Genomic DNA, 72,089 nt, shown 5'->3' on the forward strand with positions numbered 1-72,089 from the left:
ATACATTTTGCCCCTGCAAATGTTACAAAGCCCACAATACACTGTTACCAGTTTTGCTTTACACAATCAAATGTCTTATTAAAGAAGTTTAAAAATGAGAAATAAGTATATTATATTTCTCCCTTTATATTAAATATTTATCTTTTACCTTTAGTTATCTTTTTTGTGCAGACACAGATTTCTTTCTGGTATTATTTCTTTCAGATTGAAAAATACCCTCCTTCATTTCTTTTAGTGTGAGTCTGCTGGCAATGAATGCACCTAGTTTTGGCTTCCCTGAAATAAAACATGTTTTTATTTTTGTCCTTACTTTTGAAGAATATTTTTACTGGATATAGATTCTATATTAATAGCTTTTTTCCCTTTCAGCACTTCACAAATGTTACTTCATTTTCTTTCATCTTCTGTTACTTCTTTTCAGAAGTCACTAGAATTTTTTTAAATCTTTGTTCCCCTCGATGTAATGTGTTTGTTTTGTTTGGGCTGCCTTTAAGATTTTTGCCTTTGTTACTCATTTGCTGAACTTGGATCTATGGGTATATAGTTTTCATCAACTTTGAAAAAATTTGGTCATTTCTTCAAATTCCAAGAATAGGGTTAGTCTTTACATTCTTTCAAGTTGTCCTTGGTATCTCTAAGTGGCATCTTAAAGTTGTCTTCTTATAGATTTTAAATATTTCTTATTTATTTCTAGGTATTTATATTTTTGTTGTAGTGGCTGTTATAAATGAGGTTTCTTTGTTACTATATGTTCCAAATGGTTGTTGCTTTTACAGAGGAAGACCACTATGCATTAATCTCTATATTAATCTTGTCCCAACCACCTTACTGTATTCCATTATTGCTTCCTGTTCATTTGCCTGTATTTTCCAGGTGCATTTAATATCAGGAAGTGCTACTGTGATTGTATTTCAAGATAATTCCCTTTCTTCATGATATAAGACATATTTCATCTTCAGTAAGTAGCATTTCCTATAGAGCCTGATGAGCCTGTATTATGCAGGCATCTGTTGTACTTGGTTCATTAGCCCTTTGTAGGATTAATTCTTGGATACTTTTTTTCTTTCTTTCTTTTTTTTTTTTTTACTGTAACTTCCTTTGGTTATGGTTTGGAGAAATTTTGACTAACACCCGCACATGGTACAATTTTGGAAGTTTGATTTCTAGAGGTCTACTTTTTTACCACCCACAACATTGGGCAGATGGTCAGCTTCCTGCCACATCCTTAGACCAGTGGGCTGAGTTTTCTAGTCCTTATTTCATGGAAGGAACAGCCTTCTCTGGCTTTTAGCTTTATTCAAAGAGGTCAGTCTCTGCTTCTAACCACCAGCCAGCCAGAGGCTTAATTCTCTCTTCTTTGTGTCTTAAAACCCAACTTCAATGCCAACACCTATTTCTGGTATCCCTGTAGGCCATTTGCTCTTAGCACCTGCTCAACTTTTTGGGTTTGAGTTTCAACTTCTTTTCTGGGACCTGGGAATTTTCCTTGCTTAGTTTTGAGTTTGGCTATGAAATAATGATGATAATAGTAATGACAACAACAGCAACACATGTGGCTGCTGTTGTTGTCATTATATTTTATAGAGAATTTATATGGGCTTGGAGCATAATGAGAAACTTGCCAAGTCAGTTCAATCTGTGCTGTTGACCAGGATTTCCTGATAATCTCTTAAGTAATCCTGAAATATGTTCTTTACTGCCACAGAGAGGAATTAGTTATCCTCAGAATATCTTGGGCCCTGGAAATAAAAGATACCAATTGTTCGTATTCGCTTGTGCACTCAGCAATTTCCTTCACAGCCTCCATTCTACTCTTTTATATACAAACATCTATTGAACATCTATTTTGTGCCAGGAACTACGCTGGCATATAAAACTTAATACAGTGACATCACTTGCTTATAAGACATGACTCTATGGTACAGGGTCAGGGAATACTTTTCATACACTCTAAGTACCAGACAGGCATGCGGGCAGTGCATTTGCAGGGAAATGTTGCTTAAACGTTTTGTGTAGGAGTACAAAACAGAGATGACCATGTGTCTGCTTTTTATTTTTCTTTTACATCCTGGGAATAATAACAGACAGTGGGAAAGTAGGCAACAGGAGATAGGGAAGAGAGTGGGAGTCACCCTGAGAATCAAGACACTTGGCTACTGATACTTGTCACTAACCAGTCAGAGGCTGTCAACCCCAGCTGCCCTTCAGAAGCCACCCACTTGAGGTCCTGACTCAGCAGATCTGGAGTGGGTCCTAAGTATTTGCATATTTAGAAGTTTATGTGATTTAATATACGATTAAGACTGAACATTAACCTAATGTTACAACCTTGGGTTAGTCATTTTAACCCTTATTTTCTCTGTGCCCTCAACTGGGAAATGAAGCAGGTAATTCCCAGTTAACACATAATAGTTGCCCAAGAGGACTGTTTGTGACCATTGTTGTTTTTGGTGATAATACTATTGTGTAATCCCACTGCTTTTAGCAGCTTAGTTGGTATTTTTCCTGAGAAAAGTGCCAATAACCTCAAATGAAAAGCAGACTACTTTTCCTATCATCCAGTGTTTTAATTTGGCTTCCAAAAATTAAATAATGGTGCTTGCTGTAACAGCTTTGCCAGTCACAGGACCTGCCTTTACACACAGTATTACAAAGTAACGAGACTGAGTGTTAGGATTTGTGGAATCTGCCTTCTTGCCTTTCAGTAACACCTCAGGGGTGTGTGGGCAGGCAGGAGAGTGTGAATGGTAATTGTTACTGAACCCAGTTGGAAGACTACAGCAGGTGCCCAGAGGTTAAGGTTCCAAATGTTTCTCATTAATTATCTTCAAAACAACCTCTCATCCTAAAAAAGCCCCAATTAGGGAGCAACACCAGGCTTTGAAAGCCATGGTGGTAAATTTCCTGAGGTACTGGTTTTCATTTGGGGAATTAGTGAAGCACAATGGGAAAAACGTGGACTCTGGAGCCAGCCAGGCTGGGTTCAAATTCTACTGCTACCACTTAACGGTTTGATGACACCGGGTGAATTACTCCATTGCTTGTGCCTCAGTGTCCTCATTGGAACTATGGAGATAATAATGACACCTACCTCACAAAGCTGTTACACAAATTAAATCAGTTAACCCATGCATGACATTTAGGACTATGCTTGGAGTATGTAAACATTAAAGAAGTCCTGGCTTTAAATTATTTACTCCGAGACAAAAATTAAATCTATAGGGACAAAGTGCAAAGTGGGGGCACACGTCAGGCTTGTGGGGAAGACATCTGGGGGATGGGTCGGGCTTTTTTTTTTTTTTAATTTTTTAGTGTGTTATTCATTTTCTGAGAGAGAGAGAGAGAGAGGGAGACACAGAATCCGAAGCAAGCCTCACGGCCCGCAGCCTGATATGGGGCTCGAACTCACGAACCATGAGATCATGACCTGAGCTGTAGTCAGACATTTAACTGACTGAGCCACCCAGGCGCCCAGGTGGGGGCATGGGTTGGGCTTTACTGAAGTTCTTACATGGCATTTTCTGGCCCTTCTAATACAAGGCCAGCCTTGCCTGGAGTGCAAGCCCACCTCTGGCTGGCCAGGTTGACAAGGACTGGACTGAGGATCCCACAGACAGTGTATGAGGCCAGACCACGAGACACTGGGTCAGACAGTGAAGAGCTCTTTGCATCTGTCAGCCCCACCACGGTTTCCCCCTCAGCCTCTCCCTCATTCCTTTTAGCTCTTTCCCCTCCTTCTGCCCAAGCCTGGCTCATCCCTAGGCTTTTCTCCACCTAGAGATCATCCTCAGGGCTTGCAGCCTCCTGTCAAGTCTGATGAGTTCCTGGCGACCTGACCCCACCCTACCCACCTAGAGCAACAGGGTCTTGGGCCCAGCCTCTTCTGCTTCCTAGGATACTAGGACTTGCGTGGAAGTGAGCCTCCTGTATCCCATGCAAAAAACAGCCATCCTGGCTAGGGAGGGGCGGCTTGTTTTTGCCATTCCCCTGGCAGACTGTTCTCACACACACATTTTGCTCAGGGCAGTTTTCAGAACACAGACATGCCAAGCTGGCCTCACCTCTTATTAACTGGGACTCAACAGTCGAGTCAGTTTTGGTTTTAATTAAGAGAACACAAGGATTGGGGCAAACTTTGCAGAAGTAAGAAACAGGAGCGAAGGAAAGAGATTAAAGCCATGCCTTGTTCTCATTGGAACACTGGATGTTTTGAGAATACAGAGTTGTTACTGAGTCGTCTTCATTATCTCTAAGGAGGGAGAGAACAAACCCACTCATGGAGGGCAAAATTGACTAATGTGTATCCTTGAATGAATTCTTCTTAGCAACTGGTTTTCAGGGCGTTGAGAAGCCCTGTGAGTGTAAAGGGCGTGTTTCATTTCAACAAACTGGGTGGACTTTGGGAAATGCAAACTTCTCTACACTCACATATCTTTCCTTCAGTGTACGCGTTTCCACACGCAGAGCTGTGTGTACCGGAATGCTGGAGAAATCTGTAGGTGATGAGAAGCCAGTAGGGTCACTTGATTAGTTCCCCAGGATTGCCATGGTAAAATGCCACTAACTGGGGGGGCTTAGAACAACAGAAACTTATCACCTCTGAGGTTACAAAACCTCAGAAGTCAGAAGGGCAACACTTCCTCTGAAAGCATCAGGGAAGGATGTGGCCCAGGTCTCTCTCCGAGCTTCTGGTGTTCGCTGGCTTGTGGCAGTGTGACTGTAGTCTACATGTGGTTTGCTCCCTGTGTGTGTATGTGTTTACATCCAGATTTCTCCTTGTTAGAAGAATACCAGTCTTGGAGGCCTACCCTATTCCACTGTGACTTCATCTTAACTAAGTACGTCTGCAGCAACCCTATTTCAAATGAAGTCACATTCTGGAGTACCAGAGGTTAGGATTTCAGCATATGAATTTGCGGGGGGGGGGGGGGGGGGCACAATTCAGTGTGCACCAGCCACAGCTATGTCCTACAAATTTGAATCCTCAAAACGGTGGGACTCTGCTTGCCTAGCCCATCCCACAGCTCAACACTTCCCTGCTCCTTGAGCACACGTTTGCTAGAATGACTCTGGTAATAGCTCTGCGTGTGCTGGAAATGAGGCCAGAAATGTGGGCTGGGCTGAGTGTGCAGAGGCTTAGGGACCGGGTTAGAGCCCGGTGCTTTATCCTAAGGGCAATGGGGCCCATTGAACATTTGTCAACAGAGGGATGGTCAACGTCTACAAAGACTTTCAACTATAGTGTTGGGAGGAGGAGTGGAGACAGAAGAAGGCTGTCTCAGTTTTCCAGGCAAGAGACAGAACTGGCTTGAGCCCCACTAATGGCAGTGGAGTGGCAGGAAGATGGCTTAGAGAGAGGACTGCTGTGATTTCTTTTTCAGTGTCTAGAAAAGAGGAACTCAAAGTGTGTATTATTGTAGTATGGGCACTGCCGTTTGGGTTTCTGGAGATGGACACTGTAATTTTGGAACCGATTCTCTTGTTTTCGAGGAAATCACCAGGATGAAATCGTTATTCACACCAAAGTAAAGCAGGTTGTTCTTGGAACAAGTGATACAGACATCATACATCTGACTGTGACCACTGCAGAGTGAGATGCAAAGTGGTAAGAAATGAGAGAAAAAATTTCCTGAAGCAAGGATTTAGACTAAATTATTTGTAACCCCCATGTATTGGTTTCCTGTCTGCTGCCACTACAAACTTAATGGCTTCAAATAACACAAATTTATTATCTTACAGTATCCTATCCCTGGGTCAGGATCTGACATGGTTCTCCCGGGGAGAAAATGGAGGAGTTAGCAGTGCTGTGTTTCTTTCTGGAGGCTGTGAGACTCTTTGCTCTATTTGTTTCTTTCTTTTTTTAATGTTTATTTATTTATTTTGAGAGAGAAAGAGAGCTTGAGTGGGGGAGGGGCAGAGAGAGAGGGAGACACAGAATCAGAAGCAGGCTCCAGGCTCTGAGCTGTCAGCACAGAGCCCAACGCGGGGCTCGAACCCACAGACCGCGAGATCATGACCTGAGCCAAAGTCAGACGCCTGACCGACTGAGCCACCCAGGCTTCCCTCTCTGTTCTACTTCTAAGGTACCTACATTCCTTGGCACATGGCCCCTTCCTTCATCTTCAAAGCCAGTACTGTGGATAATCCAGGGGAATCTCTCTACTCAAGGTCAGCCAATTAGCAAGCTTTATTCCATCTGAAACCTGAATTCCCCTTTGCCATGTAACCTAATGAATTCACAGGTTCTGGTATTGGGATGTGCATGTCTTGGGCGCGGGGGTGCATTATTCTGCCTACCACACCCCCCATGGTGAGTAAATTAGTATAGTGCAGGCAGTGCAAGGCTGAGTAGTGCACTTGTCTTATCTGAGCTCTGGAGAACTTCTCAGGGGCTTTCTCTTGAAGGAAATGGAGATTCCCAGGGCCAGGTGGGCTGAGTCAGCATGAGCAGACCTGAGTCTGGGAATAGGGGGCAACACTCCCTGTTCTCTGGGGAGAGGGGTTGGGGAGGGGGATCCACTCAGCATTGGCATGATATCTTCTAAATAATCTTATTGAGATACAGGAGACTGATAGGAGGTAGACATGGCCTTAAGGTTGGGGGTCCAGGGCCTGTGACTCCAAGGAACACAACAATCCCCTTCTGTTATTCCCCAGACATTCAGGACATATTGTCACCTGTCCTAGACTGGGGAGTTAATGATGGGTGGGGATGGGGGAGGTGCCATGTTGCCACTTGAAGCGAGTTCCTTTAGTAAAACAGCACATCCTGGCTAGCCGAGTTATGGGAGGCAGCGTGAGATGAACTGGGGGCCCCAGACCGCAGCACTGGAGCCTCAAGTGGTAGATAAAGTGACACATGCTCACCCTCACAGCATCTTCAGGGATTCCCAGAAATGGAAGAGGGAGACCCTTGGGAGTGGAGGGAGGTGACAGGGGTGAGGGGTGGCGCGGGGGTGCAAAGTAGCTGTTCTGCTAATCCCAGACAGATGCGGGTTTGACCATGAAACAGTTGAGACTTTATTTTGGGCTCCTGAAGCAGACATCTGGGTTTCAGGAATTAGACATGGAAGGACTGTGGGAGATGACAGAGGAGAAGGTGTCTGGCTGACACTCCCATGTTTCCTTGTGGAGCAGGGTGGATTCTCGGTTCCTGGAAGATGCATTTTGAGGAGGCCTGAGGCAGCAAGGATGTAGCCATTTGCCTTGTGTGCCTGGAACTGGGGCAGCTCCCACAGGCCTAGGTTTAGAGTTGAAGCTTCCTGTGGTAGCAGCACAAAATGAGGGGCATAACTATTGATGCTAAACAGGTGAGGGCAGGGAGCACCCTAAAAGCCTCTAGGTCTTTGGGAGGTGGGGCCCCCCTCCTCTCCCAGTACCTATTGCAAAGGTCAGCTACAGGTGTAGGGCGGTTTCCTTTTCTGGTTCCATCTTCCAAAGAGAGGAGTAGTTTCCCTGTAAGATGTCAGGAAAGATGGCTTTTTAATGAGAGACCTTGGTGCTTGGGGTCTTCTCACCCTCCCTCCTCACCATCTTGGCCTTCTCCTCCCACTTGCTGTCTTTTCCCTTATTTAGAAGAAAGGTTTGGTTAAGACCATTTGCTTCATAAGACATTTTCTGTTTAGTCTTTTTTTTTTTGATTAAAAAAAGAAAAAATTGTGAAAGTCTTAGCCTCAGACACCTAGTCCACAATTGTCCATAGGGTTACATGTTCCTATATCTGACTTTGTCCAAAATGCATCCCTGGAAGAGACCCAACTGATCTGGTTGCAACGGAAGAGAGAACAGTAGTAGTCCAATGACAAGCAGCTTTTCACTGCTACCAACTCCACCTGGTTCTGGAAGCAGCAAGAGCTTAAACCAGATACTTGTTGTAGGTTCCAAAGGCATTTTGTCTTAGCCATGCCCTTGTCCTTCAGACTTGTCTAGTTGTGCCTTCGCCTCTAACTCTTTGATTCAGTTATGTTCTGTGAGGGATCCAAAGAAACGAATCTGTTGCCAGTCTATGCTTAAGCAACTGATGAGAGACGAGGGCTATCTTCAGGAGGCAGGCAGTTATGCTAGGAGGTTACACTATGAGGCAGTTTGTGAGTAGGTCCCAACCATAGTAAGACTGATGGGAAATTCTGTCAGGGTTCAGAGCAGGTAGAAGGAACTACTGAGGCATTGGTAAATTGGGAACAGAAGACTTTTTGAAATTATCCCTTGAAGGATTGTCTCTGCAGAGAGAAAGGAATAGGGGCATGGAGTAGGGAGAGAGCATAAGGGATATGGTATATGTGTGCATGTTTGCACGTACAGGCACATAATTGTTATACGTGTAAACGGTGTAAAATTCGAAAGGATAAAAATGTATACAAAGTCTCCCTGTCTCCTAGTCCCTTAGTCACCCAGTTCTCCTCCCTAGAGACAGAGTTGATATTTAAAAACATTTAATAAATACAGAGAATCCCCCCAACACACACACACACACACACGTACACCCACGGCCGGATGGCCAAACCATCTTCTAGGAATGGAAGTCTTAAACATGCATGTTGACTTTTTTTTCTCTGTAGTGTTATGTGGCCATTCTTTACAACCACCAAACCCTGACAAAGAATACTTCACACACTGTTTTGAGGGCCATGCTTATGGAACAAGACGCTGAAAACTAGAAAGACCAAGTGTAATTACATAATGTTAGCCACCCCTAACCCCACCCAGGAATCCCAGGAGGACTTGGCTCCCCCAGGGCACGGGCTGTGGAGTTGGGCCAACGTACCTAGATGACATGGACTAGCAGCCCTAGCTGACACATGGGCTGCACCTAAGGGAGAAAGATTTGGTCCCATTTGGAGACCAGGGAAGAGGCAGGGCTACCCCCGTTTGCAAGTGAGTGTGCAAAGGAGGTGCACAGGGGACCCACAGAGGCACCCCTCAGGGAGGGCGCTGCCAGGGCTCCAACACTGGGGAGGAAAACAGAACCTGCAGCCCTGCTGCGGCTCTTTCCAGATGGGTTTCCCGACCAGAGGAGGACTCCCACATTGAAAGGTTATGTGGGAAGGATTCTGGTTTTTCTTCTCCTGCTGTGAAATCAATTAAAAACAGGACGGATATAAAATGGTTTTATAACCTCCTCCCCCTCCTGGCTTCCTTCCCTCTTGGGGATGGGCCAGCCCCAACTGGAGAGAGACGAGAGTCTCATGGTCTGAAAATTCTGTGGCAGTTTAAATAACGGTGACCTATTGCTCCCACTCTCCTCAGGGGACCTGAGGCAGGAGGAGCAAACGTCTCCTGGAAAATGGACAGATGAAGGAGGACCCCATAGGTTGGCGGAGAGGGGCCGACCCTTCGGAGCGCTGTGCCAGTCCCTAGCCTCTGCTCCCCACAGGTCCAGAACTGGTCTAACCTGGGGAAGTAAGGCTACCTGTTTTAGAAGACAATGTATTTCTCACAGAATAATTCAAATTGGCTTGTTCTGCTTACACATACTTGCTCTGTACAAACCAACATCAAGAATTTTCATTCTGTTTATCTACAAATGATCGTAACAGATAACTTTTATTGCATACGACTGTGTGCCAGGAACCTGATTAGGTGCCTTTGCTAAATTAATTCTTCCAATTCTGCCACCACCGAAGGTTAAGTAGTGTTTTGCCCAATGTACAAAGAAGGAAAATGAGCCTCCAAAAGCTACCAAGTGGCAAAACTAGGATCCCAGTCCGGGTCTGCTTTCCACAGCCCACTAAGGTAAGTAATAATGATTCTCATTTGTTGAGCCTTTGCTGTGTGCCAGAGACATGACGCACGTTATCTGGAATCCTCACTGCGAACCTGTGAGGAGGCAGCAGCTCCGCCCTGCTTGTAGACAAAAAAGTGGTTCTTAAGGAAGTAGCCTGAGGTCACAGAATTGACTTGGTGAAGCCAAGGCTTGAAGTCAGCTCTCCCTGCGTTCAGCAATTCATTCCCGGCATGAGGAAGGTGCTCGTGTCCTGAGGTGCTCTGCAAACAGAGAAGGGCCCCTGAAGGTCATCCCTGGTGGGCTGAGGTTGAACTGGTCTGTGCACAGAGCATGAGTGCGGCTGTCGCCAACACACATGGTTCTCAGCAGCGTGTAATGTTTCCTGGGACTGTGGCCAACTTGGCTGAGGCTTTTTAGACATCTTGAGGGACACAGTTCTGAGCATCTTAAATGAATAGACAGACTTCTGTCAGGAAGTGCCACTTCATACCACAGAACTGCCCCCATTTTTCCCAATGAAGAGTCTTAGTTGAAAATACGTGATCATTCTAGGGTCCTGTGTTTTTCTTAAAATGTTTTAACATTTATTATTTTTGAGAGACAAAGAGACACGGAGCACGAGTGGGGGAGGGGCAGAGAGAGAGAGAGGGAGACACAGAATCTGAAGCAGGCTCCAGGCTCTGAGCTGTCAGCACAGAGCCCGATGCGGGGCTCGAACCCACAAACCGTGAGATCATGACCTGAGCCGAAGATGGAAGCCTAACTGACTGAGCCACCCAGGCTCACCTTAGGGTCCTATTTTTGTACCTGATGCAAAATCTTGTGAATGGACGCGTATGGCTTATACATCCCTCCTTACACATTGGACAGTTTTTAATCTCTCTTTAGGCAACTCCATCCTCTCTGAACCCCTGTGCTATTTTCCAAGGTACAACCTCCCCTCAAAACATCTTGCAGTGTCTTAACATCCTAATCGGCATCTTCCCTTCACTCACTTTTCCCCATATGATCCTCATCCTGAAACATGTAGTCCATAAACAATAGCAACATAATACAATCCAGGTTTGGGTTGGCATCAGAACTTGCTGACACATTCTCATGTCCATTATGTATTTTAGCGCTCTTTTTAACCCAAGGAGGAAAAGCCGTACAAATACAGTTTCAGAAAGGAAATGCAAGACAGTTAGTGATCAAAGCAGGACTGGGGCCTACGTTTCCACTTTCTCCGTTTTTCTCCACCTCTCTTGGTCCAGACTGGATTCTCAGGTGCAGTCAGGCAACTGCGCCCTTGTGACTCAGGAACATTGCTCTGACTCAGACTGTTTCCTTCAAGGGGTTTCTTCAACTGCTCTGAAAACTCAGCCTGGAAATGGAAAATGCCCCATACAGGCGAAGCTTAGATCTAGAACAGTGCATTTCAGAAGAAGCCTATTTTCTGAAGCCAAGATTGTTGGACAATTTGAGCTATCTCATCTGCACCAGTGGCCAGTCAGTCATTCACTCAGCAAACACTTAGAGTATCTTCCAGGCACCAGTACTGCCAAGTACTGCGGATGTGGTTGGTAACGATATAGGCACAGTCCTTGTCCTCCTGGAGTTCAGAGTGCTTTCAGGGAGTTGGATAATAAACTGGAACTCACAGTGAAGTTATATGTTATAACAACAGGGAAGCCAGGTCAGTCCCAAGGTTTGGGACAATTTCTGTGAGGATATGACCTTCAAACTTGAAGAAGTTTCACAAGCTGGCCAGGTGGGGATGAGTTGACAAGGACTTCAGGTATGACAGCCAAAAGCATGGTCCTCACAGATCTCTAAGTTGAGGGAATTTAATTGCCCAAGGCCCAGATGCTGCTCTCTGAAATCCATCCCCATGTATTGAGGCTGTGCCTCCCATAGGCACTCCCAGCCAGTGACTGATCATGGCAGCCTGTTCCTTGGAAGCCAGGACTCCTCTGATGCCACCTTGGCTTGAGGATACCCCCACAGCCCTATCAAACGCCCTTACATTGCTGGCTGGTCTAAGCTGTGTCCACCCACCTTCCTTCCCTCCCTCCCTCCTTCTCTTGGGATCAGACTTGCCCCTGTGCTCTTTGTTCAGCCTCTCCATTCTGCTGCCTGGGGAGTGGATGGCATTGCCCAGGGGAAGTGAGCCAAGAAGAAAGGAAAAACCAAGAGGAAAGGGCCCAGAGCAGATCCAGGCAAGTTCTGTTCTCTCAGCAGGAGGAGGAAAGTCAAACATGAGGTGCTGACAGTTTATTCCAGGCATTGTTTAAGACTAGATTTCTCTGTCCCTTCCTTTGAAAATTTCAGAATGACTCTGGCTAAAAGCACCCTGTTTCAGGACAGGGTCCCAGAGGATTCTGGGGCAGGATGGAAATTGTTACGAAACCATCTTTTATTCTACCTATAAGAACTTTTCCCTTCCTGTAACATCTGTATCTTTATGGGAGCAGAAGCAGGTGACCCTCCAGGACCTCACCTTGGCAAGGCCCTTCCCAGACCTCACTGGGGGCAAGCGCAGGCAGGCCTCGGACAGGGCCAGTCTAGTCTAGGTGCCAGGTGTGTCCTTATTGTGGAGATGGACACTACAGCCTGTCAGCATCTGGCACCATTCAGTATCTAGATCCTTACTAGCCATCAGCCCAGGCTCAGATGCTTCCTGGCTACATGGGGAGAATGTCCTCTTCCAGCTACCCTGAGTCACGTAGCAGATCCAGTTCTTCTTGCACATTAATAAATTGATTTTCTGGTTTTATTTTTAAAACAAAAGAACAACAGTAACATCAAGGGAGGTCATCAGAGAGGGAAAGAGTTACAAAAAAGCAACATGCAGCCTGTGGGTGTCAGGTGGAAGTAAGCGGAGTAGATTTGGGCTTTTAGGTGGGCATAGTTACCCCAGTCAGGATTTCAATGGTGCCTTTCAAATTCATTCTTTATCTATGTGATGCCTGGGGATTAGGTGGGAGTACCAAAATGCTATAATTATCAAGAGGAAAAAAATGCTGGTGATCATTTAAGGAAGTATTTAAGGACAAATAAAAGGAAGTACATCTTTACACAGCCTGTAGCATATAAGTGGAACTCATTGCCCCCTAAGGTGTTACAGATGAAAATAATAAAAAATGGGTCCAAGAAAAGGCTAAGTAAATTCACGGATATTGGATGTAATGGTTATTAAGGTCAGCCTATGAAGACACCATGTTCCCTCAGAAATGTTTCTGGTGCCCCTCTAGAGACACCTGGGTTCGAGGCACATCAAGCTCCTACATGTTTCTGGAATGTGGAGTGCTCTTTCTCAATGCTATGCCTTTGCCACACTGTTGTCTTGAGAGTCCCTTGCCACTTTCTTCTAAGTCTGATAAACTACCGTGAATTCTTTAAGACACAATTTAAATGGAGCCTCTTCTGGGTAGCACCCCCTCCCTGATTCCTCCAGGTCAATGCTGATCACTCCTTTCACCAGTGGAACCCTCTCCCAACACACTATCATGGTTTGCCCAACTGGACAGAGATTGTGTCTAATTCTTGTGGGCTTAATTCAGAGCCTAGTTGATAGCCCCTAGGTATGAAATGTGTTGAATGAATGAATGAGTGTTGAACTATATCAACCAATGGTTTGAACACATATAATGTTTATGATACTCTTAATGACCCTCTTAGAAGCTTCTAATATCGGATAGATGATACTTTTCTTCCAGGACTTATGCTTGTTTATGTCAGCTAATACATACGCTAGTCTCCAAAGAAGCATCTATGTAGTTGAAGAGGAGTAGCCAAGAGTCTTATTGAGATTTTAGTGTCTTTAACTTAACTGTGTCTCTTAGGCAAGTGAGCCAGTTCCCCAGAAATCTGGTCTAGAAATATTGCCAATGCACATTCCAGTGACTTTGAGATGTTAGAAAAACAGACATATCACCTTTCAGGCTGAAATCACTGGGAACTGCATTTTAAAGTTGGGTTTCCTTCCAGATCCTTAGGTTATGAATGACACACAGTCTGTGGAAACTTTATGAGATCACCAAGAAGCTGAGGTCTTTAACTCTCAAGAATTGTTTAATCACAGATCAACCAAATACAATATTTGCATGTTTTAAAAAAACAAAACAGCAAGCAAAGGTCTGTTGATCAAAATGCTGCCCCAGTCCAACCAACATGAGAGGCCTGCCCAAGCTCAAATATGGAGATTCAGAAGATGATGAGTTTTAGGCAGAGGGAAGAGAGCAGCAACCCTGGACAATAAAAGAAAATCTAAGAATAATGAGAAGTCCTTCTCTGTCAATTAAACAATCAGGCCTAGAGAAAGGCTCTTGGCAAGACTCCTAGCAAGAACCTGGAGGTCCAATCCCGATTTTAATCCCCTCAAAAAACCATTTGAGGTTAACTTTTGTAAAGTTTTAGTAGTCAATTTAAAAATAAGTATCTACAGAGGCGCTTGAGTGGCTTAGTTGGTTGAGTGTCTGACTCTTGATTTTGGCTCAGGTCATGATCCCAGAGTCATGGGATCAAGCCCTGAGTCGGGCTCTGTGTTGAGCATAGAGCCTACTTAAGATTCTCTCTCTCTCTCTCTCTCTCTCTCTCTCTCTCTCTCTCTCTCTCTCTCTCTCTCCCCCCCCCCCCTGCCCTCTCCATTGCTTACATGCTCTCTCTCTCAAAATAAAATAAAAATTTAAGAATCTACATACTCTACTAACTTGAAGGTAAATATAGGGACCACGTACAGATGTCCATTCAACAGACAGCTGTGGGAGCAACTCTTTCATTTAGGGGCATCTGCTTGGACCCTGGAGATGCAGCAGGAAGCAGGGCTAAGGTCATCCTGCCCTCTTTGGGCTTATAGCCTCACAAGAAGGACAGGCCAGGATTAGTGACAATGATAATGACTGGTGAGGTTTCCTGGGCAAAGTTCAGGGAGTTCTGCTATTGTGTAACTAATTAGAGGACTTTATCTATCCCAGAGGTCTCGGAAGATCTCCCTAAGGAAGTGATTCTTAAGCTGTTGCTCAGAATTGAGGTTGTAGGGAGAAGAATGTTTCAAGAAGAAAGGAGAATCCTGAGGAACTGAAGCTTTCAGCATTGCTGGAAGTCTGAGAGACGGTGGGGCAGGGCTGTGTAGGCCTTGTGCAGGAGTGACGTGCACGTATTTAACCACCGAGCATGAATACAGCTCAGTCATCACATTCACCCAAGGTGCATTCCATTTTATTCTCTCACTAGGCTAAATTGTAGATATTATTCAACCTCTTCCTTGCCAAGAGGTTTAAATAATAGTACGAATTGTTCGTAGATGTGAGGTTTTTTTGCTTGCTGTACCTACCAGTGCATAAATGATGTGCCACAGTCATGATAAAACTTTTCGAAAGATGTTTCCCATTAAGTTGCTGGACATTAAGTAACAGGGAGAGCTCGGTGTAAGAGGATAGGTAATTCACTTAACTTAAATGATATTTTTTAGGATGCAGAATTTTTCTCAGCATTTGCTGAACTGGCAGCAATCAACAAAATTTCTTAGCCTATATAATACTGTGTTAGAATTTTCGTATTGACTCTGTATTGACTAACTCATGAAAATTGTATGCTGGATTAACATACTTCAGTCTAACCTAATCCTCCAGTCTAGATGAGAGGCTCAAGTTGGCAGTTACATACTGAGCTGTGAATTTAGAATCCTGGCTCAGCCACTTGGGTGTTAGATAGCCTCTCCGTTCTTCAGTTTTCTCACCCATGAAATGGAGATTATGAGATCTATAGTCCTCAACTGAATTAATATACCAGTAGCATTAGTACTCATTTTTAGTAATAAAATTAATATTGTAAATTCTCAAGACAGGTGGGCATCAGGTGGGTTTTAACCAAGGCCTTAAATAAATGTACGAGGACTTCAACAGGGATGAATTTCACACTGGTCTCCAAACCATTCCTAAGGGAGTCCATATATCTCAGGAGTGACAAGCATTCCTGAGGAAACCCTGCCTGGAACCTGACCACAACCTGCAGGGACCTTTTACCATCCACCCATTTGTTCTCCCACTTTTCACCCCCGTTATCTGGGAACCCAATTCCAGTGGAGGCTGGAGTTACCACGTGTGGCCAGGTGAGGGTTACTGTGAGGGAACACTGCCCTGTGGTAGTTAGCCACAGCCTCAGAGGACCCTGGGGTGCCAGCATGTCTTCCAGGGCCAATGTTATCCCCTGCCACAGAACTTGGGAACACCCTGGTTAGAGGACTTGGTCAGCATAAGGACTAGCACTTGGGAAGCATATTGGGCTGGTGTGCTGAAGAAACCAGAATGATGTCCAAGCAACACCCACCTGGGCTTGAGGGGAAAGGGAGCACCAAGATACAGGCATTGAGCCAACTATGGTGGAAGCCAATGACAGTGTCCAGTAGTCTGTACTTTTGAGAAGACTGGCATACGAACCAACTGGTCAGACCAGATTCAGCATTAACTCTTTAGTTGATAGCTAGTGAAGACGTAGGGAAGGTATTTCCAAACTATGGGAGAATTTCAGAATTTAAACAGCCAATGTAACTAGCTCTATACATAAACACAAGTTGAATATTAATTTGGGGACCTTGGAAACCATATTAATGGCTCTGGACTCCATCATAAGGATATGGAGAACTATAAGGGTCTTAAGAGATTTTATGTATTTTTTGGACCAAGGCTTGCTGAATACAGTAGGGAGGACGGATTGAAGGACAAGAATATAGGAAACAAGAAAACAGTTAAGGTGCCCTTGCAGGAGTTCAAGTTGGAGATAATAGTAGGAATGGGTGGATATGAGAGATATTTAATGAGTACAATTTTCAACACTTGGTGATTGACTAGACATGGGAAGTAGGAAGAAGGAGGAGTCCACAATGACTTCTAGGTTCCTTGCTCAGGAAATAAGACAGATTATGTCACCATTTAATAAGGGAAATCAGGAGACAGAGCAGCTTTGAGGATATGATATGACCAGTTTGGTTTCAAATGTGTTGAGCTTGAGGTGCCTATTACATATTTACACAGAGATTCAGTAGGCAATTGGATATATGGGTACTGTGTGTGAAATAAGCTTGGCTGGAAATTATGGTTTTGGAATTTTTACATATTGATGCATGAAGTTGTCCTGAAAGAGAATATAGAGTGAGAAGAAGTAGGTGTGAGTCTTGAGTAACAAAAACATGTCAGGAACAGGTAGTAGATGAGGTACCACAAAGTTAAAGATTGTGAAGTTGGTGAGCTGTGGACAGAGGGAAGAGAGCAGAAACCCTGGATAATAAAGGAAAATCTAAGAATAACAAAAGGCAAAAGAAAGGTGTGTTGAGTATGGTAGATGAGCAATTAGCATCCATTCCTACCTTCTGTTTTATTTGTCTTCCTGGACAGCCAAAGACTACTTCCCGAGATTCCCTTGCATCCAGAGGTCTGGATGCAAATTAAGTTCCACCAATTACATATACCACTCAAGATTTAGGACGTGAAACTGAGGCAGAGGCTGATGCTTTTGGCTATTTTCCACCAAAGTTGTGGAGCTTTTCTGCAACAGCATTCCAGCATTTAGTTGCTAGCTTCGTGGTTCTTCAGTTGTCATGGTAGTAGCAGCAGCTTCCTAACACCAAGATTGTAGTCATAATAGTGTGTTCTAATTCCCTACCTTCCTAATTTTGGCAAAGGTATCATCTTCCCTGGCAGGCCAGTTTGTGATGTCATTCTTGGAGATTCACCTATATCTCAAGCCCTTCCAACTTTAATAAACTCCTAATTTCTTTATCTTTATTTTTAGAGAGAGAGTACATGAGCAGGGGAGAAAAGCACAAAGAGAGAATCTTTTAAATTTTTTTAATGTTTATTCTTGAGAGAGAGAGAGAGAGAGAGATACAGAGTGTGAGTGGGGGAGGGGCAGAGAGAGAGGGAGACACAGAATCCCAAGCAGGCTCCAGGCTCTGAGCTGTCAGCACAGAGTCTGATGCGGAGCTCACACTCATGAACTATGAGATCATGACCTGAGCAAAAGTCAGACTCAACCAACTGAACCACTAAGGCGCCCTGAGAGAGAATCTTAAGCACGCTCCACGCTCAATGCAAAGCCCAATGTGGGGCTCAATTCCGTGACCCTGGGATCCTGACCTGAGCCCAAATCAAGAGTTGGACACATAACCAGTTGAGCCACCCAGGCACCCCAATAAACACCTAGTTATATATTAAATCCTTTTCTGCTTAAAATATCTACAGTGGTTTTTCTTTTTGAATTCTGAATGTTATGGAAAAATATTTCCATCCATCCAGAGAAGGATTTATCATGTGTGTCTTTGCCCACACCATCAAGCAATTAAATCATTTCTGACACTATCTACCCGGAGATAGTGTCAAATCCTATAGGTAAAGAGCTCAGTCCTACAAGACTGTCCCCAACCTCAGATGCCAATTGCAAGTCCAGAATGTCACCTGGGCTTCTAACTGATGAGCTATATAGATTGGAGATTTCTACATTTCTCTCCTCGGGTTTGAGTAATTTACTAGAGTGGATCACCAAACCCTGAGAAATGTTTACTTATGTTTAACAGTTTATTATAAAAAGGATATTAGGAAGAGCCAAAAGGAAGAGAGGTGTAGGGCAAGGAATGGGAAAAGAGCAGGAGCTTCCGTGCCCTCTCTGAGTGCACCATTTATTGTCTTAACACTTCCATGTGTTCATGAACCTGGAAGCTCTCAATCTCATCCTTTTTGGACTTTTACGGAGTCTTCATTACACAGACACAGTTGGTTAAATCACTGGCAATTGGTGATTGATTTTACCTTTAGCCCCTCTCCGCTCCCAGGAGGTTGGAATGGCACTGAAGGTTCCAACTGTCTAATCGTTTGATTGGTTCCTCTGGAAATCAGCCCCCATCCTCTGTGCTTTCCAAAAGTCACTTCATTAATATAAATTCAAGTGTGATTGAAAAGGATTTGTTAGAGGTATCAAGACAACTCTAACCCTCTTACTAGGAAATTCCAAGGGTTTTAGGAGCTCTATGCCACAAATGGGGACAAAGACCAAATATGTATTTCTTACTGTAAAGCACAATATCAAAGGACTTAAGTGCACTTCATTTCTTCACAGGGTCTCTTGTGCCACTCTAAAGAGTTTTGGTTTAATCTGTGAGCAAAAGGAAACCCACAACTAGTTTTAAGCAGAAGAATTACAAAAGCATATTGGCACACATCAGAAATGTCATTGAATACAGGGAATCGTTGGGAAGGTAGCAGACTGGACAGGGGTTACCCCTTAGGATTTGTTGGTCAGTCCTCTGGGCAAATTTTGATGAGGTCTAAACTCAGGCAATGACAGTGGAGATGGTGAGCAAGAAGATAGATGAAAGAGAATTTTAGGAAATACTGTCTTAAACTTTGATTAACCTCAGGTAAAATTAAAAAATTCAGGTCACCATGGTATTTTATTAGAAGCCCTATAAAGAGAAGTGCTATAGACAGAATATTTGTGTACCCCCAAATTTCGTATGTTGAAACCTAATCTCCAAGGTGTTGCATTGGGAGATGGTGAGCTTGAGTTTGGGAAGTGATTTATGTCATGAGGGTGGAGCTCTCATGAATGAGATTAGTGCCCTTATAAAAGAGACCCCAGAGAGCTCCCTTATCCCTTCCACCATGTGAGGACATAGCAAGAAGATGTTTGTCTATGAACCAGGAAGTAGGGCCTCACCAGACACTGGATCTGCCAGTGTGTGAATCTCAGATTACCCGGAACTGGAGCGCCTGGGTGGCTCAGTCAGTTAAACATCCAACTTTGGTTCAGGTCATGATCTCTTGGTTTGTGAGTTCAAGCCTCATATTAGGCTCTGTGCCTGGGTCTTATTTTGGATTCTGTGTCTCCCTCTCTCTCTTCTCTCACCGCCTCTGCCCTGTCAAAAATAAATAAACATTAAAAAAAAAGAATATTCTTGGGAATGCAAGTTGGTGCAGCCACTCTGGAAAACAGTATGGAGGTTCCTCAAAAGACTAAAAATAGAACTACCCTACGACCCAGCAATTGCACTACTAGGCATTTATCCACGGGATACAGGTGTGCTGTTTCGAAGGGACACATGCACCCCCATGTTTATAGCAGCACTATCAACAATAGCCAATGTATGGAAAGAGCCCAAATGTCCATCAATGGATGAATGGATAAAGAAGATGTGGTGTGTATATATATATATATATATATATATATATATATATATATATATATACACACACACACACACACACATACCATGTGGTATATATATATATGTGTGTGTGGTATATATATCTATATATATCTATATCTATATATATATCGATATATCTATATATCTATACACCATGTGGTATATATACCACATCTTCTTTATGTGGTATACATATATATACCACATCTTCTTTTTTCATTGCTCCTTTTCACCATATGAAATAATACTGGAATTAATCTCTGCATTAAACAGGCATTTATTAAGTACTTGCTGCACGTAAAAGAATTTGAACCCTGATCTAAGGAAACTTGCGATCTAGATGGGACATTCATCAGCAAATAAATACATAATATGTTTTAAATATTATGGTGGTGGGAATCTAAAGTTCTCTGGAAGCTGCACAGAGGGAGATTAATTCTGGGTTGGAAACTGGGGAAGGCTTTACCAAAGACAAGTTGGGAAGCAGAAGGGGAAGGGAAGGGCACTCTCAGAGAAATTTCTATAAATATTTAGAACTTATGTCTGTGAATTTATGAGAAATCTGGGTGAGGAATCAGTAAAGTGTCAGTATTATTTGTGTTTGTGGAAAACTCTTTATCTTCTAAATTTGCAGAATAAACTTAATTCTGCTTTTAACTTAAAGAATATTCCATATTTGCACTCTAGCAACAATAGGAGTAAGATGAAAAAATTATCTAGGTAGGAAAAAGGTCTCAAATAAGATTAAAATACACATCCTCTGCATCTTGACTTATGATGCCTTTCCTCTCCAAGGTTGGGATTTTCAGTGAGAAAGAGGGGTTTGCCAAGATAAACAATTATTTACAAGGTTTGTAGTATATTCTTTTAGAAATGTAATATTAAAGACTTGTGATAACCTCAGAGGATAGAAAATATATTCATTTAAGAGATGGTTTACTTAAGTCATAAATGTGATTGTTATGGGAAAGTGAATTTACCTGCTTAAGTTATAAGTGGACTCAATAATTGTATTAATTCATCCATTTGATGTACTGAATTAGATAGAAGGCACCTGATTACTTAGTCTAGTTTTCTCCCTGCAGAGTGCTTGCAATTAAAGCATGCCTGGGGCAGCTGGGTGGCTCAGTTGGTTAAGCTTCTGACTTTTGACTTTTTTTTTTTAATGTTTATTTATTTTGAGAGAGAGAATGCATGGGAGCTGGGGACGGGCAGAGAGAGAGAATCCCAAGCAGGCCTCATGCTCAGAGCAGAGCCTGGTAAGGGGCTCAATCTCTCGACAGTGAGATCATAACCTGAGATGAAATCAAGAGTTGGCTGCTCAACCTACTGAGCCACCCAGGTGCCCCTGAACTTTTGACTCTTTATTTCGACTCAGCTCATGATCTCACGGTTTGTGAGATGGAGCCCCAAGTGGGGCTCTGTGCTGACAGCATGGAGCCTGCTTGGGATTCTCTCTCCCTCTCTTTCTGCCCCTCCCCACTCAAAATAAATAGATAAACATTGAAAGAAAGAGAGAGAGAGAGAGAGAGAGAGAGAGAAAGAAAGAGCCAGCCAGCCAGCCAGCCTTTGGCCAATTTTGACCCAAACGCATGACAAATCTTGTTTTTCTGTAGGTGTTAAAATAGTCAGGACTTGGTGATTGGTTTGAAAGATTAAGCAAGGAATGATCTTCAGGAATGATGCTCAGCTTGTTGGCTTCAGTAAGGAAGTAGATGGAGAAGATGTCCAATGCTACATGGGACACAGGAGGAGGAGGAGCAAGTTTCCAAGGAAGACATTGAGCTTGACTCTGAACATGTGGAATTTGAGGTGCCCATAGGACATCTGAGTAGAACTGATTAATCAAGTGGAGGAATGTGTATGGAAATCAGGAAAGAGATCTAGAAATCTACATTTGGAGTGGTGAATATTGCCTTTAAGTTATTTAGGAGGAAACTGAAACGCCCAGAGTCTAAGAGACCCCCAAAAACGAACCACCAGAGTCCAGAGTCAAAGCTAAGCAGCAAGGGTCATTTATTGCAGGTTCGAACCTGGACCCCTGCGCCCCCGTTGCCAGTGACGCCAAGAGGCCCTGAGAGAGGTTTTTACACCCCTTTTATAGACAGGTACAAACAATTCATGGGGAAATCAGGAATTTTCCACAGTTACAGAGCTGCGATTGGTTGGTTTTTAAAGTTGGACACTTAACAGTATTCGATTGGTTCCTGCCTTTAGGTCAGACCACAACCGGGGGTACGGGTATCACAATGATTGATCAGGAATACACGGATGTGCCAAGCAACAATGATTGATCAGGAGTACACGGATGTGCCAAGTAACAATGGTTGATCAAGAATATACGGATGTGCCAGGCAATAATGATTGATCAGGAATACATGGGCGCGCCAAACAATTGTACAGAAGCGGAACAAGCTGGTTAAGCTTGGTTAGATTTCAGTTTCCCATAACTTAAGCTTTTAAGTTTCAATTTTCTCAGGCCTCTCAAAACCAGCCATAGCACTGATGTTTTAAGACCCAAATGGCATAAAGGACTCTCCATCCGGTCCTTATCAGAGTCCAGGCTGTAATCGGTACTCAGAAATTATTCATTGAATGAACAAATGGTTACATATCTCTGTTCTCCATAGCCTGTTTCAAATATGTCCTCATCACCTACTAAAACTAAAAATGCAAAGGCTAGACGTACCTTTTTTTTTTTATTAAAGGATTGCCCCCCAAGTTCTTCTGAAGAGGTAGTGCAGCAGCCACCATCACTCACACAATTCCCCAGTGGAGTAATTTTTGGAAAAAAAAAGAAGGAACAAGCATGGAGAAAAGTGGGAGCCACTAAGGTCTGGCTGGTTCCTCCACATCTTTTCCTGGGGTTGGTCTGGCTTGGAAACCTGAGGCCCTCCACCCAGGGCACTCTTAAGTATATCAAAAAGTTCCTCTTATCCTTTCCATTACTTGCTGTCAAATCTGCTTCTGGGACCCCCTGGGGATATCAACATAGACTGAAGGCCAGTCTACCACCTCCACCTATTTTTTTTTTTTTTCATTTCTTCACAGCATTGATCTTTGTAACTTAGCAACTTGAAAAGCCAAGGAACAGAATGCCTCTTCCAACAGTAATTTTGAAACCTCTCGGGACTGTCAAGATCCCAGGGTTTACAAGAGGTTCCACATACTTGAAGGGTGGGGAATATGGACATGGGGTAGTGGTGGGCAAAGGAAAGCTTTTGTTGAAGCTACAGAGATAATAGTTGGAGTGAAAGGAGTTACAAATTTGGGTGGGAAGACTGCCCCACCCTTTGCTCTGATTTTGGCTATTGCTTATTGTTTCAGCTTCTCTCCTTAAGTCACTGTTGGCTTCTGTCTTGATGAGCAGCAACTCAGAAACCATAAACCTGTCCCTGGAATGTCTTTCTTTAGAAACATAAATGGAGGGGTGCCTGGGTGGCTCAGTCGGTTGGGCGTCCGACTTCAGCTCAGGTCACGATCTCACGGTCTGTGAGTTCGAGCCCCACGTTGGGCTCTGGGCTGATGGCTAAGAGCCTGGAGCCTGCTTCTGATTCTGTGTCTCCCTCTCTCTCTGCCCCTCCCCCATTCATGCTCTGTCTCTATCTCAAAAATAAATAAACATTAAAAAAAAATAGAAACATAAATGGAATATTTCTGGTATAACCTTTCCCTTGTATCTGCACACAGTCCCAGGAGCAGCACTTCTGCAAGAGGGTTGTGGAGAGGGAGGCCATTACTCACATCATGGAATCCTCCAAAAGGCAATTCCTTGATGCAAGTAGATAATTTATACAGACATACTTTGGAGAGTTCTGAATGATCAGGTTATTAACCTCAAGTTGAAACTTTTTCTTCACCAGCTTTCCTCCTCTAGCTTCCTTCCCTATATAGCAAAAGCTTAGTCAACATTTGCACAATGTACTGGGGCTTCAGTAAAATTAACATGGTTGATATGAAATACCAGTGAACCCATCTCCTAACTAATTTGTTCTAAGAGCTCCAGGAAGAGATCTGCCTTTAACAACACCTAGGAAAAAGACTCTACCAGGTTTCCTCTCTTCATCTTCCAAAAATTCTAGTGAATTCATCACCTGAGTTAAAATTATCCTCTTGCAAAGCAGACTCAAGAGACTTGGGCCATTCTAAGTCCAGCTGTTCTTTACCATCAAAGCAATCTGACTTAATTTAAACAAATGAGTGAGTGTTGATGGTGAAAATCAATCACTCCAAGAATGACCAAAGAAGCAGAGTCTAAAATTCCCTGAAGCTCCAAATTCTTCTGAGGCTCCTCCCCAGAATGTAGAGGTGTGAGGAAATGTTAAGTACACCCCACCTGAGCAACACCTGTTGTTGTTTGTGAGCCAAGACTATTTGTTGAAGTATATCTGAGAAGTCTGATTTGGTTTTCCTGTTTTAATTTTGGGCTCTGGTGCTTGATTTTGCTTTGTGAGGCTCTCTAGGGACAGGTGCATCCCATCTGCTGACATCTTGTTGGCTGAGTTGACACATTCTCATTAAGACAGCTTCTATTTAATGTTGTGTCTTCAGCTGTTTTGGTCTCTGCAACTTTCTCATTTTCAGTTTTTTTCCCCCTATCCACTGATCCCAGTGGACCCTAATGGACCACTTGACATTCTTCTGCTTTTAATCCTCCACCTGTATTCTATCAGTATGGAAAATGGTAATTACTTGATTTGTCTTCCAATTCACTGGACTATAAACAGGAGCCAGGGAAAGCCAACAACTCCATTTTCCATTGGAAAATGCCCAGGGGCCGGTTAACAAGAAGGGGGGGGGGGAGGGTTCACAGGAAGGAAATTAACAGTTTGATGAGATTTCAGAATATGTGCTTGGGAGGATCAACCAGCAGGAAGCCTCATACATAAAGCTAAGACTATGAATCTATTCTATACCAAAGCTCGATTTGAAGTACAGACCCACACTCATATTTTCCCATAAGACTTACTTCTTAATCATTCTTTTAAAAGGTAGGTGTTCAACTGAGTCAGGTCATTTTGTTTCTGAAGTGAGAGGGGTGTAGTACGCTAGAAACTGTGTCATTGTTGTATAAAAAAAAAGTGGCTGGTCTTTCTCTCTAGTTAGTGAGAGGTAACCTCTAAATCTTTGGAATTTCCCTAAGGTTAGAAATATCTTTACTGTTCATGATGAGCCCCTCAAGACTATAACTGAATTTACACTAACAAGATGACTCTGACTTGAGGCTGCCTATGCCAGAAAGACTAATCTTGTGATTACAGGGTAGAGCCTTGAGCACAGGTGGAGAATAGACATTTTTTTTTCAGATAGTTATAAAACTGGAAGTTGTTCTCTTTTCACCAAGAAGTCTAAGTTCATAAATTCCTTCTCATCATTGAGAAGCACCTCAGGATGTAAGCAACTTAAAGATGTAGAATACAACACTATACACATAAAGAAAATATGTGCAGGGCAAAAAGCAACAGGTATTTTACAGAGTCTGTATTTAATGTGCCAGAATTGCACAAATCTAGTAGGAAGAGAAAAATTAAAGTTATAGACCAACTTTATGAAAACTGTATTTAAATGAGATCATTTTGTATTACATAAGACAAAGAATCAATATTCCGAATATACAAAAGTTCTAATATGTCAATAAGAAAAGACTAACATCCCTTAGGAAAAAAATGGCAAAGCAGAGAATATAGGCAAGAAAAGTTTAAAGTAGGTAACACGGAGTAGGAAAATAGCACAGTAGGAGGACCTAGGCTCACCTTGTCCTATAAACACAACTAGATAACTAGATATGAGATCATCCAAAGTACACTAGAAATCAACCTGAAGACTGACAGAAAAAAATTTACAATTAAAGGGAGAGAAGAGGCCACATTGAAGAAGGTAAGAAGTGCAGGGAATGGTTTAGGAGGGAAACAGATCACAGCTGCTGTGGAGGGGCAGGGGCCATGGTTGTGGACAGGGTGAGACAGAGAAGATCACATAGGGTAATGCTCAAGGAGAATGTTTTCCCAAAGCTATTGGCTTGGAAGATGAGAGGGGCTGAATTTTAATGAGTTCTTGCAACCAGCAGAGCTTAAAGCCTAGAGTTGTAAAGTTCAGTGGACTTGGCTGGGACAGAACACTGAGAGCACTGCCCTGCCTCTGAAGAGAATGCAGGCAGACAACCTGAGGACAGACAGCATGGAAACAGTGATCTGAAGAGCACTTGGAGCACACACTGGGGAGATTATTTGCTCTCCCCAGAGTGTGTTCCTAAGAGGCAGCATTCATGAAGACACTTCTCCAGGAACAAAGGAGCTGGCCTTCACCATCTCCCTCCCCTGCCCCTCAGCATAAACACAGAGCCAACTGCAGAAAGCAGTGCAGCACTGACACTGGATGCCTAACTTGATTACACTAAGGCCCTGCCTCTCCCAACCCCCACACTCCAGTGGAACTGCCCTTCTCAGTCACACTTACCTCAGTCCCAGTGTGGTGGTCTTGCAGGGCCTCAGTTCTGTTGGACGTGGTGACAGGTCTCATTTCACAAGCAGACCAGAGCGCCCCTAGCTAAAACTCACCACATTCAGGCCAGGGAACAAACACTACCCACAGCAGGCAAATGACTGGCCTAAAGGATGGAACAGCCAGAACACAATAGCAGAGCACACACAGCACACACTGGAGACACTCCCTGAAAGTGCCAGGCCGTGGGCATTATATGACCTCTTCTTCATAAGGTTATTACTTTCAAGATCAGGAAACATAACTGGCTTTTCTAATACTGAGAAGAAGGCAGAGACTTAGACAAAATACAAAGAGGAATTTATCCCAAATGAAAGAACAGGATAAGACTATGGCCACATATCTAAGCAAAACAGATATAAGTAACATGCCTGATGGACGATTTAAAGCAATGATCATAAGGATACTCACTGTGCTTTAGAAAAGAAGACATCAGTGAGACCCTTACCACAGAGATAAAAGACTTAAAAAAGAATCCAAGCTAAAGAATGTAATAAATGAGATTAGAAACACCCTTGTTGCAATGAACAGCAGGCTGGAAGAAGCAGAGGAATGAATTAATAACTTAGAAGATGAAGTAATTGAAAGCAATGAAGTTTGACAAAAGAGAGAAAAAAGAATTATGCAGTAGGAGAATAGACTTAGAGAACTCAGTGACTCCGTCAAATATAATAACATTTGTATGATAAGAGTCCCAGAAGAAGAGAAAGAAAAGGAGGCAGAAAATTTATTTGAAGAAAGAATTACTGAAAACTTCCATAATCTGAGGAAGGAAACAGACATCCAGATCCAAGAGGCACAGAGAACTCCCATTACCATCAACAAAAGCAGGCACACACCAAGACATATTGTAATTAAATTTGCAAAATATACTGGTAAAGAAAAAAATCTTAAAAGCAGCAAGACAGAAGAAGTCATTAACTTACAAGGGAAAACCCATAAGGCTAGCTGGATATTTTTCAACAGAAACTTGGCAAGCCAGGGGGAAGTGGCATGATATATTCAAAGTGCTGAATGGGAAAAATTTGCAGCCACCAATACTGTCTCCAGCAAAGCTATCATTCAGAACATAAGGAGAGAGAAAGAGTTTCCCAGACAAATGAAAACTAAGGGAGCTTGTGACCACTGAACCAGCACTGCAAGAAATATTTAAGGGGACTCTTTGAGTGGAAAAAAGACACCAAAAGTGACAGTATAAAGGCAAGAAACATAAAAGCAGCAACAATTTATATTTCTGTAAAAATGAGTAAAGGAACTGTCTCTCTCTGTCTCTCTCTCTCTGTCTCTCTCTCTCGCTCACCCCCCCACCCCCCCCCCCCACACAAAGATATAGAATATAATAACATATACCTAAAACGTGGGGAGGAGAGGAGAAAATAATGGGTTCAAACTGAATGACCATCAACTTAATATAGACTGTTATTTGCAGAAGAGGTTATATATAAACCAACTGGTAACCATTTATCAACAATCACTAATAAACATACAAAGAATAAAGAGAAATCCAAATATACTGCTAAAAATATCAGCAAAACATGAAAGACAAAGAGTAAGAGAGAATCTCCAGAAATAACCACAAGTAATAAAATGTCAATAAGTACATATCTATCAATAATTACTTTGGATATAAATGGACTCAGTGCTCCAATCAAAAGACATAGGGTGACAGAGTGGATTAAAAAAACAAGAATCATCTATATGATTCTCTATATGCCTACCAGAGACTCATTTTAGACCTAAAGACACCTGCAGTTGGAAAGTGATGGGATGAAGAAACATTTATCATGCAAATGGATGTCAAAAGAAAGCCAGAGTAGCAATACTTATATCAGACAAACTAGACTTTAAACAAAGACTGTAACAGGAGGCAAAGAAGGTACTATATAATAATAAAGGGGACAATCCAACAAGAAGATGTAGCAATTGTAAATATTTATGCACCCCAAATATATAAAACAGTAACATGGATGAACTAACCATTAATGATACAATAACAATATGTGTCTTTTACACCTCACTTACATCAATGGACATATCATGTAAACAGAAAATAAGCAAGGAAACAATGTCTTTGAATGATACACTGGACCAGATAGAACATTCCATTCTAAAACAGAACATGCATTGTTCCAAGTGTGACTGAAAGATTCTCCAAAATAGGTCACATATTAGGCCACAAAACAGACCTCAATAAATACAAAATGATTGAAGTCATGCTATGCACCTTTTGTGACCACAACATTATGAAACTAGAAGTCAACCACAAGAAAAAATCTGGAAAGGCCACAAATACATAGAGGTTAAACATTGTGCTACTAAACAAGGAATGGGTCAATCAGGAAATAAAAAAAGAAATTTTAAAAATACATGTAAACAAATAAGAATGAAAATACAACAATCAAAATTTGGTGATGCAGCAAAAGTGATCCTAAAAGGGAAGTATATCCCAATACAGGCCAACCTTAAGAAGCAAGAAACATTTCAAACAACCTAACGTTACACTTAAAGGAGCTAGAAAAAGAACAACAAATGAAGTCTAAAGCCAGAAGAAGGAAGGAAATAATAAAGATTATAAACATTAGAGAAGACATAAATGATACAGAAATGAAAGAAAGAAAGAAAAAGAAAGAAAGAAAGAAAGAAAGAAAGAAAGAAAGAAAGAAAGAAAAAGAAAGACAGACAACCAGAAGTAATCAATGAAACCAGCAGCTGGTTCTTTGAAAAAATTAACAGAATTGATAAACCTCTAGCCAGACTTAACAAAAAGAAAAGAGAAAGGACCCAAATTAATAAAATCATAAATGAGAGAAATAACAACCAACACCACAGAAATACAAGCAATTATAAGGGAATATTATGAAAAATTATATGCCAAAAAACTGGACAACCTAAAAGAAATGGATAAATTCCTAGAAACATATAAATTACCAAAATGGAAATAGGAAGAAATATAAAACTTGAACAGACCAATAACCAGCAATGAAATTGAATCAGTAATCAGAAAACTCCCAACATGATGAATTACTAAATTCTGTTCCTGAAATTATTACACTATATGCTAACTAACTTGGATTTAAATTTTTAAAAAAGTAATAAAAGCAAAGGCAATAGTTATCTAATGCCCATGAAATACTTAGAACTAGTTTTTTGGAGCATTTGCCATGTAATCCTTACCAATACTGTGCAAGGGAAATGTTATCCCTATTTTACAGATGAAAAAACTCAAGCTTGAAGATTTTTCATGATTTGCAAATGTAATACATTGGATAGGGACATCTCCAAGAAACAAAGCCAGTTTAACTGGTTTCAAAGCATATCCTTGGCCCTCTTCACCATAACGACTGCTTAATAACTATTGTGTTTAAGTCTTTCAGGCTAGCCTCATCCATGATGATTTTCTAAACCACATTTTTTTTCTTGTTTAGACTCTCTTAAGACATTACTCATTTAACACATAATGATTGATCATCAGATATATGCTGGGCACTGTGCTAAACCTGTTCTTCTGGGTTAGAAAATACATTCTCTTTTTAATTCTCCATAAGAAAATACTAAACTTTTGTAGGTCACAAATTCATGTTCTTTCAATATTTTTCTGAAATATAGCAATACAAGATGATACTTATTTTTATGAATATTTATGACAAAGTTATGGGTAATATTTATGACTCTGAATATTTATGACAAAGACTGAGGAGTACATTTTACATTCCTAGTACATTGACATGCCACGAATCAAAATTATATCAAATATTTTAGTCATAAAAAGGGATATATTTGTGTCTATAAGAAGGTAGCTTGTTTCTTCTAATAGAATGATCCTAATAATTTTTTATAAGCTTAGTTACATAAATGATCCCTCCCCCATTTTTCTGCTAAGAAAGTGCTTTTAGAAATAAATTACTTTAAAAAAAATTTGCAACAAACAGAAGTCCAGGAACAGATCACTTCATAGGTGAATTCTACCAAACATTTAAAGAAGAGTTAATACCTATTTTTCTCAAACTATTTCAAAAAAATTTAAAAATGGAAGGAAAACTTCCAAATTCATTCTGTGAGGCCAGCATTACTCTGATACCAAAACCAGATAGAGATACACTAAAAAAGGGAACTATAGGCCAATATCCTTGATGAGCATAGATGTAAAAATTGTTAATAAAATACTAGCAAGCAGAATCCAACAGTATATTAAAAGAATCATTTACCATGATTAAGTGGGATTTATTCCTGGGTTGCAAGCATGGTTCAATATTCACAAATCAATGTGATACATCACATTAATAAAAGAAAGGATAAAAACCATATGATCCTTTCAATAGATATAGGAAAAGCATTTGACAAAGTACAACATCCATTCACGATAAAAACTCTCAACAAAGTAGGTTTAGAGGGAAATACCTCACCATAATAAAAGCCATCTATGAAAAACGCACAGCTAATATCATCCTAAATGGGGAAAAACTAAGAGCTTTTCCTCCACAGGCAGGAACAAGATAGGGATGTCAACTCTCACCACTTCCATGCAACATAGTACTAGAAGTCCTAGACACAACAATTAGACAACAAAAAGAAATAAAAGGCATCCAAATCAGCATGGAATAAGTAAAATATTCTGTATTTGCAGATGACCCGATACTATGTAGAGAAAACCTTTAAAGACTCCACTAAAAAACTGCTAGAACTGATAAACAAATGTAGTAAAGTTGCAGGATACAAAACCACCATACAGAAATCTGTTGTATTTCTATGCACCAATAATGAAGCAGTAGAAAGAGAAATTAAGAAAATAGTCCCATTTATAATTGCACCAAAAACAATAAGACACCTAGGAATAAACCTAACCAAAGATGTGAAAGACCTGAAAACTATAAAACACTTATGAAAGAAATTGAAGATGACACAAAGAAATGGAACAACATTCCATGCTCATGGATTGAAAGAAAAAATATGGTTAAGATGTCCATACTATCCAGAGCAATCTACACTTCTAATGCAATCCTTATTAAAATACCAAAAGCATTTTTCACAGAGCTAGAACAAACACTCCTAAAATCTGTGTAGAACCACAAATGACCCTGAATAGCCAAAGTAATCTTAAAAATGAAAAACAAAGCTGGAGGCATCATGATTCTGGGCTTCAAGTTACATTACAAAGCTGTAGTAATCATTTTTAGTATATGTGCTGCTGAAGCGAGCCCTAAAGCTGTAGTAATCAAAAGAGTATGGTACTGGCATAAAAACACACATAGATCAATAGAATAGAATAGAAAACCTAGAAATAAACCCACAGTGATGTGGTCAGTTAATCTTTGACAAAGCAGGAAAGAATATCCAATGGGAAAAAGAATGTCTTTTCAACAAATCATGTTGGGAGAACTGGATAGCAAGATGCAAAAGAATGAAACTGAACCACTTTCTTATACTATACACAAAAATAAATTCAAATTAGATTAATTACCTAAATGTGAGACCTGAAACCACAAAAATCCTAGAAGAGAATATAGGCAGTAACTTCTTTGACATGGGCTGTAGCAACTTTTTACTAGTTATGTCTCCTGAGGTAAGGGAAACAAAAGCAAAAATAAACTATTGTGACTTCATCAAAATAAAAAGCTTCAGGGGGTGCCTGGGTGGCTCAGTCAGTTAAGCATCTGACTTTGGCTAGGGTCATGATCTCACAGTTCATGGATTGAAGCCCCGCATCGGGCTCTGTGCTGACCAGAGCCTGGAGCGTGCTTTGGATTCTGTGTCTCCCTCTCTCTCTGCCCCTCCACCACTCATACTCTGTGTCTCTCTCAAAAATAAATATTAAAAATAAAATAAAATAAAAAGTTTCAGCACAGCAAAGGAAATAATGAACAAAACTAAAAGGCAACCTACAGAATGGGAGAAGCTATTTGCAAATGATATATCTGATACAGAGTTAGTATCCAAAATATATAAAGAACTTATGCAACTCAACACACAAAAAAACAAATAATCCAATTAAAAATGGGGAGAGAACATGACAAATATTTCTCCAAAGAAGACCTACAGATAGCCAACATTCACATGAAAAGGTGCTCAACATCATTCACCATCAGAGAAATGCCAATCAAAAACACAATGTGGTATAACCTCACACCTGTTGGAATGGCTAAAATCAACAACACAAGAACAAGTGTTGTAGAGGATGTAGAGAAAAAGAAACCCTCTTGCACTGTTGGTGGCAATGCAAACTGGTGCAGCCACTCTGGAAAACAGTATGGAGGTTCCTCAAAAAATTAAAAATAGACGGATGCCTGGATGACTCAGTTGAAGTAATGTGTAACTCGATCTCGGGGTTGTGAGTTCTAGCCTCATGTTGGGTGTAATGATTACTAAAAAGTAAATTTAAAACTTTTTTCTAAAAAAAATTAAGAATAGAAGTACCATAATTACCACCAGTAATTCCAGTACTGGGTGTTCACCCAAAGAAAACAAAAACACCAATTCAAAATGTACTACTATGTTTATTGCAGCTCTATTTACAATAGCCAAGATCTGGAAGCAGCCCAAGTGTCCACTGATTGATGAATGGATAAAGAAGGTATGGTACATATATACAATAGAATGTTACTCAGCCATAAGAAAGAATTAAGTCTTTCCATTTGCAACAACATGGATATATCTAGAGAGTATAATGCTAAGTTAAAGAAGTCAAAGAAAGACAAATTACCATATGATTTCACTCATATGGCATTTTAATAAAACAAATGAGCAAAGAAAAAAGAGACAAAAAACCAGACTCTTGAATACAGAGAAAAAATTGTGGTTACCAGAGGGGAGGTGGTGTGGGAGATGGGTGAAATAGGTGATGGGGATTAAGAGTACACTTATCATGGGCTCCTGGGTGGCTCAGTTGATTAGGCATCAGACTTCAGCTCAAGTCATGATCTCATGGTTTGGGAGTTCAAGCCCTGCATTGGGCTCTGTGCTGATAGCTCAGTCCTAGACCCTGCTTCAGATTCTGTGTCTCCCTCTCTTTTAGCTCCTCACCTGCTTGCTCTCTGTCTCTCTGTCTCTCACAAATAAATAAACACTAAAGCATATGCTTATTGTGATGAGCACTGAATAATATATAGGATTGTTGAATCACTATATTGTACACCTGAAACTAACATAACACTGTATGTTAATTATACTGGCATTTAAAAATAATAATAAACAAGCATTCTCTGGAGAAGAGATATCTCTTCTTTGCCTAAAAGACTGGCAAAGATTAAAAAGATTGACAGTGTCTAGTGTTGGAAAAGTGAATACTCTTGTTAATAGTGTTAGGTGTATAAATTGATACAACTTTTTAGTAGGAAATTTGGCACTATGCATCAAAATGGTACATGGACATTGCCTTTCACCCATTAATCTCATTTTTAGGAATTTATAATATAATCAGACAAATATATACATATGCATACTGATATGCACATATACATACATGGATGCAGTGTATCTTTTAGTAGATGGTTAAAACAGATTGTGGTACATTCCCCACATATGGAAAATATGCAATCATTAAAAAATAAGGTACAGATTTGTATTATTTGTGACTACAATAGTTTTGAATAAAAAAGCAAGTAGCGAAAAACCATGCATAACATATTCCCATTTTAATTGGGTGTCTGTGTGTGTGTGTGTGTGTGTGTGTGTGTGTGTGTGTGTACATGTACACATACAGAAAAGAAAGTCTGAATAATTACCTGGCAAACATTAGCAGTTGTTCTGCTTATGAGGTGAAATTACAACTGAGTGTCACTTTTGTTTTGTTTGAGTTTTTTAAGGCTATTTCGTTCACTGCAGTTTTAAGTTCATAGCAGAATTAAAAGGAAAGTGTAGAGATTTCCTATATATCCCCTGCCCCCACATAGCCTCACCTTTGCATTATCACCATCTCTGACAGTACTAGAACATTTGTTAAAATTAATAATCCTACATTGACACATTGTAATTCCAGATTTTGTCAAATGCTTCTTATGCATCTACTGATTGTGATCAAATAATTTTTCTTCTGTAGCCTATTGATGTGATGGATTATTTAATTAATTTTGAACATTGAACCAGTCTTGTATACCTGGAATAAATCCCAATTGGTTATGGTGTATAATTCTTTCTATACATTGTTGAATTTGATTTGCTATTGTTTTGTTGAGGACGTTTGCATCTATGTTTATGAGAGATATTAGTCTGTGGTTCTCTTTTATTGTAATGTGTTTGTCTGGTTTTGGTATTAGGGTAGTACTGGCCTCACTGACTTGAGTTAGGAAGTATTCCCTCTACTTCTGTCCTCTGACTGAGACTGTAGGAAATTGGCATAATTCTTCCTTAACTATTTGGTTGAATTCCCTAGTGAATTTTCTGGATCTACTACTTTCCAGTTTGGTAGGTCATTATTTTTACTACATTTCTTTATAGACACCAACCTGAAGTTCTCTCTTGTCCAGCAAGAGAGCGGGACACAGTATTGAAAATGTGAGAGAGGCTAATGTTCTGGAGGAGATAAAAGCCCCGAATAAGCGTCCTTGCTCCATTTTTATTAAGATCAGAAGGCTTACAAGCATGATGGACATGCACAAAGAGACAATGAAACTGTGAACACTAACTCATGGGCATGGGGTAAAGGGGGTTTTGAAGATATGCGGAGTTAGGGGTCTGGGTCAATACAAAACAAAATCCTGGTGCTGGGCAGATGGTTGTTTACAGCAGACATGAGGCCCCACCTCTGTTTACCTAAACTGGCTTAGGGAACAAGAAAGACAGAGCATGCTACCTCAGGGTCAACAAGGCATCTTTCTTTTGCTAATTAGCTCCACTCTGGGCAACTTCACCCAGCTCCCAGCTGTGGTCTATAGCCCTATTTACCTGTTTATCTAATTTGGTTCTTCCTTCCTGTGAAAGCAACTTTCTGCTATTGTCCTATACCTTTGTCCTATACTGGGGGCCTTTGTCCCCTTTACCTAATCTTATTTACCTCATCTTGTTTACCCAACTTGGGTGTGTTCATCCTATGGCTTTCTAATTCTTTATGCCTTGTTAACCCATCAGTGCAAGCTCAGGGAATTCCTAAGCTTATTCCCCACACCAACCTATTCATATTATTTTTGTGTATGTGTGAGTTTTGGAAAATTGTGTCTCTCAAGGAATTGGTCCATTTTATCCAGGCTATCAAATTTGAAGGAATAGAGCTGTACATGGTATTATTTTTTATCTTTTAAGTGTCTGTGGGATTTGTAGTGATGTCCCCTCTTTCATTTCTGATATTTGTAGTTTGTGTCCCCTCTCTCTCTTTTCTTACTTAGCCTGGGTAGAGCTTACCAATTTTACTGATTTTTTCAAAGAACTACTTTGGGCTTTGTTGATTTTTTTTTATTGATTGCCTGTTTTGTATTTTATTGGTGTCTGCTCTAATTTTTATTTTCTTCTGCTTACTTTGGATTTAATTTGCTCTTCTTTTTTAACTTCCTAAGGTGGAAACTTTGATTATTGATTTACTTTTTCTTTTTTTAAAAAAGGTTTATTTTTGAGAGAGCATGAGCATGAGTGGTGGAGGGGGGGGGGGGGAGAGAAAGAGAGAGAGAGAGAGAAAGAGAAACAGAGGATCCAAAGCAGGCTTCACAGTAACAGCAGCAAACCTGATGTAGGACTCTAACTCATGAACCGCAAGATCACGCCCTGAGCCAAAGTTGGACATGCACCAGCTGAGCCACCTAGGTGCCAATGCTATAAATTTCTCTCTAAGCACTGCTTCTGCTGCATTCCACAAAATTTGATAAGTTGCTTTCATTTTCATTTAGTTCAAAATATTTTAAAATTTCTCTTGAAATTTCTTCTTTGGCCCTGTTATGCCCAGGATTCGTGATCCCCAAAGACCACTAGGGAGCCGAGTCCGATGCAAAAGCAAAGAGCCTTTATTCGAGCTAGCTCGAGCTCAATCCCCTACCTGCACCGACGCAGCGGTGAGATACCAGGGAAAGAGAGCGAGTTTCAAAAGGACAAAGGTTTTATTGGGGCCTAAGGGCAGTTGGTGAGGTAATGGCTGTGGCCTCAGCCGATTGGCTGGGGAAGGGTCCTGGGGAAGGGTCCGAGTCCTGTTAGGCAGGTGAGGGGGGGTTACTCAAGGGGAGGAGGTGTGGTCAAGGTGAAGGACACAGAACAAGATGGAGTCGGCTGGCGTAGGCCCGCCCTTTCAGCCCATATGTTGTTTAGAAGTGTATTGTTTACTGTCTGCTCATGTTACTGATTTCTAGTTTATCTTTCTGTTATTGATTTCCAGTTTAATTCCATTGTGGTCTAAGGTATTGTATTATTTCTATTCTTTTAAGTTTATTAAAATGTGTTTTATGGCCCATAATGTAGTCTGTTTTGGTGGATGTTCCATGTGAGCTTGAGAATGTGTTTTCTGCTGTTATTGGATGAACTAGTCCATAGATGTCAATTATATCCAGTTGATTGGTGGTGTTGTTGAGTTCACTATGTCCTTGCTGATTCTCTGCCCACTCTGTCTGTCCCTTTCTGCTACAGGAGTGTTGAAGTCTTCAGTTATGATAATGAATTCATCTGTTTGTCTTTGCAGTTCTATCAGCTTTGAAGCTTTGTTATTAGACACATACATGTTAAAGGTTATTAAATTTGCTTAAAGAATTTATTCTTGTATCATTATGTAATGCCCTTCTTTATCCCTAATAATTTTGCTTGCTTTGAAGTCTCCTCTGTCTGAAATTAATATAGCTACTCCTGCCTTCTTCTGAAGCTTTGAAGTGTTAATATGCTATGTCTTCTCTGTCCATTTGCTTTGTATCTTATATGTGTTGCTATATTTACTTTTTCTTCCAAGTTTTTATTTAAGTTCCACTTAACATACAGTGTAATATTAGTTTCAGGTGTACAATTTGGTGATTAATCACTTACATACAATACCCAGTGCTTTTCATGAGTGCCGTCAATACCCATCATCCATTTAACCCATCCCTCCAGCCACTCCCCTCCAGCAACCCTCAATTTATTATCATTAGTTAGGAGGCTGCTTTATGGTTTGTCTCTTTCTCTCTCTCTCTCTCTCTCTCTCTCTCTCTCTCTCTCTCTTAATATTTAAAGTGGGTTTCTTGTACATAACATATAGTTGGGTCTTGTTTTTTTATGTACTCTGGCAGTTTCTGTCTTTTAATTGGCACATTTAGACCATTGACATTCAGAGTGATTACTGATATAGTTGGATATTTACCATATCGGTTACTGTTTTCCATTTGTTGCCCATGTTCTTTGTTACTGTTTTTGTCTTCCTTTTTTTTCTCCTTTTTTGGTTTTAATTGAGCATTTTATATGATTCCATTTTCTCTCCTTTCTTAGCATATTATACTTGTTATTTTTTTGTTTTTGTTTTACTTTTTACGTGACTATTCTAGAGTTTGCAATATACATTTACAACTAATCCGAGTTCACTTTTAAATAACACTTTACTGTTTTGTGGGTATTATAAACAGCTTATAATGGCAAAATCATCCTCATTTCTCCCTCCCATCCCTTGTATTATTACTGTCATTTATTTCACTATATAAAAATATATATAAGCATGCATATATGTACGTATATAAGATGTATACATAAGCATACATAATTGAGTATGTTGTTGCTATTATTTTGAATAAACTGTTCCCTGTCAGATCATTTAAGAATAAGAAAATCAAAGTTTTGTTTTACCTTCACTTATTCCTTCTTCGGGGCTCTTTCTTTCTTTATGTAGATCTGAGTTTCTGACATATCACTTCTTCACTCTAAAAACAACATTTCTTGTAAAGCAGGTTCACTGGCAACAGATTCTCTAAATTTTTGTTTGAGAAAGTCTTTATTTCTTCTTCACTTTTCAAGGATAAATTTGCAAGGTACAAAATTCTAGATTGGTGGGGGTTTTTCCTCTCAATATTTTAAATATCTCACTCCACTCTTTTCTTGTTTGCATGAAGTCCTCTGTAAGTAAGGTATTTTTTAACCTCTAACTTCTTTCATGATTTTTTCTTTATCTTTGACTTTCTGAAGTTTGAAAATGATATGCATAGGTGTGGTTTTTGTTTGTTTGTTTGTATTTATGCTGCTTGGTATTCTCTCAGCTTCCAGAATCTGTAGTTTGGTGTCTGGCATTAATTTGGGGTAAATTCTCAATTTTTTTTTCAAATATTTTTTCTGTTCCTTTCTCTCTTTCTTCTCTGTCTGGTATTCCCATTATGCATATGCTATACTTTTTTTCTAGGTGTTCTTGAGTATTCTGTTCTATTTTACCCAGTTTTTGTTCTCTTCACTTTTCAGTTTTGGAGTCTTCCAAAACTATTGAGATATACCCAAGCTCATAAATTCTGTCCTCAGGCTTGCCCATCGACTATTCTAATCAGCCTATCAGAAGCTTTCTTCATTTCCATCACAGCGTTTTTGATTTCTTACATTCCTTTCGGTTGTTTGTACATTGCCCATCTGTTCTTGCATGCTCTCTGCTCTATCCTTTGGACACCTTAGCATATTAATCATAGTTATTTTAAATTTCTGATCTGGTAATTATAACATCTCCTCCATGTCTGCTTGTGATATTTGCTTTGTCTCTTCAAATTGTGTTTTTTGCTATGCCTCATGAATTTTTGTTGATAAATGGACATGATGCACTAGGTAAGAGCAACTACACTAAATAGGCATAAGCAATGTGGTGAGGTGTGGGGCAGGGGAGGTGTTGTATAGTCCTTGTGTTAGGGCTCAGTCTTTCAGTGAGGCTATGCCTCTGGACTGGGAACTTCACCTATGTTTCTTAAGGGTTTTTTTCTTCCCCCTTAAGTGAGACATCCTGGCTAGAGTGAGGTGGAGTTGGGTATTTCCGTTCCCCAGGTCAACTAAGCTCTGATTATATCCCAGCAGCTTAGGCTCTGCTTAATTAGTTTCTCCTGAGGATAGATCTTATGAAAAGAACAGGGTACTCTGGCATATTTCCAAATAATTCCTTTTCTCTTCCCCCTGCTAGAAGCACAAGGAGATTTTTTTTTTTTTCTCTAGTATTTACTGTCAGAACCTGGTATTTTTTTTCTCTAGTATTTACTGTCAAGCCACCCAGAGGTAAATCTCACAAAATTGTGAAGGCCCCCCATGACTGGGTCCCCGTGGGGTTTTTAATTCTTAGAATTATCCACACTGATCTTCCTGTTACATGTTAATAATAGTTCAAGTTTCTCTAGCCTGGCACCAGTTTTCTCAGTGGTTTCTATTTATGAGATTCTATACATGTAAGATTGTAAGATGTGGCTCCCTAAATTTGCCTATCTCTCTGATCTTGGGGACAGCAGTTTGCCCTGTGACCTTTCCTCCCTTATAGATCCTAGAAGAGTTACTGATTTTTCAGTCAGTTCAGCTTTTTACTTGTGAGAACAATGGTGACTTCCAAGCTCCTTACATGCAGAAATGGATATTGGAAGTCTTGATTTTTTTTAAAAAAAACTATAAACACAGACTTACTTCATAATCAGAAAAAAACCCAGCTAATTTCATTTTGGAATTTTTAAAAATGAAAACTTTTAGGAATTTCATACAGATAAGAGACAGTTCTCCATAATTATTATTAAAGATTCTGATATTTTTAAAAGCTGGCATTTTTGGGTGCCTGGATGGCTCAGTCAGTTAAGTGTATGACTCTTAGTTTTGGTTCAGGTCACGATCTAACAGTTTTATGACTTTGAGCCCCACGTTAGTCTCTGCATTGTCAGAGCAGAGCTTGCTTGGGATTCTCTCTCTCTCCCTCTCTCTCTGCCCTCCCCCACTCAAACTGTCTCTGTCTCTCTCAAATAAATAAACCTAAAAAAAAAAAACTTTTTAAAAAGCTGTCATTCCATTTTTTTTCTGGAGGAAGATGGTGGCGTAGGAGGACGCTGGGCTCACCACGTCCTGCTGATCACTTAGATTCCACCCCCACCTGCCTAAATAGCCCAGGAAACCACCAGAAGACTAGCAGAATGGATTCTCTGGAGACAAGCATAGACGAAAGGCCCACGGAAGAGGGTAGGAAGGGCGGAGAGGCGGTGCGAGCTCCACGGACTGGCGGGAGGGAGCCGGGGTGGAGGGGCGGCCTCCCAGCAAAGGAAAGCCTCCGAGTCTGGCTTGCAAAAGCGGAGGGGCCAGACGGAGTGTGTTTGGACAACAAGAGGGACTTAACATCTGGAAGGTTATAAGTTAACAGCTTCTGCTTGGAGAGCAGGAAGCCTGGAGGACAACGGGAGGGAGAGTTGTTGAGCCCCGGATGACAGAGCTCAGCTTGGTGGGGAACAAAGGCGCTTGCCAGCGCCATCTCCCTCGCCCATCCCCCACCCAAAATCCCAAAGGGAACTGGTTCCTGCCAGAGAACTTGCGTGCACCACGCAAACACCTAACACTGTGCTTCTGCGGATCCATCCCTCTGGCACCAGGTCTGACTCCCTCCTGGTGACACACGGCCCCTCCCGAAGCGGATCTCCGAAGGAAAAGCGAGCTGAGCCTGCCCCTCCCGCCCCTGTGCACCTTGCTGATCCACCCCAGCTAATATGCCAGATGCCCAGCACCACAAGCCTGGCAGTGTGCAAGTACCCCAGACAGGCCATGCCACCCCACAGTGAATCCCGCTCTTAGGAGAGGGGAAGAGAAGGTACACACCAGTCTGACTGTGGCCCCAGCAGTGGGCTGGGGGCAGACATCAGGTTGGACTGCAGCCCCGCCCACCAATGCAAGTTATTCAAGACAGCACAGGGGAAGTGCCCTGCAGATCTGCACCACTCCAGGGACTATCCAAAATGGCAAAACGGAAGAATTCCCCTCAAAAGAATCTCTAGGAAATAACGGCAGCTAACGAACTGATCAAAAAGGATTTAAGCAATATAACAGAAAGTGAATTTAGAATAATAGTCATAAAATTAATCGCTGGGCTTGAAAACAGTATAGAGGACAGCAGAGAATCTATTGCTACAGAGATTAAGGGACTAAGGAACAGCCAGGAGGAGCTAAAAAATGCTATTAATGAGCTGCAAAATAAAATGGAGACAACCACAGCTTGGATTGAAGAGGCAGAGGAGAGAATAGGTGAAGTAGAAGATAAAATTGTGGAAAAAGAGGAAGCTGAGAAAAAGAGAGATAAAAAAATCCAGGAGTATGAGGGGAAAATTAGAGAACCAAGTGATGCACTAAAGAGAAATGATCTACGCATAATTGGTATTCCAGAGGAGGAAGACAGAGGGAAAGGTGCTGAAGGTATACTTGAAGAAATCATAGCTGAGAACTTCCCTGATCTGGGGAAGGAAAAAGGCATTGAAATCCAAGAGGCACAGAGAACTCCCTTCAGACGTAACTTGAATCGGTCTTCTGCACGACATCATAGTGAAACTGGCAAAATACAGGGATAAAGAGAAAATTCTGAAAGCAGCGAGGGATAAACGTGCTCTAACATATAAAGGGAGACTGATAAGACTCGTGACGGATCTCTCTACTGAAACCTGGCAGGCCAGAAAGGAATGGCAGGAAATCTTCAATGTGAAGAACAGAAAAAATACGCAGCTGAGAAACCTTTATCCAGCAAATCTGTCATTTAAAATAGAAGGAGAGATAAAGGTCTTCCCAACAAACAAAAACTGAAGGAATTCGTCACCACTAAACCAGCCCTACAAGAGATCCTAAGGGGGATCCTGTGAGACAAAGTACCAGAGACATCGCTACAAGCATGAAACCTACAGACATCACAATGACTCCAAACTCATATCTTTCTATAACAACACTGAATGTAAATGGACTAAATGCGCCAACCAAAACACATAGGGTATCAGAATGGATAAAAAAAACAAGACCCATCTATTTGCTGTCTACAAGAGACTCATTTTAGACCTGAGGACGCCTTCAGATTGAAAGTGAGGGGATGGAGAACTATTTATCATGCTACTGGAAGTCAAAAGAGAGCTGGAGTAGCCATACTTATATCAGACAAACTAGACTTTAAATTAAAGGCTGTAACAAGAGATGAAGAAGGGCATTATATAATCATCACAGGGTCTATCCATCAGGAAGAGCTAACAATTATAAATGTCTATGCACTGAATACGGGAGCCCCCAAATATATAAAACAATTACAAATATAAGCAACCTTATTGATAAGAATGTGGTAATTGCAGGGGACTTTAACACCCCACTCACAGCAATGGATAGATCATCTAGACACACGGTCAATAAAGAAACAAGGGCCCTGAATGATACATTGGATCAGATGGACTTGACAGATATATTTAGAACCCTGCATCCCAAAGCAACAGAATATACTTTCTTCTCGAGTGCACATGGAACATTCTCCAAGATAGATCACATACTGGGTCACAAAACAGCCCTTCATAAGTATACAAGAATTGAGATCATACCATGCATACTTTCAGACCACAATGCTATGAAGCTTGAAATCAACCACAGGAAAAAGTCTGGAAAACCTCCAAAAGCATGGAGGTTAAAGAACACCCTACTAAAGAATGAATGGGTCAACCAGGCAATTAGAGAAGAAATTTAAAAAATATATGGAAATAAACGAAAATGAAAATACAACAATCCAAACGCTTTGGGATGCAGCGAAGGCAGTTCTGACAGGAAAATACATTACAATCCAGGCCTATCTCAAGAAACAAGAAAAATACCAAATACAAAATCTAACAGCACACCTAAAGGAAATAGAAGCAGAACAGCAAAGACAGCCTAAACCCAGCAGAAGAAGAGAAATAATAAAGAGTAGAGCAGAAATAAACAATATAGAATCTAAAAAAAACTGCAGAGCAGATCAATGAAACCAAGAGTTGGTTTTTTGAAAAAATAAACAAAATTGATAAACCTCTAGCCAGGCTTCTCAAAAAGAAAAGGAAGATGGCCCAAATAGATAAAATCATGAATGAGAATGGAATTATTACAACCAATCCCTCAGAAATACAAGCAATTATCAGGGAATACTATGAAAAACTATATGCCAACAAACTGGACAACCTGGAAGAAATGGACAAATTCCTAAACACCCACACACTTCCAAAACTCGAACTGGAGGAAATAGAAAGCTTCAACAGACCCATAATCAGCGAAGAAATTGAATCAGTTATCAAAAATCTCCCAACAAATAAGAGTCCTGGGCCAGATGGCTTCCCTGGGGAATTCTACCAGACATTTAAAGTAGAGATAATACCTATCCTTCTCAAGCTGCTCCAAAAAATAGAAAGGGAAGGAAAACTTCCAGACTCATTCTATGAAGCCAGTATTACTTTGATTCCTAAATCAGACAGAGACCCAGTAAAAAAAGAGAACTACAGGCCAATATCCCTGATGAATATGGATGCAAAAATTCTCAATAAGATACTAGCAAATCGAATTCAACGGCATATAAAAAGAATTATTCACCATGATCAAGTGGGATTTATTCCAGGGATGCAGGGCTGGTTCAACATTCACACATCAATCAATGTGATACATCACATTAATAAAAGAAAAGATAAGAACCATATGATCCTGTCAATCGATGCAGAAAAAGCATTTGACAAAATTCAGCATCCTTTCTTAATAAAAACGCTCGAGAAAGTCGGGATAGAAGGAACATACTTAAACATCATAAAAGCCATTTATGAAAAGCCCACAGCTAACATCATCCTCAATGGGGAAAAACTGAGAGCTTTTTCCCTGAGATCAGGAACATGACAGGGATGTCCACTCTCACCGCTGTTGTTTAACATAGTGTTGGAAGTGCTAGCATCAGCAATCAGACAACAAAAGGAAATCAAAGGCATCAAAATTGGTAGAGATGAAGTTAAGCTTTCACTTTTTGCAGATGACATGATATAATACATGGAAAATCCAATAGACTCCACCAAAAGTCTGCTAGAACTGATACATGAATTCAGCAAAGTCGCAGGATACAAAATCAATGTACAGAAATCAGTTGCATTCTTATACACTAATAATGAAGCAACAGAAAGACAAAGAAACTGATCCCATTCACATTTGCACCAAGAAGCATAAAATACCTAGGAATAAATCTAACCTAAGATGTAAAAGATCTGTATGCTGAAAACTATAGAAAGCTTATGAAGGAAATTGAAGATATAAAGAAATGGAAAAACATTCCATGCTCATGGGTTGGAAGAATAAATATTGTCAAAATGTCAATACTACCCAAAGCTATCTACACATTCAATGCAATCCCAATCAAAATTGCACCAGCATTCTTCTCAAAGCTAGAACAAGCAATCCTAAAATTCATATGGAACCACAAAAGGCCCCGAATAGCCAAAGTAATTTTGAAGAAGACCAAAGCAGGAGGCATCACAATCCCAGACTTTAGCCTCTACTACAAAGCTGTCATCATCAAGACAGCATGGTATTGGCACAAAAACAGACACATAGACCAATGGAATAGAATAGAAACCCCAGAACTAGACCCACAAACGGATGGCCAACTAATCTTTGATAAAGCAGGAAAGAATATCCAATGGAAAAAAGACAGTCTCTTTAACAAATGGTGCTGGGAGAACTGGACAGCAACATGCAGAAGGTTGAAACTAGACCACTTTCTCACACCATTCACAAAAATAAACTCAAAATGGATAAAGGACCTGAATGTGAGACAGGAAACCATCAAAACCCTAGAGGAGAAAGCAGGAAAAGACCTCTCTGACCTCAGCCGTAGCAATTTCTTACTTGACACATCCCCAAAGGCAAGGGAATTAAAAGCAAAAATGAACTACTGGGACCTTATGAAGATAAAAGTCTTCTGCACAGCAAAGGAAACAATCAACAAAACTAAAAGGCAACCGACGGAATGGGAAAAGATATTTGCAAATGACATATCGGACAAAGGGCTAGTATCCAAAATCTATAAAGAGCTCACCAAACTCCACACCCAAAAAACAAATAATCCAGTGAAGAAATGGGCAGAAAACATGAATAGACACTTCTCTAAAGAAGACATCCGGATGGCCAACAGGCACATGAAAAGATGCTCAACGTCGCTCCTCATCAGGGAAATACAAATCAAAACCACACTCAGATACCACGTCACTCCAGTCAGAGTGGCCAAAATGAACAAATCAGGAGACTATAGATGCTGGAGAGGATGTGGAGAAATGGGAAACCTCTTGCACTGTTGGTGGGAATGCAAACTGGTACAGCTGCTCTGGAAAACAGTGTGGAGGTTCCTCAAAAAATTAAAAATAGACCTACTCTGTGACCCAGAAGTAGCACTGCTGGGAATTTACCCAAGGGATACAGGAGTGCTGATGCATAGGGGCACTTGGACCCCAATGTTTATAGCAGCACTCTCAACAATAGCCAAATTATGGAAAGAGCCTAAATGTCCATCAACTGATGAATGGATAAAGAAATTGTGGTTTATATACACAATAGAGTACTATGTGGCAATGAGAAAGAACGAAATATGGCCCTTTGTAGCAACGTGGATGGAACTGGAGAGTGTGATGCTAAGTGAAATAAGCCATACAGAGAAAGACAGATACCATATGTTTTCACCCTTATGTGGATCCTGAGAAACTTAACAGAAACCCATGGGGGAGGGGAAGGAAAAAAAAAGAGGTTAGAGTGGGAGAGAGCCAAAGCATAAGAGACTCTTAAAAACTGAGAACAAACTGAGGGTTGATGGGGGGTGGGAGGGAGGGGAGTGTGGATGATGGATATTGAGGAGGGCACCTTTTGGGATAAGTACTGGGTGTTGTATGAAAACCAATTTAACAACAAATTTCATATATTTTTAAAAAAGCTGTCATTCCAATTTCATTTAACATTGTACACACACACAAAAAATACAATGAAAAGGATCAGCGAATGATACAGAATAGTGAAAGCCTAAGTGAGAATAGTTCATATTTCCTTAACCACATAGCTAAGAATTTTATTATATCTTCATACAAAGAGGCTAACCTCAAAATCACACTGTACTCTTAAAGCCAAATAATAAAAGCACAAATAATCCAATTTAAAAATGGATAATGGGGGCACCTTGTGGCTTAGTCGGTTGAGCGTCTGACTTCAGCTCAGGTCATGATCTCGCAGTTCGTGAGTTCGAGCCTCACATTTGAGCCTGGAACCTGCTTCACATTCTGTGTCTACCTCTCTCTCTCTCTGCCCCTCCCCCACTCACACTCTGTCTCTCTCAAAAATAAAATAAACATTTAAAAAATCATAAAAATGGAAAATTATTTCAATAGACATCTCTCCAAGATTATATACATATGGCCAATAAGCCCATAAGAAGATGCTCAGCATCTTTAGTTTTTAGGAAATTGCAACTCAGAAGCCAATTAAATACTTATCCACTAGGATGGCTATAATTAAAAAGACAGACAATAACAAGTGTAGGCAAGAATGTGGAGAAAATGGAACCCTCAAACATTGCTGGTGGGATTGTGAAATAATACAGCTACTTTGGAAAACAGTTTGGCAGTTCTTTTAAAAGTGAAACAGAGGTCCATATGGCCTAGCAAATTTGCTAGATATTTGTTCAAGAGAACTGAAAAACATATGTCCATATAAAAACTTCTATACAAATGTTTATAGCAGCATTATTCATCACAGCCAAAGGTAAAAACAGCCCAAATATCCATTAACTGATGAATTGATAAACAAAATGTATATCCATGCAATGGAATATTACTCATTAAAAAAGTGAAGTGCCAATGCTTGCTAGATGGATGAAAAAGGATGTATTTTGAAAATATTAATGCTAAGTGAAAGAAGTCAGACACAAAAGGTCATATGTGTATGATTTCATCAATAGGAAATATCCAGAATAGAAAAATCTATAGAGACAGAAATTGGATTAATAGTTTCCAAGCACTGAGAGGAGGAGTCAAGAGTGACTACCAATGGGTAAGAATTTCTTCCTTCTGGAGAGATGTAAATGTCTTTTTTATTGCATAAACACCTTCTATCCCCCTGCAAAACCCAGAAAAGCAAAGACAGTAGTTACCAATTACCTTGCCACTCAAAGATACACTGTTAAGACTTTTATTTTACATTCTTCCAATTTTTTAAAGTCCTTTTCACTTTATGAAAATAGGGTTTTTTTTAATGTTTATTCATGTTTGAGAGAACAGAGTATGAGCGGGGAAGGGGCAGAGACAGAGGGAGACACAGAATCCGAAGCAGGCTCCAGGCTCTGAGCGGTCAGCACAGAGCCCAACCGCAGCGCTCAAACCCACGAGCTGTGAGATCATGACCTGAGCCAAAGTCGGATGCTCAACCTACTGAGCAACCCAGGTGCCCCTGAAAATAGTATTTTAAAATGTAAATATTTCTCTTTAGGCCACCACTAAGCTGTCATCTCGAACTTCCCTCTGTTACCATCTTGGGAGTTCCTTTTGCTTTTCTCATGATTATATTCCCTGCTTCCCAGTCTCCTGTCTTCCTGCTTGCTATAGTCTCTTGTTTTGAGGATGTGACAGGGTGCCATAGATAATAGTCTCAGCAGCCTGCTTGGCCCCTGAGACACACTGCAGCAGTCTGGGTTGGTGGTACTCAGCTGGTGACACGTTGTCATCTTGTCATCTTGTGATCTCCCTTTCCCATCATTGTGGAGATTCTATGTTTTTCTCCGGTCTCTTGGCTGGAGATTCTCTTGGCTTTCCAGTCTCCTTTATCTTTTTATTTTCCTTTAGTCTTCCCCTTGCTGAGTTTAATCTCTTCTTTTTGATATAGCACATCCTCCAGTAGATTCTGGAAAAAAGATGCATGGACGGTAAGTTTTTTGAGACCTTTAAAAATGCCTTTAGTCTATGCCCACATTTGATGAGAGTGTAGATAGGTTGAAAATTCCAGGTTTAGAATTCTAAAGGTGTTGCTTATTACCTTCTGGCTTCTAGTGCTAGCACATGGCAGGCCCTTCCAATCTGGAAAATCTTGTATTTCGGCCTTGGAAATTTTCTTGAATTATTTCATTGGCAATTTCCTCCCTCCGTTTTCTCTGTTTTCGCTTTCTGGAATTTTTGCTATTTGGCTTTTGGATCTGCTAGTTGAATTCTTGTTTGTCTCTTAGACAAATCCTCTTAATTTTCTATTTTCTTTGTTTTCTTGCTTTACTTTCTAAGGGCAAGAGTTCAACTCTATCTCCATTCCTTCTTCACTTTGCTATCACAATCTTAATTCCAGGAGGTCTTTTATTCACTGCATATTTCTTTGTGTAAGAGAGAAGAAGAAGCACATAATGTTCCATTCTTTTTTCATGTATATAGCATCTTTTCTTAGCTCTCTGATATATTGCCTATAATTGGTTTCTTTTTCTAAAAGTGTTCTTTGTCTTTCCTCCAAGTTGCTTTTTCTTTGTTTGCATCTCTTTCTTCCAAAGTGGAGGCTTTCCTCAGATGTCTGGTATTCTTTAACTACCCATGATTAAGGGTTGGGGGATAAAAGGCTGTTTGAAAGCTGTGAATATGTAGGTTGGGCTTGATAGTCCTAAGCTTTACTGTAGGGTGAGTAAGCCATTTGTTGGGAAAGACCCACCTTTGCACTAGCCAAATAAACCAGAGTTGTCTTTCCTATATCCTTCCAAGAGGGCAAAGGACTGAGTGTCATCATTCTGGGACTGAGAGAAAAAAAGGGCTGGAAATGTCTACATTCAGCATTCAGAAAATAGTCACTGAATCCTCCTGTTTTAAGTGTTCACTGTGCCTGTCAACCCATTAATAGCCCCAGTTCCAGAGACTTTGGGTTCGGTTCTTAGCTCTCCTCAGGACAGTTTAAGAGTATTCTTTCCTACATCTAGGAAGGAAGAGCTATTATGGCAGAAAAGCTGAGAAGAAGAATCAAATCTTAGTTTTGATATTTCTGAAGTCTAAACCCCCAGGACCCAGTTTATGTCATTATGCAGCAAAAACTAAAACTTGGAAATAGGACAAAAATGATGACTGTGTGACCGTTCTAGAAAGTCTGTGAAGGGTTATCTGACTCACTCAGGGAATGTCCCTTTGGTTGTGGACCAGACATTGTACAACCCTGGTAAGTTAAAGATTCACTTGTAGAAAAATGATAAGGTGTGATGATATATTTAAGGGCTGGGGAGGAGGCTGGAAAATAAAGAAGATAAACCTAACTCTTATGTGTAGGGCATTAGCTTTTTTAGTATCTTTTTAATAATCTTATTTCAGTATTCCATTTCTCACTAACTATATAATCTGTTTCTCAAAATTTCAAGCTTTTTGTCTTGCTGCCAGTTCCTTCATTAATGAGCTAAGAAAACCTTGGTTTGTATTAGCCCTCTATATGTAAGGGAAATAGGATTTTATTTTTTAAAGAATTCGAGAATGGTGCTTATACACCAAGAATGAAATATCCGTAAGACTAATGCTCAGTGATAATAAGTTGTCTTTCCTGAACTTTCTCCCCAGATTAAATGAAGGGTCCCCAGGCTGGGAGAAAGAAGAATCAGGGAAGCCAAAGAGCTTAGAAACTGGAAGGTGCTAAGAAGAGGTCTGAGCTACAGAATGTAAGTAATTTACTTTTTATACAGTGGATCATTTTGTACTTCTGTTGTGTATTATACTCAGTAATATAGCGTAAACATCTTCATAGGCCAACAAATGGCCTATATATGATATATATGGCCTAGAATATGATTCTTCATTGCTACATAGCATTCCACCCCATGAGATATTTTAATGGTTTAGAAAAACTCTGAACATTTCTCTTTCCAACTGGTAGGCAAACTCCATCGTAGTTATTTTAGTTATTAAGTCCTGAGTTAAAAGACCATCTCCTTATTGGAAAAAAACCTAGACTGGGTAGAATCCAACAAACAGTTTTAGTCAAGGATCTAGTGACCATAGTTGTCAAAGCCAAGTTAGCTTCTCTTGTAGAAAACTCTTTAATGAAGCTGGTCATGTTTAATTCTGGATGGCCATACTAGGGCAACACTTACTTGACACCATACAAGGAGAGCTCTAGGAATGGAAGACAGTGGATTCAGGGAGCCTCCCCAGTGCATGTCTTAAGTAATTGCAAAACCTAGCTTTCTGCCCACCCCTAGCCCTGTTTTCCTGCACAGCCGGTGATCGGGAGGCAGGGATGTGCCTGCTGATGACAGGCTGGTGCTGGGCTTCTCTCAGCCTATAAACAGAAAGTAATAAATGGGCCTGCTCGAAAAGGCGTGGGGAAGACTGCCGTGGACTTCCACAGCTGATGGAAGGATTCCTAATGTGGACAGAGATACTAGCGTCTAAAGGGCCCCGATCCCATGATGGAGTCTGCAATGGCCTCGGTATCCCCTGAAGTACACTTGTTAGTAGAAGTCTCAGAGTTGATCAGTTACCTTTTCCTGACATGCTAGTTTGAATCATTCCCTGTTTGGGGTGAGGGGGTTGGGGGCTTACTTTTACCATAAATCAAAATGCTTCCAATTGAGATCTATGTGGGATTGGGGATTTTGTTGTTAGTGTGTGTGCACGTGCCTGTAGCTTTGAAAAACACGGTGTGTTTGGATCAAACAGCAGCATTTGGATAACTATGGTTTGGTTAAAACAGATTTCTATTTGCTCTTGCTATTATGTACATTTTATTCTGAAAATCACAGACACTTAGAATCTATTCAACAGGGTCACAAGATAGTTTTTAAAAGCTCATTCCAGTGATAGAAACAAAATACAAATTCCTAGTTTCTTTAAGAGAAAAGAAAATGTCACCTTCTTCCCTCAAGTGTTGAGAGAAAAAAATAATATTTGCATTATAAATCCTGATACTAAATTACAGGCAAAAATGTGACCCATGGAAGTTATTTTATTGTTCTGTAGTGTTGTGTTATATTCAGGGTATATTATCTTCGTTAGTTGGAAAAGCAAAGTTAGAATCATATGCAGACTTTCTTGGTAATTCATTTAATTTCCTGTTTTCTGTTTTTTTTGGTGACTTCTGTAGAAGGACTATTTAAAAAGCTTCCCTTTGAGAATGGCCCAAGGAGCAAAGGAAACTTCTATTTTAATGCTTTATGAGTTGGAGAGAGGAATGCATCTCACAAAGCCTAAGCACTATTCCAAACAGTGACAAGACAAAGTTGAGCTGAGTGAGAGAACAAACTAGGGGCAAAGTCGTGGGTTGGGGAATGGAGGTTAGTGTTCATCTGCTTCATAAAAGAGAGTGATGATCTGTTTTCCACCTGTGAAATGGTAGAATGAGTGATTGAAGTCCAGTTGTCTTAACATCAGAAAAATAACATTGATTTCAGAAACTAATACATAATAATATATGTATATATGTATATGTATGTAACTTGTACACACCAAAAATAAGAATGATCATACCATTAATGGTTCTCAAAATTAAGATTGCTTTTTCCCCTGCTTGAAAAAGAAAACCTTAGCCAACTGAAGGAATAGACTTCAACACTCTGACCCTGCTGTCCAGCCCCCTTACCTTCCCCACACAGATCCTATAGACTAGAACAGTTGGCATTGGTCACAAAGGCAGTTGACATGAATAAAACAGCTTTATCCTGGATTCCAAGATACCTGTGCAATGCTTTCCCTGAAGACTCTGGGCTTTCCCAGCTATAGAAACCACCCCCTTTCCCTTACTTTTCTCCAGGAGGACAGAGGAATCCACAGACTGTCAAGAACATCAGGTCTCCACCCACAAAGTAGAAAGCCTTGGAGAGGTGACACTTCCAAGATCATATTGTTTAATGTGTTTGCTATACCTTGTGAGGGACAATGGTCTTAAATGTTTTTGAAGTACAAAAGCTGTTCATTCCAAGGGGACTACCATTTTGCTAAGAATAGGACAAAGAGGTCTATCCACCTTCATCCTTAACCTCCTCCCTGTCCCTAAAAAAGAACTGGATTAAAGGGCACATGTCAGAAAATCTGATCTGGAGAACATGTGATGAAGTTTTATCCTTCATGAAAAGAAAATGTTCTGTTTTTCCCATTATAAATGCCTTGGTTCCTGCCAAGCCTCTTTTTATCCCAAATGTCAGAATATCCTGGTATAACACAGCAGAGATAGGGCAGCACAAACACTGAGTTATAATTTAATTCAATGTATACTCATTGAGAACTGTTATACTAAGAATACCTTCCTCACATCTCTTCCCCTGTCACCAGTAGAATAGTTTTTGATACTAAGAATTTCATTTTTAAAGAAAATTCTCCCACTAAATAAGACCGTGATGTTTCCATCTGGACTTTGCCATGGGCACCCTGGGCTGGAAGTATAAAGTACAGTCTTTCTCATGTTCTGGGAAATTCTCGTGGCCCAGTACAGGTAGCACCACTTTGAGCATCTGGCCAGTATTAGGGACTATACAGAGGGGCCAGCATGGCCATTTGCTTCCCAAGGCCAGGTGGTCATGAGAGACCTAGCAGGCAGGGACTATCAGTGCCTACCATGAAATAGGCGGTCAGTAAATGTTGAGATCTGAAATCTCAAGATCGGAATGATCAATATGCACTTTATTGGCTATAAAAATAGACTCATCTCTTCTTGTACTGGCTCAGAGAAGTGTGGGTATTCATGTAGTAGAGGAGGTTGTTTAAGGCAAGCAAAGCTCTGTTCTTTTTCAAACATGCCTGTTTCAAACACACTGTTCTTTTTTTTTTTTTTTTTAATGGCTTCTATTTCTTCTTGCATTGCCTTAATCATTTGAACAGAAGGGCTCCTCTTTGAGGCTCTTTAAGATGGAACAGAATGCTACCTTTAGGTTCCCTGCTTTGCACAGACCCCCAGCCTTGTCTCCTACCCCTAAATCTATGTCTTTGTCCAAAACGCCCTTGGGCTCCCTCCACACCAGCTCACATGCATGGCACTGGTTTTTCTTTGTTTCCGGCACTCAAGAAGGGAATTATATATATTGTGGGAGGGGTCATATCTACAGCAGCTCAGATTCTCCTTATTGCAGGAAGTTCCTCCCATCTCCTTTACATCATGGAAAAAGTATTCTTTTAAGTTTAGAGATCTTGTCAGAATAATGTATGACCTTTAAGAAATGAATGCAACAAAATTAATACAGCTTAAAGTCTAACAGAATGAGTTTATATAGATCATATAAACTCTGTTTCTTCATTCTCAAATATAAAAGCTGTTGCTTCCCTCTCCCACCACCACCCGTTGGATATCATTATTTATGGGGAGAATTCTATTTCTTAGAATCATTATATTTTTGTCAGTAGAAGGGGAACTCAGATACCTTCAATGCCAGGGAGATACCACAGATAAGTGACTCTGACCAGGTGTAAACCACCAGGGAGGGATGCAGGCTGGAGTAAAATGAAGACCTCTCTCTCACACAAAGGAAAAAAAAGAAGAAGAGAGACTCACTTACATGTTGCTGTCATTAAAAGAAATGTCGCAAATTTTCTTGTCCCTAGCTTTCTTTTAACAACAAATTCTGAATAGCATCAGAATATATAGATAAGTTGGTCAGAGCCTGAACAGACATGCAGGCCTGGGCCTGATTTATGAGGAGGTTTGAGGACTGTTGTACAAGGGTGCAGCTCAGGGTTTCCCCACCTTAACCTAAGCAACCACAGAAAGCCTTGTGAATCACTTAGCAAGTCAGAATCTTGCACCTGTTTCACTCAGAGAGGACTCCAGAAGCCCTGACACCATCACTTCCCTGTCACAAGGGGCTGGGGACCAGATTTTCGCCTATGAAGCATCCTGAGAAATTCTTTTCACCCAGTAAACAAAGCCTGACTGAAACCCCTTCTGATATATAGACCCTGGCCGAGTAGTCTGTGTGACCTCGTGCAGGGCCAAGAATTGCTTTTGGTCACGCGGTGGCATTACATATGTCTTAAAGGGGTTTGATTATGCAAGAAAGGTGTGGTGTGGTGTGGTGGCAAGAACAGGCTTTTGGAACAAGATCGACCCACTTCTGAATGCCAGTGTTGATGAACAGTGCATCACTGTCCAGTCAACAACGCTTTCTGAATGTCCACTAAGTGGTGGGCACTGTTCTAGACCCCAAGGAGACAATGGTGAACAAAGCAGAAAAGTCCTTGCTTTGGGGAAGTTTACATTTAGCTGGGGGGAGACTGGTAATAAATAAAAAAATTAATTAAATGACATAGTAGGTTAGAAGGTGATGGGTGCTGAGGATAAAATCAAGTAGGGACCGTGAATGGAGAGTGCAATTTAGTGTGTTCAGGGAAGCTTCACTGAGCAGATGACCGTTGGGCAAAGACTTGAAGGGGGTGAAGGAGAGAGCTGTCAAAATGTGTGGGGAGTAGGGTTCCACGGGAAGGTCCTGAGGTCGCTTCAAGTAACAACAGGGAGGCCAGCACATCTGGATGGAATGGGGTGGGTGGGAGTGGTACGAAATAAGTGGCTAAAGGCGATGAGGGGTGATCAGGCCATTGCAAGTACTTACCGTGAGCGAACTGGGGAGGTGCTGTGGGGTATATTTTGAAGGATTTCCTGATGGATTGAATGAAGTCTCAGAGAAGAATAATAGTCAAGAGGGAGCCCAAGGTTTTTGGCTTGAGCAACTGGAAGAGTGGAGGTCCCATCAACTGAGACAGGAAGGATGTAGGAGGAACTGATGGCAGGGAAGGGCAGAATCAGAAGTTCACTTTTGGAATTGTTCGGCGAAGATGATGAATGAACTGTGGCATAGGAGTCTGAAGCACACAAGAGAGACCTAAACTGAGGATATAAATGTAGGATCATGTAAATGGCATTTAAAATTGTGGGAATCACTGATAGCACTGACGACTGATGGTAGATAGGGACGAGAAGAGGTTCTAGGACTGAGCCCTGGGACACATCGACACAGTAGCCCAGCTACTGTGGAGGATCTGGGTGGCTGTAGGGGTGATAGGGTTTGGACCAAGGCACTCATTTTTCCCAGCTGCTAGCAGTTAACAATCTACCCCCCACCTCCAGGAATTGCCCTCTGCTAAAGGAGGCTACCACACCCCAGGTTATACCTTCATCCCAGGGACAGCCTGGGTCCAATTACTGGTCAACTTAGGGGTTTAAAGCCCACCTAATATCTCATTTCAGAACTCTGAGGGGCCCTCCCAGCTCCAGAGCATTTGTGGTATCAATCAAAGCCATTGTTGTACCTGCTTCGCTGTTCAGCTTCTCCCTCGGCCTAACCCCACTGCCTTCAAGGCCTTGCAGGTGGTGTTTCCAGGAGCACCCCTGTATATAGATGTCTACCTCGGTTGATTTCTTAGGGGCTCTGTTCTAAAACAGTAGCTTTGGGCATAGTGCTTGCTTTTACAGTTTCCACATTTGTAACATGGCAATAATTATACCCACCTGGCAAGATCGTTGTAGGGAGAAGAGACTTTGTGTGTACAGTGCCTAGAACAATGCTTGATTAGTGGCAGGCACTCAAAACTTAAGTCTTGTCAGAATTAGATTTCACTATTCCACTTTCTCAAACTCTTAAGAAGATTAGGAAAGGTAGCATTACAGTGCTCAGGAGGTCTGTCTGTCCTTCCCCTGAACTCCCCAGACTACATTCAGATGCTTCTTTTGTGTGCTCTGGCAGCACCCTCCACTTCTCATATCATAATTATAGATGGCACTATTCTAGACTACAATTGCATATTTAATTTTTTCCCACCCCTCTTTCCCATAAGGTCTATATCTGTCTTGTTCATGATTGTGTATCTCCAGGGACTAGCACATTGTAGGCATTTCATAAATATTTATTGAATTGAATTGAATCGAATCGAATTGACATGTGGCAGAGTTTACAGAATAAGGCAAGACTCAGTTTGGCTCAGCTCTGGGAATTAGACTCAAGTAACCTTTATGAAGCCCAAAAAAGACTATCCATCTACCAATCTATCCATCTATCCATCTATCCATTTACTGAAGATTTAGAGAGCACCAATTTGTGCTAGGCACTAGAAACAGGTATCAAGATCTTACAGGCAAGCAGGGGATAGACAGTGGACAATAAACAACCATAAAATCTGCTGTTAAAAAATAAAGGGGGAGAGAGAAAGGCAGCAGGGACTCAGTTAGACAGAGTGATTGGAGACTTCTGAGAAGAGGAAATTTAAGATGACCTGAAAAAATGTGTAGACGCTAGATATGAGAAAGGTAGGAATATTTCAGGCTAAGAAAGATCCTGAAAAGGGGAGAGAAAACCAGTGTGAAGGAAGAAGAGGGAGGGAGGCAGAGGCTGAGTTGGTGGGAGGGGTGGGTTTGGGGAGGGCAGTCCGTGCAGAGCCTTTCTCACAGTGTAGTACACACTTTGAGACAATGAGAGAATTATTCTTGGTACTGTTGAAGAGAATGGATTATAGGAGAGCAAATGTGTGGGTAGGAGGGACTAGATCAAGTAAATCTCTTCCTGATACACTTTGAAAGGAACCATGATAGGACTACCTGACCGTGGAGGTGAGGGAAGGGAAAGACTCAAGGATGGCTTTTAGGTTTGGGGCTTGATTCTCTGAGTAGATGGTTATAGGAATAAGAGAGACTGAGGGAAGTAGGCAGGATTTTAGAGAGAACCAAGAGTTCCCTTTAGGAAATGTGTAATTCCCTTTTGGAAACTCGAGAGCCTGCCTCAGGACAGCCGGCTGCACTCCTTGCCCAGACTCTTCTGAGATCGCCTGAAGTTCTTGGGGCCCCCGGGAAGCCTGGGGAAAAGAAGGCCCACAGTGCTGGGGGTGAGTAACCACAGAGAGAACAAAGCATAAAGCAGTGCTTGTCTCCTGCAAAGATCAACACTCGATGTTCTTGGAAACTGAAGTGCAGGAGTTCAAATGTCTGCAGCCCCATTACCAGAAGGAGAGGTGTTCCCCAATCAGGAAAACTCACATCGAGCTCTCAGCACACTGCCCACGAATCCCTGAAGAAGGGTCCCCTCGTCTCACACGCCACAGGAATGGAAACCAGATCTGAAAGAGAGCACAGGCCTGCCAGTTGGGTGTCGTTCAGACATCTGCAGGCAATCAGGGGCCTCCTCATGCGTCTGGTCCTGCTCACGACTGGCTTTGTGCTAAGAAAAGCACATTTCTTCTGTGACCACCAGTCTGTCTAATCCACAAAGTGTGCTCTGGGACTCATTGGGCTTCTGGGGGTCGAGGATGGGCGAGGAGGGTGGCTGGGAGCCTCATCCCTTAGCTTGAGCCCCAGGGGATATGACAGCATCGAAGCCAACCACCAGTTCTTTTCAAGCAAGTGTCGGGAGTAACTCAAGTCCTAATGCCATTTGGCTGTGAGCACCACAGAAATCCTGTCACTGGTCAGCCTGGGTCACAGAGCCCCTGTTCCTCAACTCTGAGGCCTCTCTTTTAATTGCTGTGATTTGGCCAGTTCTCAGCACAGCCCAGTAGTGCACTCTTGATCCATCAGGGACATAGGAAATTTTCTCTTTAGTTACACTTTTCTGTGCCAATGAGATTATTTTAAGGTGCTACCCCCCACCCCCACCGCCATTTGCCCTCTGTGTTAAGGCTGTGCTCATTAGCCATGAGAGACTGAATATGCAAACGGACAGTGGCCAGACCATACCTAAAAAGAGAACCCTACTCACAACTTTCAGCAACCTGCCTAGGAAACCAATTCCCTTATGTATAGTAAACAGCCTGGAAGCCAGTCTGCTGTACATGAGGCTTGTGAGAAGCCAGGTTGCCATCTCTTGTGACAATCCAGAAAGCCAATCGATAACTTCTTTAACAGTCAGCCACAGATGGCCAGAGCTTGGTTAATAAATTCCAGATTCCCTAATCCTTGTCCCTGCTTTCAACTTAGGACTAGAGAAAGTCAAATATGCACCTTTAACCAATCATACAGGATGCCCCACTCCTAGTTAGCCAGCCTCCAGCTTCCCCATGCCACCGGCCTCCAAGCAGGTGCACCAGAAGCCTTCCCTTTCCTCCACTCTAAAGCTTTCCCACTCCTCTGCCTGCCTTTGAGTCTCTACTAAAACGTATGTGACAGCGGCTGACTCCGCTGCTTTAGTAATCTCTGATAATAGGCTTTGCTTTCTTCATTTGCTTGATCTTGATTTCTGCAGCCATTTATGAATTTTTTTCCTTTATGAGTTTCTGAAAAAATAATTTAATAGTACATTTGGACAACCATATTGAGTCCTAATGTAATAGGTCAGGTACAATTAATCTGCTATAACAGACCCCAAATACTATGGCCTAATTAAGACAGAAGTTCATTTCTCTCCCACATACCTGTCTGCAGCAGCGGGTGGTCGAGGCCTGGATAGTTAACTGTGTTCCTTGAAGCCACTCAGGGACCCAGATTCCTTTCTCCTTGTTGCTCTACTGTTCCTTGGTATGTGCAGAAAACAAACTGACTCAGTCTCACGCTGTCTGTGCTCTGGCTGTAGAAAGGAAGAAAAGCTTCCCTTTCAAGGATGTGGTCTGGAAGTTACACACTTCACTTTATGTTATAGTTGGTGAGAACTCAGCCTCATAGCCACACCTGGCTGTCAGGGAAGCTGGGAAAAGTAGTCTCTGCAGGTCTAACACCTGTGGAATGGGAGAAAGTAGATGTCAGAGGACAAATTGAAGCCTTGCCCACATCATGCTGGGTAAAAAGGGATACAGAGTACACATGGCTTTTGTCCTCAAAGGTTAACCAGTAATGGTTCATGTGTAGGGTAAAGACTAGATCTTCTAGCCAGGCATTTAAGAGCTACCACACTCTGGTTCTTTCCTCTTTCTCCAAAAAATTCCCTTCTCCCTTCCCTCCCATGTGTTCCTGCCAATGGAGTCATGCCACACGCTGCCATAATAACTACTTTTAATTCAAATTAATTCCTTTGAACATTTATTCTATCCAATTGTTCAAGAATTTTTAAACCACACCCCTGATTGCTGGTGATTGAGGGGGAGGGTGGCATAGCCCCCCACTGTTGGCAGAGAATTTCCCTACCCCACCCCCCAATTGTGCATACCGGACTCTGTTGTCATTAACTCTGTCTGCTCTGGTGCCCAACCATGAATTCAGTCAGGGAGAACGTCCATCTCTCCATCATCATATTCCCAGCACCTGGCTAGGCCCTGGTGCACAGAGTTTGTGTTGGACAAGCAGACTGGGTCATAGCCCTTACTTCTTAGGTCTTATCATCTGAGGAAAGCAACCCCCCCCTCCCCCCCAGAATGAAGACTCCCCTTCCCTGGCCCTACTATTCACCTGGCAGCAACTCATGAGAATCCAGACAGGCACACTGGGGAAATAACAGAGTTTTAAGCTCATATCATCATTGTGATGGTTAATTTGATGTGGCAGTATGTCTGGGCAAAGGGAGGCCCAGAGAGCTGGTGTATCTGTAAGGGTATTTCTGGAGGAGATTAGCTTTTAAATTGGTAGACAGAGTAAAGAAGATAGCCCTCATCAACATAAGTGGGCATCATCTAATTCATTGAGGGCTTTAATAGAACAAAAAACAGATAAAGACAAAGTTGCTTTCTCTGCTTGAACTAAGACATCCATCTCCTCCTGCCCTTGGACACTGATGCTCCTCGTTCTCAAGCATTTGGATTCATACTGAATTATACCCCTGGCTTTCTTGGTTCTCCAGCTTGAAGACAGTAGATCATGAGACTTCTTAGAGTCCATAATTGCATGAGCAAATTCCTATAATAAATCTCATCTCTGTCTCTATCTGTATATATATATATCTGTATCTATCTAATCTGTTGGTTCTATTTCTCTGGAGAACCCTGACTAATACAAACATAATCTTGGAGAAGCTGCTGGGGTGCCGATTCACACATTAAAGAACTTGGAATATTTCTCCCCTGTGTAAAGAGGGCAGTTTTCAGGCCCATATGGTCTGGCCACTGGCATGTGACTTTCATCTACTAGTCTGTTCCCTGGAACAGCATGTTCTATGGCTCGTTTTGATCTGGCACAGTCAGATCCCCTCCCCATAGACCCTGGCCATGAACTAGCAGCCATTCTAAGGACACAACGGGCTCTGCTTTCACCCCACCAACACAATGCCCAGCCAAGTCCTCTTAGACCTGCAATGTCCTCAGCAGTTTGAAATCTCCTCAAACCAGTGGAAGGTTTATTAGGTATATATTTACAGAAGAAGCTGAGTTAGCAGCTTTATGTGGCAGAAAGGTTAATAGGGAGGCTTTCTGGTGGTAGCATTCTGCCTCTTCTCTGTTGGTCTAAGCAGTTCAGCTCTGACCCCAACTTGCATGCTCTTCTCAGGTAAACAAAAGCCATGTATGACTTGCTTGAACAAGCCCCATAGTTTCAATATGAAGCAGCTCATCGAATGAGTCCTTCCAGCTCTCTCCCTGTAAAGATTTCTGGTAAATACAATTTTTTCCATCCTGTCCCATTTACAGGAATGTCCTGGCATTCCTTATGAATTGCTGCCATGCCCCTAACCTAAATCTCATCTCAAACAGCTCCGCCTCTACCGCGCAGCTACCCGGCTCCTTTATGTCTCCCGTTCCCAGCCCAGCCCCAAGCGAGACTGTGGTCGTCTGCCTCTCGGTTGCTGCCTTAGGATATTGATGGGAAACAGCATCAAATGACTGTGTTTCATGCCTCTTGGCCTCCAAAGAAGCAAATTAGGGTTTTAAATAAGATGAACTAGGCTTGAGTGGGAGTGGGAAGACCGCCAATTACCATCTCTTAACTCAAGGTTGCTAGCAAAAAGGCTTGAACTATTTCTACTTTTAAACAAAGTGAAAATTTGATGTTAATTCTGACCTAAAAATGTGGGTCTTGGAGGGGAGAGAGAGAAAGAAAGGAGATGCTTTCCTCCTCTGATTTCAACTGGGAGTTGTGTTAAATCCAGCCCTCCAAGGTGCTGGTGTGGGAGGGCTTTTTCTGATTTGCAATAGACTCCAAGCCACCGTGGGCACACCAAACCCAGGTGCACTCTGTTGCTTTCTGTAGCCACCAAAGCTACAGACTTTCCTGCTCCAACTTCCAGCAGCTTTCCCCAGTTTTACCCACCAAGACTCAAAAATTGCGGACAGAAGTTATTTTCCGGTTTCTTTACATTGAACTGATTACATTGTTCACGTTACAACACCTGCAAATACCTGAGAGAGTCCCAGTCTATTCCAATTTTCTCATCATTAGCATTTTTAGCTTCCCACATCTGCTAATAAGAACAGAGCTGTGGGTTGAGGTAATCCCTTCCAAAACTAAATTATTTTGTGTATGCAGTAACCATTCTGGGATTATGGCTGCACTCCACTGACATAACAGACGCATAAAGATGATGAATAGAAGTTGCAGGCTTTACAACCACAGAAGATAATTCTGGCTTATCCTTGTCTCCAAGCAAGCTGTACATTCTTTAATATCTGAATTTTAAAAGCAAGGACCAAGATGGTGGAGAATTTTTTAATGACTTAACGCATTTAGTATAAGTACCGCTCTATGAATCATTGTGCTGGTAGGAGCAGGAAGAAGGGGGAGGTGGATAAGAGAAAACAGTGGAGTAGGTGGCACAGAAAGAGGAACACGTGGGCTGTTCCAGACTGTTTCAGGCAAGCGCCTGAGATGGGGTACCTCCCTCTCAAACCACCCTGAATTTTCATCACAGTGAGTGATGAAACACCCCTCACCACCACACCCTCACCTCCCCACAGAGATTACAGACTTCCTCTGGGGTGGGGGGGTCTTCTGTCTTCTCGCTTGCCAGGAGCTCACGAAATAATATACCTTTCAACCCAAGTCCTGCAGGGGTAGGCACCTAGCAGAGGGAAGGCAGGAGTAGTGACTCATCTGTGATGAAATTTTCACAAGTCTAGAGTGATATGAGAAAAACAAGGATAATTATATACATATATATAATTATAATCATATGTATGTGGTGGTGTAAGATTACTAACTCATTTGGGGGGAAAGGCTGTTCATTATACAGAGATTATGCTTTTAGCACTCATTTGGGGTCAAAAAGTCCTATTATGAAAAATGTATGACAGAAGATGCTAGGATTTTTGTGTTTGGTTTTGATTAATCTGTCATTTGGCAAAATTAAAAGCTGACTATCCTGTGTATGTCTCCCACCCTCCCACTTCTTTTTAAAATTTTACCAATTTGGGAAATTATAGTTCTGAGAAACCACTGGCCCGGAGCTCCACGGCCAGCCTTGAGCCCCACCATGGGTACCAGCACCCAAATGCCCTCCCAGCTTGCTTGAAAGACATGATTGCCACTGCCTTCAAGGTCAGTGCATTGAGTGCAAAGCCAGGAGTCAGTGAATGTGGGATGTTGCCTAGTGCCCCTTACTGTCTTTGCTTTGTTCACTCCATGTGAATGAACCTTTTCTTTTGGGTCCTCTCCAACTCCTCAGGGTCTCCTCCCAAGCTGAAGACAGTATTAAAAAGTCAGAGAGGGGTGCCTGGGCAGCTCAGTCGGTTGAGTGTCCGACTTCAGCTCAGGTCATGATCTCATGGTTCCTGGGTTTGAGCCCCACGTCAGGCTCTGTGCTGATGGCTCAGAGCCTGGAGCCTGCTTCAGATTCTGTCTCTGGCTCTCTCTGCCCCTCCCCCACTTGTGCTCTGTCTGTCTCTAAAATAAATAAAGCTTAAAAAAATTTTTAAAGATAGATTTTCCTTTCTTTCACTCCCACACACCTGTGTTGCTCCAGCAGGCAGACCCGTGAACCTTGCATAAGGGGATGGGGGTGTTTGTGGATAATTATTAATAAATGACAACAGGCACCTCTCAGGAATCCCTCAGGATGTGGAGAGGTGACACAGCCTATTGTTGCTGTTTATATGAGTGAAGGTGTACTTCCCACACCAAAACTTGTGACATGTTTACAGACAAATAAATCCAACTCAAGCGGCACATCTGTCATCAGAGCTTTCCGCAGCTGTGCTATGATAGGGACGCAGTCCTCTCCTGCTTCTGTGCCACCCCCAGGAGAAGCTGAGTGTCTTGAGGCTCGGTGGCATTTGTGAATGGATGTCATTCCATTGGTGGGGGAGGGAACAGCACAGAGGGGACAGAGCCTAGCAGAGAATGAGTGACTTATGCAATGGGGATTTGGGTCTGATTTCTGGTTCTGTCACTTCCTGGCTTAGGGTTTAGGGGCTCCTTGATTCCAAACAAGTGAAGCCAAGCTCAAACAAGATTGAGATGCAGGGGTGTCTCATGAGATCCACGAGTGGGATGGCAGCTGAGCCTCAAGAAGGAGACTCATCAGAAGCCAACAAGAAAGAGCAGGTTCACTCTTGGCTTTTCCTCACTGCCTCCCTCTGCGCCTGGCTCAGCAGCTCCTGCCCATGAGGTGGGCAGGAGACCACTGCCTCACAGCCCCTGGGTTTACACATTGTAGGTCCAGACACTGGATTGTGACTGTCAGCCCCAAACCCAGTTTCCTGGGGGAGTCACCCCATTGGCTTAGCCCGGGATGGCTTTCCACTCCTGCTCCGGAAAGCAACAACATGGGGCCCACAGCGCTGCTGAGGCCCAGATGAGTTTGCTAGGAAGGCTGTGTCACTGTTAGCAGGGCAGAGATCTGAAGTGTGTCTAACACTGGCCAAGGATCAGCCTCGGAAGAGCCTGCATCCCTCTCTGTAAAATGGAGCTGTGGAAGTGGCCTATTTCCATATATTTCTGAAAAACAAACACCTTTTCATGGACTAAGAAAACACTCGGTAATATTAATTTAATGTCTCTTATGATAAATTCTTTTATTCTTATCCTTTGAAACGTTGGAAAATATAAGAATAGATAGGTCTGAGATCAGGCAAGAGTATGGCAAAGAGTGAGTGACTATTTCCAGATCCTAGGCATTGCCAAAAATAGTGACAGTCCAAAGCTACAGAAAATATTTTTAAATTATCTTTTTCTCATTATAGAAGAGCATATTCTTATTATAAAGCATCCAAATAATACAGGAATGTATTCAACAATAAGTAAAATATCCCCCATGATCCACTCTTGCCCCCAACCTGAAAAATCCCAGAACAACATCGCTACAGTTTAGTTAATCCTCCTAGGTGGTTTTTATGCATGTTCGCTTACGTGCATGGACTCCACACACACACACACACACACACACACACACACACACACACACACTCACACACTCACACGCACACACACACGCTCTGACTCAGGTTTGTTGCTTTTTCCTACAGGACAGAGTCCTGTGATACATATTCTTTTAAATGTGTTTTTAATTAACCTGTCCTGCATCAATATATATAGATCTAGTATCTATAACCGCTGTGAAGTATCCCTTTATAAGGCCATACCACAAAATATCTATTGTTAGATACTAACAGTGACCATCGAGATACGGCTAGAGAACACTGAAGCTAAAAGAAAGTTTATTCTTTTTTTTTAAAACCTTCTTTATCTCTCTCCTTAGAACATTCCAAAAGCCTTTGGAAAAGAGAAGTGGCAGGAAACCCAAATAGAGGCAAAGGTAAAAATAAATGCAGTCCCTCATCAGGTAGGTAGCTGAGCCATGGCAAGATGTCTGGCAGTGCTGGTGACCCTTATGGCACCTCAAGGGCTCAATGAATTCATGTTGAAAATATAAATGGCTGTAACTTTATCTTCAGATGTAAGAGCTCAGAATAGTATTGCGACATGTTTAAAGACATGGTTCAAATGACTAGCTGGAGGTTTCCACACAGATATCTTTATTCTGATATCCACAAATTCATCCTAAATGCATACTCTGAGTCATACAGGCTTTAAAGAAACACAATTTTGCACTTATGGCAAGATGGGGTTTCTCTCCACCTGCCATCTCATCCTGGAAATAGAGCACTTATTCAGTTTTCCTCTGGTGCCTTGTCCTTATCAAACCAAGATAACAGAAGAGGTCTTCGGTAAGACCTGTTAAAATGTCCGGTTTGTATTGCCAGTCAGCAAAAGGTCATCTGAAAAGTGCCCTGTCAGTGTCATTAATCAGGAGGAGAAGAGCCCAGGCTGGACCTCCTGAGTTTGAAACACTTGTATGGGAAAGTGCTTTTCTTTTTTTCCTGTTGATAACTCCTAAGCCTTTTTGATTTTTGGCCAGATGCTTGTCAACAAGAGATAAGTGTGTGGGGGATCTTAGAAGGAGGATGGGCAATTATGGGGGCAGAATTGAGGCATACGCTGGAACTGCCTGTCTAGCCTATGCTTAGCACACGTGCCTCTCCTTCCTCCTCAGAAGGACAGACAACCACCCAGGTGGTCATGGAACCAAGTCAGTGTGTTCAGAGGCAGACACATTTCTGATGACCTGTATGAGGGGGGATCGAGTAAGGAATTGTCTGCTTTCCATTAAACACAACCACGATGACTGATGTCTGATGATAGGTGAAGGACTGCGCCAATTCTGGGGTGCCAGAATGAAGGAGATGCCATCCTTGGCCTCCAGGAGCTTACAGTCAAGGGGCCCAGATGTAATACAGACGGAATGACCTAAATAAGTTATAACTAAATACCAGGAGAGAAAAAGAAACAAGTAAAAGAGGCTTATAGTGAGCCTGCCACTTTGTAATACGCTTTCACATCGATATGCTTATTTAGTGGAGTTGACGTAGGAGTACCGTTAGTGGTATGGGACTCTCACTCCCAGCCGGCCAAGCTCTTCTACATTCAGGCTGTATTCACTGTTCCACAACATTAACCTAACTGTGGCTTCCTTCCAGTTCCCCCCTCTGAGTCAAGTTTTAAACCCCACCTATTTTATTTTTTTTTCTTCATCTTGACTGATGCTACGCACCCAAGACCATCTTTGGGTGTTAGGTCAAATTAAAGTCTCTATAGACCAAGTCAGATAAAAGGATGGATAAGGATTATCCCATGAGGGCAGAGAAGATTTCTCTCTTACCTGATGAAAAGAACTTGCAAATGGAGTCTTTTCGCCATGCTAACCTCACATGGCAGCGTCACATGTTGCTCCCAGTGAGTAGGGATGGTCAGTGGTAGGTGTGCTTAAACTCTTCAGTCCAATCATGCCCACCTCCTTCCTAGCTAACTTGGTCACTTCATACCTTTGCTGGAGTCTTTTTTAGGTTTAAGTAGCCCTGGGCTGTCTACATCCTTCAGATCCCCCTCAGAAACAGTTTGATGGGACTCAGGTTATAGTACTGCCCTGCCTCATGGCCATGGGACTGTAGCCCTGGATAAAGTGACACGTTGTGACTAAAATGACCCTTTCCATGTCCCCAGCTGTGCCTGGCACCACAACCTGTGTTTCAGTCCTGGCCTTGAAGCTCCTTTGGAAACCTTTTACAAAGGCGCTTCCTTTCACAACGAATAATTCCGGATTTCAGGGTTGTCCTCACAAGAACTCAGCTTCCACTTCTTGATGTGTCATAGGCTCCAATTTTCATTATTTTTTTAAACACTTTTTTCCAGATTTTGAAAAAATTTTCTGGGGGAACCGCTCCCAGAGTCCTCTGAAAACATTAGCTCCTTGGCCTTCTTTCCCCATAAAGCCTAGTCTAGGCTGTCAGATGCATGGACTTCATGGAAACTTTCTGGAGTTACCTCTAATCCTCTGATCTCGGAAGAAGAGGGATCCAGTAAGCAATTTCACAATGCCACAATGCCACCAGGGAGGCTGCAGACCTTGACTAAAGAAAGGTGCCTTCGGGAGAAGCAGAGAAGAGCCCCTAGAAGCCCCTACACTGTGGCCATTCCTCTTGTAGCCCTCTGTGTACTCCTACCTACCCTCATCATTCACCACCTCTCCAGCCCATTGGAGAGGGGAAGATGTCTGTGGCCCCACATTTCTGAGGTTCCATTCATGATCCATGCCCCACTGCATGCTACAGGTTATTGAATCTTAGAGCTCCATGGAAATCTTAAACTTGAAAAATCACTTTTGGCCAGTTGGCATCCATTTTATGTCTTGGGGTTACAACACCTCAATTTTCTTTATGAAACTGTTTCCCCCACAGTGTGTGGCTTGGTTAAAAATGTGTCAGTACGCCCTTATCTGCCTTCCCCGAGGGGTGGGCAGTGATCTGAGTGAAGCTAGTTAGACTGAATATTAACAAGTGAAATAAGGAAGAGGGAGGCTGTCAGAACTCAGGCATTCGAAAAGGACCCCACCACCACTGCCTGACAAGGCCACTGATTAAATCTTGCCAACTAGCCCCTGAAGCTGTCCTGGTTCCTGTCCTTTTTCAATCCTAGTTCTCTAGTCTTTGCTTCAATTCTGTAAGCTATTAGATAGCCCCATAATAGATTTTCCTTTACTTTTTCCTTCCTTTCCTTCCCTCCCTCACTTCCTTCCTTCCTTCCTTCCTTCCTTCCTTCCTTCCTTCCTTCCTTCCTTCCTTCTCTCTCTCTCCCTCCCTCCCCCCTTCCTTTCTGTCCTTTCTTCTTTGTTTTTGCTTAAGTTTGCTAAAATCAATTTTTGTTGCTTACAACCACAGCAACTTGGCAAAGGATTTATCTGACTCCACTGCTTTATTTCATGAAGAAACTGAGGACCAGGGCAAGTCTTGCCAGAAGTCACACAGCAGAAGAGAACAGAGCTAGACAGAGAGCTCACGTCCCCTTGGTCCCTCTCCAGGCTCTTCAGACTCCCCAGGCTGCCTGTGTGTCTTTGGTAACTGAGGCAGCATGCCGGACACAGGACCCCTTCCCCTCTGTGACTGGGTGATGGTGGCCCCATAGCTCTGGAAACTTCTCTGCACCTCAGGTGCTAAAAGCTAAGAAGAATCTTTAGTGTCTCTGATATAATCCATTGTCTTCTTGATGTTTTGGGGGCGTGAGTTGCTAAATGCCTACTAAGAAAATAGCTCTACCCCAGATCTGGGGCTGAGGGGAGGCTTGAGAGGGTTATAGTATAAAGGAAAACACTATTTCAGCACCCAGAGACACACCCTCTGGGTGTGTGGCCCTCACCCTCTGCCCAATGCTGTATTGTGGGAGTCCAGCTGCCATGATGGCTAGTATTCCAGGAAGTGATACTTTTCAGGGTGATGGTGACATCCCTGCTCCCCTTACCTCCACAGGGTCCTTGCTTGTCCCTGCGTCTCCACTCCCAGACCCACTGTTTAAGTCAGTTCCATGTGATTTTGCACCTGGACACGTGTCAACTGCCTTCTACAAGACCTCTCTGCCTCCCTCTATCCCATTTTAGGAGATATTTATGAGGGTAGATCAGGTCACACTGCCCTTTCCAACCTTTAGTAGCTTCCCACACCTGTGCAAGGGTGGAAAGATTAGAATAGCAGCCACAGCCTTCCCAGCCCCTTTATCTGACCTTGATTTCTATTCAATGAGATCTCTCCCTCTCCCCCTCCCTCTCCCTCTCTTCCTCCCTCTCCCCTCCATCCCTGCCCCCCCTCTCCAGCTGTGCTTCCCAGCCTCCCTTCAGCTCCTCCTTTAGAAATACTTTCTTGTTCACACTCCTTGCTGCGCCCTTCCTCCTCTCGCCAGACTGCTGTCTCTTCCCTAGTGCTCCCTGCAGGGATTTGCTACTGCTTGTATTGTGGGGTTCCCACCCTGCTTTGCAGGAGCATCAGTCATGGCATACACTCTCTCGCTGGATTGTAAGTGCCTCCAAGGCAGGAACTAAGTACCCCACCCACAGTGCCTAGCACATAATGCTCAGAAAGAATGTGTTCAATTTGTTCATTCAAAAAATATTCACTGAATATAGAACAGTAGGCGTATTAGCCTTGATTGGATGCCAGTTCTGACCGGCCCCTTCTCCCTCAAGAGATTTTTCTCCTTTTTCACCAAGAAGCTCTGGTTCTCCTCTGTCCCCCAACTTCGTTCCACCTTGTAGGTTCACATCTTGCCCTCTCCCAGCCAAATCACATTATAACATTTTGTCACACTGGCTCTCTCTGCTAGAAAGAAAGAAAACATTAGAAAGAAAGAGACACGTTACATCCACTAGGATGTCATCTTGTTTCCAGTTTTATTGAGAAAGAATGACACATGCTGCTGCATGATTTGAAAGCATAGACTGTGAGGGTTTGGCTTGCATGTATTGTGACACGATGACCACAATAAGTTTAGTTAGCATAGGGCATCTTCTTGATCCCCTTCTCTCTTGTTCCTCACCAAAGGTGACCGCACTCCTGAAGTTAGTATTTATGTGCTTTACATGCACTTATCCTATATATGTGGTCAGTCCATTGAACCAGGAACTTGAAGAGACCTGCTGCTTCAGCAAATAAATAAAACGTGGGCGTTTGTAAGTGTGGTGGGGCAAGAAATCTCTGTATGACAATACACTGACCCCCAGATTAAAAGGGCATTAACGGCAGTGGGCCCAGAGGTTCCCTCACTCTTTGATGGCTGTGAAGACCACGTCCTTGAGAGCCTGGGGAGAGGACTCCCCTGTTACCCCCACACAACCTTGAGTGTAAACCAACACAGGTGTCATCCCAGCCTTGCTCTCCACCCACCAGCCTGGACCAGCCCTTGTAAACTGGTCTAGTTCCTTATCTTTCATCCACAATAGCAGATTAAGTTTGCATATGTTCAATTTTATGTAAATAATGTGCTGTTGTCATTTATATCATTCTGCAAAGTGCCCCCCTTTTTTTTTTGCTCAGCCTTATGTTTTGAAGGTTTATAACTCCATTAGATCTCAAAAAAAGTATGCATATAGCAAAATTTGTATCTTCTTTTCCCACTGAAAAACAACCCAAATTTAAAATTCTCACAATCTACAGTGAACATACTTGTACATGTATGTGTCTTTGTTACTATGTGTGTTTCTTCCTTTTCTCACTTTATACTTTATGACAGTCTGATGGGAGTGTAAAGTCCTGTCTCCTTGTGATTACAATTTGTATTGTTCTGTTACTAGATGGAGTCCAACCACTGAGTCAGGCATCTATAAACTTTTTCTGTAAAGGGCTAGATAGTTAATATTTTAGACCATTCATCCTTTACTGCAGTACATAACCCTGCCCTAGAGGCATAGAAGCAGCCACAGACATTCATTCATAAGCTAATGTGCATGTTCTAATTAAACGTTATTTATGAAAATGGGCGGCCAGCCAGTAGGCTTTGGTTTTCTGACTTTTGTTCAAGAGACAGTCTCTGAAAGACACAAACCAGTAGAAAGATAGTCAAGATCTGAACAGGCAGTATACGGAAGGTAATGTGCAAATGGCCAATAAATATAAAGCAGTTCAATCTCAAGTTACCCAGAAAGTTGCGATCAAATTCCCTCCCTGACACTGCCCTAAAAAGGTACTTGTAGGACAGCAGGAGGCAGCATGCAAGTGAAACCAGTGATAAGAGCATCCTAAGACAGCTCTCCCCACACGGAATGAGGGGGTAGGCCCTGTCATTTACATACACTCAAAGCATCCAAGACCATCCTTGGCACCCTCAGATGCATGCAAAATATGTACCTCCTGCCATTCAGCAAGGCAGGAGGCAAGACGTGCATCTGGTGAAATCACTGATGAGAGACAGAGAAAATTTCCAGACCATCCTTCCTGAAGGGTAAATTCTTTCTTTGCGAAGGGAGAATTGGACAATGGAATAATAGCAGAGGCAAAGAGTTTTCCAGAGGACTTTCTGCTTGGTCAGCTGTAATGTGTTTCCTCTGAACATTGCTGATGTCATACATTTTAAGTGACTCAAGCTTAACAAGAGTTTACCATTAGAGAAGCGTCCGACTACCCTGAAGTGTGATTAGCAGGGAAACTAATAGCTGCAGAGTTTGCAAAACTCTCCATCTTCCCTGGATTAAGTTTGCAACCTGGGAAAACATTGGAAACAGATGGTTCAAGATCATGGCTTAACGAGCAGACCTGTGAGGCACTGAATTTTTGCCCGTGGTACACTAATGGAGGAAACTGTACCCTGCCCCCCACTCCACCCCTGTGCAGTTGGGAGGACCCTGATATGATGGTTCTAACGTCAGGGACAGGCCCCAGGGGACAGGGCTTTAAAACACAGGCCTATCTCACCAATTAAGGAAGTGCTGATGCTCTTCTAACCCACCAGGGTGCTCTGAAGCCTTCCTTATCTCAAATGTCAAACAGCTCTTAGCTGGATGACAAGGCAGATGCTATGGGCCACAGCCAACTGACGCACATAAGGAATGAACATAGGCCACCCCTATTTCCCCAAAGATCCCCAAACCATATTCCATTGCAGAAGTCACCACTGCAGGATGGTCCTCTCATCCGCACCCCATCCCCTGCCCGCAAACCGAGTGAGGGAACAAGTAGCCTGAGAAGCATAAATCTGCTAACACAGAAGGAGAGGCCTCGGCAACGTGCGTGGCTGGCCCAGGACTCCAGTTCTCTGTGTTAGGTCAGATTCCATAATGAGCTAACTCTAGTCAAAATGCCCCCATTGTAGAGCATTTTCAGAATGATACCAACACGGGTCTCTGGGAAAGGGCAGCCTTTCAGTCCTGACAACTATTTCTCAACAACTAAGGTCTTTCTCAGAAACTGTTTTCTTTCTTTCTTTCTTTCTTTCTTTCTTTCTTTCTTTCTTTCTTTCTTTCTTTCTTTCTTTCTTTCGACAGAGAGCACATGCTTAGGGGAGGGGCAGAGAGAGAGAGAGAGGGAAAGAGAGAATCCCAAGCAGGTCCCAAGCTATCAAAGTGGAGCCCAACTCGGGGCTCATCCCACAAACTGTGAGGTCATGACATGAGCCAAAATCAAGAATTGGACACTTAACCAACTGAGCCACCCAGGTGCCCCTCAGAAACTGTTTTCTTAAAGCCTCTGTGACCCAATTGATGCCTCAGATTGTATCAGAATATAGGAACAAAGGGTTCGAAAGGTACCATTCTGACTTGGA

At 42.0% G+C, this 72,089-nt stretch overlaps 2 long non-coding RNA genes across 2 annotated transcripts; both read right to left on the bottom strand.

Annotated features, from left to right (window-relative positions):
- Positions 1 to 6,996: 6,996 nt before the first annotated feature.
- LOC106972149 (uncharacterized) lies at positions 6,997 to 17,328 on the bottom strand. The gene is made up of 3 exons (XR_001429807.3): positions 17,070 to 17,328; positions 7,380 to 7,455; positions 6,997 to 7,262 (listed from the first exon to the last, which is right to left on the bottom strand). It is a non-coding gene; the product is annotated as an uncharacterized LOC106972149 (long non-coding RNA).
- Positions 17,329 to 46,373: 29,045 nt separating this feature from the next.
- On the bottom strand, positions 46,374 to 58,831 carry LOC113593654 (uncharacterized). Its single transcript, XR_003413936.2, has 3 exons — positions 58,574 to 58,831; positions 57,204 to 57,283; positions 46,374 to 48,149 (listed from the first exon to the last, which is right to left on the bottom strand). It is a non-coding gene; the product is annotated as an uncharacterized LOC113593654 (long non-coding RNA).
- Between the last annotated feature and the right edge of the window lie 13,258 nt (positions 58,832 to 72,089).

The sequence above is a fragment of the Acinonyx jubatus genome, chromosome A1 (assembly GCF_027475565.1).
Source record: "Acinonyx jubatus isolate Ajub_Pintada_27869175 chromosome A1, VMU_Ajub_asm_v1.0, whole genome shotgun sequence".
Taxonomy (NCBI): Eukaryota; Metazoa; Chordata; class Mammalia; order Carnivora; family Felidae; genus Acinonyx; species Acinonyx jubatus.